Source organism: Panulirus ornatus, chromosome 13 (genome assembly GCF_036320965.1).
Source record: "Panulirus ornatus isolate Po-2019 chromosome 13, ASM3632096v1, whole genome shotgun sequence".
In the NCBI taxonomy this organism is placed as follows: Eukaryota; Metazoa; Arthropoda; class Malacostraca; order Decapoda; family Palinuridae; genus Panulirus; species Panulirus ornatus.
This window is the reverse complement of record NC_092236.1, coordinates 20724002-20796090: the sequence shown is the minus strand read 5'-3', so window position 1 is coordinate 20796090 and position 72089 is coordinate 20724002. Positions and strand designations below refer to the sequence as shown.

Below are 72089 nucleotides of genomic sequence, written 5' to 3'. Positions count from 1 at the left end.
TTCCACAGGAAACTAATGAAGGTGGCACACAGTTCCCCCAAAGAATTTACTCTAGGGATACATGGTTATGCTCACTGCACGTTGTGTAAGATGTTGGCTTCGCTGTTTTATGAATCGTATAATGGCTTGGTGACAGAATTATCTATCTTTTTTTTTTTACCTTTAGCAGAGATGAGCTTCATAGAGGACTGAACTCTCCCTTATGAATGGCATGTCTTCCACATGAACCTTTACATATGACGGAGAAACAGATCTGGATAATGGTCCGTCTTGCAGATAATGTATTCTTGACCATTGTCTACTTACGGTTTTACTTCCCCAGGACTACCAGACTTCTCTATCGGCAGGTGTCTAATCCTCGGTGTCTGTCAAACAGGGCAGCATCTTGTCACACTGATGTTCACCATGGCAGGAAGTGTGGCATATTTATAGTAAAAGCATTGACCAAATTGATCAATGGAATTAGGAATGGCTTCTCACTTATGTGAACTTTCATAAGCTAGACTGAATAACTCTTCTTTTGAATTCTCTCCTGTCTAGACAGTGAGCTTCGCCACATATCTGCCGTGAGTTACTCTAATATGAGAATGTCTTTTTTAACACTGTGAACATATGGCTTCTTTCCAGTATGACTGTATATTCTATTAAACCACTACTATGAAAGGCCTTTGGTAATATAAACATATATATGACTTCTCTCGTTCATATTCATGTGGTTTACCGTTGTACTTCTTTTGGAGGTCTTTTGCCTCAGTGGACACTCATATTGCTTCTCTGCGTGAAGTGATATGTGATACACTAAGTGATCCAACTGTTACTGTGTAAATAGGTTTACTGAGAGAAAACCATTTGGCATGTGACTTTTCTCACCCTGGGAGAAGGTTTTTACGTAAACATTCATGTGGTCTCCGTCCTGTATGTATGGTCATGAGCTACACTAAAGTATAATTCCGGGAGAGAGGCTGTAAGCAATATAAACATGTGAATGACTTCTTCCCTGTCTGAACTATCATATGCCGCATTAAATGACTCCTCACGTAGAAAGTCTTTTGACAACATCTGTGGTTTCTCTCCTGTTTGAGTATTCATATCCCTCACTAACCGAATTCAATAGGAGAAGGTATACTGGCACTTCCAACATTCATATGGGACCTCTCCTGTATGAACAGTGGTGTGCTACGGTGTAATACTTTTCTAGGAGGTGTATGGGTATCGTTAGCATTCATACGATTTCTTTCTTGTATGAATAAGGGTATGCTTCACAAAAGCACTCGTGTACGTACAGCAGGGGACTCTCTCTCTCTCTCTCTCTCTCTCTCTCTCTCTCTCTCTCTCTCTCTCTCTCTCTCTCTCTCTCTCTCTCTCTCTCTCTCTCTCTCTCTCTCTCTCTCTCTCTCTCTCTCTCTCTCTCTTTATATATATATATATATATATATATATATATATATATATATATATATATATATATTTTTTTATTTTTTTTTTTTGCTTTGTCGCTGTCTCCCGCGTTTGCGAGGTAGCGCAAGGAAACAGACGAAAGAAATGGCCCAACCCACCCCCATACACATGTATATACATACGTCCACACACGCAAATATACATACCTACACAGCTTTCCATGGTTTACCCCAGACGCTTCACATGCCTTGATTCAATCCACTGACAGCACGTCAACCCCGGTATACCACATCGCTCCAATTCACTCTATTCCTTGCCCTCCTTTCACCCTCTTGCATGTTCAGGCCCCGATCACACAAAATCTTTTTCTCTCCATCCTTCCACCTCCAATTTGGTCTCCCTCTTCTCCTCGTTCCCTCCACCTCCGACACATATATCCTCTTGGTCAATCTTTCCTCACTCATTCTCTCCATGTGCCCAAACCATTTCAAAACACCCTCTTCTGCTCTCTCAACCACGCTCTTTTTATTTCCACACATCTCTCTTACCCTTACGTTACTTACTCGATCAAACCACCTCACACCACACATTGTCCTCAAACATCTCATTTCCAGCACATCCATCCTCCTGCGCACAACTCTATCCATAGCCCACGCCTCGCAACCATACAACACTGTTGGAACCACTATTCCTTCAAACATACCCATTTTTGCTTTCCGAGATAATGTTCTCGACTTCCACACATTCTTCAAGGCTCCCAGAATTTTCGCCCCCTCCCCCACCCTATGATCCACTTCCGCTTCCATGGTTCCATCCGCTGCCAGATCCACTCCCAAATATCTAAAACACTTCACTTCCTCCAGTTTTTCTCCATTCAAACTCACCTCCCAATTGACTTGACCCTCAACCCTACTGTACCTAATAACCTTGCTCTTATTCACATTTACTCTTAACTTTCTTCTTTCACACACTTTACCAAACTCAGTCACCAGCTTCTGCAGTTTCTCACATGAATCAGCCACCAGCGCTGTATCATCAGCGAACAACAACTGACTCACTTCCCAAGCTCTCTCATTCCCAACAGACTTCATACTTGCCCCTCTTTCCAAAACTCTTGCATTCACCTCCCTAACAACCCCATCCATAAACAAATTAAACAAGCATGGAGACATCACACACCCCTGCCGCAAACCTACATTCACTGAGAACCAATCACTTTCCTCTCTTCCTACACGTACACATGCCTTACATCCTCGATAAAAACTTTTCACTGCTTCTAACAACTTTCCTCCCACACCATATATTCTTAATACCTTCCACAGAGCATCTCTATCAACTCTATCATATGCCTTCTCCAGATCCATAAATGCTACATACAAATCCATTTGCTTTTCTAAGTATTTCTCACATACATTCTTCAAAGCAAATACCTGATCCACACATCCTCTACCACTTCTGAAACCACACTGCTCTTCCCCAATCTGATGCTCTGTACATGCCTTCACCCTCTCAATCAATACCCTCCCATATAATTTACCAGGAATACTCAACAAACTTATACCTCTGTAATTTGAGCACTCACTCTTATCCCCTTTGCCTTTGTACAATGGCACTATGCACGCATTCCGCCAATCCTCAGGCACCTCACCATGAGTCATACATACATTAAATAACCTTACCAACCAGTCAACAATACAGTCACCCCCTTTTTTAATAAATTCCACTGCAATACCATCCAAACCTGCTGCCTTACCGGCTTTCATCTTCCGCAAAGCTTTTACTACCTCTTCTCTGTTTACCAAATCATTTTCCCCAACCCTCTCACTTTGCACACCACCTCGACCAAAACACCCTATATCTGCCACTCTATCATCAAACACATTCAACAAACCTTAAAAATACTCACTCCATCTCCTTCTCACATCACCACTACTTGTTATCACCTCCCCATTTGCGCCCTTCACTGAAGTTCCCATTTGCTCCCTTGTCTTACGCACTTTATTTACCTCCTTCCAGAACATCTTTTTATTCTCCCTAAAATTTAATGATACTCTCTCACCCCAACTCTCATCTGCCCTTTTTTTCACCTCTTGCACCTTATATATTTTTTTTTTTTTTTGCTTTGTCGCTGTCTCCCGCGTTTGCGAGGTAGCGCAAGGAAACAGACGAAAGAAATGGCCAAACCCACCCCCATACACATGTATATACATACGTCCACACACGCAAATATACATACCTACACAGCTTTCCATGGTTTACCCCAGACGCTTCACATGCCTTGATTCAATCCACTGACAGCACGTCAACCCCGGTATACCACATCGCTCCAATTCACTCTATTCCTTGCCCTCCTTTCACCCTCTTGCATGTTCAGGCCCCGATCACACAAAATCTTTTTCACTCCATCTTTCCACCTCCAATTTGGTCTCCCTCTTCTCCTCGTTCCCTCCACCTCCGACACATATATCCTCTTGGTCAATCTTTCCTCACTCATTCTCTCCATGTGCCCAAACCATTTCAAAACACCCTCTTCTGCTCTCTCAACCACGCTCTTTTTATTTCCACACATCTCTCTTACCCTTACGTTACTTACTCGATCAAACCACCTCACACCACACATTGTCCTCAAACATCTCATTTCCAGCACATCCATCCTCCTGCGCACAACTCTATCCATAGCCCACGCCTCGCAACCATACAACATTGTTGGAACCACTATTCCTTCAAACATACCCATTTTTGCTTTCCGAGATAATGTTCTCGACTTCCACACATTCTTCAAGGCTCCCAGAATTTTCGCCCCCTCCCCCACCCTATGATCAACTTCCGCTTCCATGGTTCCATCTGCTGCCAGATCCACTCCCAGATGTCTAAAACTCTTTACTTCCTCCAGTTTTTCTCCATTCAAACTTACCTCCCAATTGACTTGACCCTCAACCCTACTGTACCTAATAACCTTGCTCTTATTCACATTTACTCTTAACTTTCTTCTTTCACACACTTTACCAAACTCAGTCACCAGCTTCTGCAGTTTCTCACATGAATCAGCCACCAGCGCTGTATCATCAGCGAACAACAACTGACTCACTTCCCAAGCTCTCTCATTCCCAACAGACTGCATACTTGCCCCTCTTTCCAAAACTCTTGCATTCACCTCCCTAACAACCCCATCCATAAACAAATTAAACAAGCATGGAGACATCACACACCCCTGCCGCAAACCTACATTCACTGAGAACCAATCACTTTCCTCTCTTCCTACACGTACACATGCCTTACATCCTCGATAAAAACTTTTCACTGCTTCTAACAACTTGCCTCCCACACCATATATTCTTAATACCTTCCACAGAGCATCTCTATCAACTCTATCATATGCCTTCTCCAGATCCATAAATGCTACATACAAATCCATTTGCTTTTCTAAGTATTTCTCACATACATTCTTCAAAGCAAATACCTGATCCACACATCCTCTACCACTTCTGAAACCACACTGCTCTTCCCCAATCTGATGCTCTGTACATGCCTTCACCCTCTCAATCAATACCCTCCCATATAATTTACCAGGAATACTCAACAAACTTATACCTCTGTAATTTGAGCACTCACTCTTATCCCCTTTGCCTTTGTACAATGGCACTATGCACGCATTCCGCCAATCCTCAGGCACCTCACCATGAGTCATACATACATTAAATAACCTTACCAACCAGTCAACAATACAGTCACCCCCTTTTTAATAAATTCCACTGCAATGCCATCCAAACCTGCTGCCTTGCCGGCTTTCATCTTCCGCAAAGCTTTCACTACCTCTTCTCTGTTTACCAAAACATTTTCCCTAACCCTCTCACTTTGCACACCACCTCGACCAAAACACCCTATATCTGCCACTCTATCATCAAACACATTCAACAAACCTTCAAAATACTCACTCCATCTCCTTCTCACATCACCACTACTTGTTATCACCTCCCCATTTGCGCCCTTCACTGAAGTTCCCATTTGCTCCCTTGTCTTACGCACTTTATTTACCTCCTTCCAGAACATCTTTTTATTCTCCCTAAAATCTAATGATACTCTCTCACCCCAACTCTCATCTGCCCTTTTTTTCACCTCTTGCACCTTATATATATTTTTTTTTTTTTTTGCTTTGTCGCTGTCTCCCGCGTTTGCGAGGTAGCGCAAGGAAACAGACGAAAGAAATGGCCCAACCCACCCCCATACACATGTATATACATACGTCCACACACGCAAATATACATACCTACACAGCTTTCCATGGTTTACCCCAGACGCTTCACATGCCCCGATTCAATCCACTGACAGCACGTCAACCCCGGTATACCACATCGCTCCAATTCACTCTATTCCTTGCCCTCCTTTCACCCTCCTGCATGTTCAGGCTTTGTCGCTGTCTCCCGCGTTAGCGAGGTAGCGCAAGGAAACAGACGAAAGAACGGCCCAACCCGCCCACATACACATGTATATACATACACGTCCACACACGCAAATATACATACCTATACATCTCAATGTACACATATATATACACACACAGACAAATACATATATACGCATATACATAATTCATACTTTCTGCCTTTATTCATTTCCATCGCCACCTCGCCACACATGGAATAACAACCCACTCCCCGCTTATGTGTGCGAGGTAGCGCTAGGAAAAGACAACAAAGGCCCCATTCGTTCACACTCATTCTCTAGCTGTCATGTAATAATGCACCGAAACCACAGCTCCCTTTCCACATCCAGGCCCCACAGAACTTTCCATGGTTTACCCCAGACGCTTCACATGCCCTGGTTCAATCCATTGACAGCACGTCGACCCCGGTATACCACATCGTTCCAATTCACTCTATTCCTTGCTCGCCTTTCACCCTCCTGCATGTTCAGGCCCCGATCACTAAAAATCTTTTTCACTCCATCTTTCCACCTCCAATTTGGTCTCCCACTTCTCCTCGTTCCCTCCACCTCCGACACATATATTCTCTTGGTCAATCTTTCCTCACTCATTCCCTCCATGTGACCAAACCATTTCAAAACACCCTCTTCAGCTCTCTCAACCACACTCTTTTTATTTCCACACATCTCTCTTACCCTTACATTACTTACTCAATCAAACTACCTCACACCACATATTGTCCTCAAACATCTCATTTCCAGCACATCCACCCTCCTACGCACAACTTTATCCATAGCCCACGCCTTGCAGCCATACAACATTGTTGGAACCACTATTCCTTCAAACATACCCATTTTTGCTTTCAGAGATAATGTTCTCGACTTCCACACATTCTTCAAGGCTTCCAGAATTTTCGCCCCCTCCCCCACCCTATGATTCACTTCCGCTTCCATGGTTCCATCCGCTGCCAGATCCACTCCCAGATATTTAAAACACTTTACTTCCTCCAGTTTTTCTCCATTCAAACGTACCTCCCAATTGACTTGACCCTCAAGCCTACTGTACCTAATATCCTTGCTCTTATTCACATTTACTCTCAGTTTTCTTCCTTCACACACTTTAACAAATTCAGTCACCAGCTTCTGCAGTTTCTCACATGAATCAGCCACCAGCGCTGTATCATCAGCGAACAACAACTGACTCACTTCCTAAGCTCTCTCATCCACAACAGACTGCATACTTGCCCCTATTTCCAAAACTCCTGCATTCACCTCCCTAACAACCCCATCCATAAACAAATTAAACAACCATGGAGACATCACAGACCCCTGCCGCAAACCTACATTCACTAAGAACCAATCACTTTCCTCTCTTCCTACATATATATATATATTTCTTTTTTTTTTTTTTTTGCTTTGTCGCTGTCTCCCGCGTTTGCAAGGTAGCGCAAGGAAACAGACGAAAGAAATGGCCCAACCCACCCCCATACACATGTATATACATACGTCCACACACGCAAATATACATACCTACACAGCTTCCCATGGTTTACCCCAGACGCTTCACATGCCCTGATTCAATCCACTGACAGCACGTCAACCCCGGTATACCACATCGATCCAATTCACTCTATTCCTTGCCCTCCTTTCACCCTCCTGCATGTTCAGGCCCCGATCACACAAAATCTTTTTCACTCCATCTTTCCACCTCCAATCTGGTCTCCCACTTCTCCTCGTTCCCTCCACCTCCGACACATTTATCCTCTTGGTCAATCTTTCCTCACTCATTCTCTCCATGTGCCCAAACCATTTCAAAACACCCTCTTCTGCTCTCTCAACCACGCTCTTTTTATTTCCACACATCTCTCTTACCCTAACGTTACTTACTCGAGCAAACTACCTCACACCACACATTATCCTCAAACATCTCATTTCCAGCACATCCATCCTCCTGCGCACAACTCTATCCATAGCCCACGCCTCGCAACCATACAACATTGTTGGAATCACTATTCCTTCAAACATACCCATTTTTGCTTTCCGAGATACTGTTCTCGACTTCCACACATTCCTCAAGGCTCCCAGGATTTTCGCCCCCTCCCCCACCCTATGATCCACTTCCGCTTCCATGGTTCCATCCGCTGCCAGATCCACTCCCAGATATCTAAAACACTTTACTTCCTCCAGTTTTTCTCCATTCAAACTTACCTCCCAGTTGACTTGACCCTCAACCCTACTGTACCTAATAACCTTGCTCTTATTCACCTTTACTCTTAACTTTCTTCTTTCACACACTTTACCAAACTCAGTCACCAGCTTCTGCAGTTTCTCACATGAATCAGCCACCAACGCTGTATCATCAGCGAACAACAACTGACTCACTTCCCAAGCTCTCTCATCCCCAACAGACTTCATACTTGCCCCTCTTTCCAAAACTCTTGCATTCACCTCCCTAACAACCCCATCCATAAACAAATTAAACAACCATGGAGACATCACACACCCCTGCCGCAAACCTACATTCACTGAGAACCAATCACTTTCCTCTCTTCCTACACGTACACATGCCTTACATCCTCGATAAAAACTTTTCACTGCTTCTAACAACTTGCCTCCCACACCATATATTCTTAATACCTTCCACAGAGCATCTCTATCAACTCTATCATATGCCTTCTCCAGATCCATAAATGCTACATACAAATCCATTTGCTTTTCTAAGTATTTCTCACATACATTCTTCAAAGCAAACACTTGATCCACACATCCTCTACCACTTCTGAAACCACACTGCTCTTCCCCAATCTGATGCTCTGTACATGCCTTCATTTCATTTCAAGCTAGAAGTTTCAGTTTTCTAAATTATTTCTTACATTTTTAATATGTATATATATGTATATGTGTGTGTGTGTGTGTGTGTGTGTGTGTGTGTATATATGTGCGTATGTATTTATGTCGCGGGAGACAGCGACAAAGCAAAAAAAAAAAAAAAAAAATATATATATATATATATATATATATATATATATATATATATATATATATATATATATATATATATATATATATATATATATATATATATATATATATATATATATATATATATATATATATATATTATCCCTGGGGATAGGAGTGAAAGAATACTTCCCACGTATTCCTCGCGTGTCGTAGAAGGCGACTAGAGGGGACGGGAGCGGGGGACCAGAAATCCTCCCCTCCTTGTATTTTTCAACTTTCTAAAATGGGAAACAGAAGAAGGAGTCACGCGGGGAGTGCTCATCCTCCTCGAAGGCTCAGACTGGGGTGTCTAAATGTGTGTGGATGTAACCAAGATGTGAAAAAAGGAGAGATAGGTAGTATGGTTGAGGAAAGGAACCTGGATGTTTTGGCTCTGAGTGAAACGAAGCTCAAGGGTAAAGGGGAAGAGTGGTTTGGGAATGTCTTGGGAGTAAAGTCAGGGGTTAGTGAGAGGACAAGAGCAAGGGAAGGAGTAGCAGTACTCCTGAAACAGGAGTTGTGGGAGTATGTGATAGAATGTAAGAAAGTAAATTCTCGATTAATATGGGTAAAACTGAAAGTTGATGGAGAGAGATGGGTGATTATTGGTGCATATGCACCTGGGCATGAGAAGAAAGATCATGAGAGGCAAGTGTTTGGGAGCAGCTGAATGAGTGTGTTAGTGGTTTTGATGCACAAGACCGGGTTATAGTGATGGGTGATTTGAATGCAAAGGTGAGTAATGTGGCAGTTGAGGGAATAATTGGTATACATGGGGTGTTCAGTGTTGTAAATGGAAATGGTGAAGAGCTTGTAGATTTATGTGCTGAAAAAGGACTGGTGATTGGGAATACCTGTTTTAAAAAGCGAGATATACATAAGTATACGTATGTAAGTAGGAGAGATGGCCAGATAGCGTTATTGGATTACGTGTTAATTGACAGGCGCGCGAAAGAGAGACTTTTGGATGTTAATGTGCTGAGAGGTGCAACTGGAGGGATGTCTGATCATTATCTTGTGGAGGCTAAGGTGAAGATTTGTATGGGTTTTCAGAAAAGAAGAGTGAATGTTGGGGTGAAGAGGGTGGTGAGAGTAAGTGAGCTTGGGAAGGAGACTTGTGTGAAGAAGTACCAGGAGAGACTGAGTACAGAATGGAAAAAGGTGAGAACAATGGAAGTAAGGGGAGTGGGGGAGGAATGGGATGTATTTAGGGAATCAATGATGGATTGCGCAAAAGATGCTTGTGGCATGAGAAGCGTGGGAGGTGGGTTGATTAGAAAGGGTAGTGAGTGGTGGGATGAAGAAGTAAGATTATTAGTGAAAGAGAAGAGAGAGGCATTTGGACGATTTTTGCAGGGAAAAAAATGCAATTGAGTGGGAGATGTATAAAAGAAAGAGACAGGAGGTCAAGAGAAAGGTGCAAGAGGTGAAAAAGAGGGTAAATGAGAGTTGGGGTGAGAGAGTATCATTAAATTTTAGGGAGAATAATAAGATGTTCTGGAAGGAGGTAAATAAAGTGCGTAAGACAAGGGAGCAAATGGAAAACTTCAGTGAAGGGCGCAAATGGGGAGGTGATAACAAGTAGTGGTGATGTGAGAAGGAGATGGAGTGAGTATTTTGAAGGTTTGTTGAATGTGTTTGATGATAGAGTGGCAGATATAGGGTGTTTTGGTCGAGGTGGTGTGCAAAGTGAGAGGGTTAAGGAAAATGATTTGGTAAACAGAGAAGAGGTAGTTATATCCTTACTCATTCAGACACCCCAGTCTGAGCCTTGCAGGAGGATGAGCATTCCTCGCTTGGATCCTTCTCCACTTTCATCTTTTGGAAGTTGAAATACAAGGAAGGGTTTTCCATATCCCTGCTCCCGCCCCTCTTAGTCGCCTTCAACGACACGCAGGGAAGGTTGAATTCTTTCTACCCTACCTCAAGGTGGAAGGATGGAGTGAAAAAGATTTTGAGTGATCGGGGCCTGAACAAACAGGAGGGTGAAAGGCGTGCAAGGAATAGAGTGAAATGACGTGCTGTCAATGGATTGAACCAGGGCATGTGAAGCGTCTCGGGTAAACCATGGAAAATTTTGTGGGGCCTGGATGTGGAAAGGGAGCTGTGGTTTCGATGCATCATACATGACAGCTAGAGACTGAGTGTAAACGAAAGTGGCCTTTGTTCTCTCCCAAGCGCTACCTCGCGTGCACGCGGGGGCAGGGGGTTGCCATTTCATGTGTGGCGGGGTAGAGACGGGAATGGATGAAGGTAGCATGTATGAATATGTACATGTGTATATATTTATATGTCTGTGTATGTAGATGTATGCATACGTTGAAATTTATAGGTATGTATATGTGCGTGTGTGGACGTTTATGTATATACATGTGTATGTAGGTGGGTTGGGCCATTCTTTCGTCTGTTTCCTTGCGCTACCTCTATATATATATATATATATATATATATATATATATATATATATATATATATATATATATATATATATATATATATGTGTGTGTGTGTGTTGCTCTGTACATGCCTTCACCCTCTCAATCAATACCCTCCCATATAATTTACCAGGAATACTCAACAAACTTATACCTCTGTAATTTGAGCACTCACTCTTATCCCCTTTACCTTTGTACAATGGCACTATGCACGCATTCCGCCAATCCTCAGGCACCTCACCATGAGTCATACATACATTAAATAACCTTACCAACCAGTCAATAATACAGTCACCCCCTTTTTTTTAATAAATTCCACTGCAATACCATCCAAACCTGCTGCCTTGCCGGCTTTCATCTTCCGCTTGGTCTCCCACTTCTCCTCGTTCCCTCCACCTCCGACACATATATCCTCTTGGTCAATCTTTCCTCACTCATTCTTTTCATGTGCCCAAACCATTTCAAAACACCCTCTTCTGCTCTCTCAACCACGCTCTTTTTATTTCCACACATCTCTCTTACCCTTACGTTACTTACTCGAGCAATCCACCTCACACCACACATTGTCCTCAAACATCTCATTTCCAGCACATCCATCCTCCTGCGCACAACTCTATCCATAGCCCACGCCTCGCAACCATACAACATTATTGGAACCACTATTCCTTCAAACATACCCATTTTTGCTTTCCGAGATAATGTTCTCGACTTCCACACATTCTTCAAGGCTCCCAGGATTTTCGCCCCCTCCCCCACCCTATGATCCACTTCCGCTTCCATGGTTCCATTCGCTGCCAGATCCACTCCCAGATATCTAAAACACTTTACTTCCTCCAGTTTTTCTCCATTCAAACTTACCTCCCAATTGACTTGACCCTCAACCCTACTGTACCTAATAACCTTGCTCTTATTCACATTTACTCTTAACTTTCTTCTTTCACACACTTTACCAAACTCAGTCACCAGCTTCTGCAGTTTCTCACATGAATCAGCCACCAGCGCTGTATCATCAGCGAACAACAACTGACTCACTTCCCAAGCTCTCTCATCCCCAACAGACTTCATACTTGCCCCTCTTTCCAAAACTCTTGCATTCACCTCCCTAAGAACCCCATCCATAAACAAATTAAACAACCATGGGGAAATCACACACCCCTGCCGCAAACCTACATTCACTGAGAACCAATCACTTTCCTCTCTTCCTACTCGTACACATGCCTTACATCCTCGATAAAAACTTTTCAATGCTTCTAACAACTTGCCTCCCACACCATATATTCTTAATACCTTCCACAGAGCATCTCTATCAACTCTATCATATGCCTTCTCCTGATCCATAAATGCTACATACAAATCCATTTGCTTTTCTAAGTATTTCTCACATACATTCTTCAAAGCAAACACCTGATCCACACATCCTCTACCACTTCTGAAACCACACTGCTCTTCCTCAATCTGATGCTCTGTACATGCCTTCACCCTCTCAATCAATACCCTCCCATATAATTTACCAAGAATACTCAACAAACTTATACCTCTGTAATTTGAGCACTCACTCTTATCCCCTTTGCCTTTGTACAATGGCACTATGCACGCATTTCGCCAATCCTCAGGCACCTCACCATGAGTCACACATACATTAAATAACCTTACCAACCAGTCAACAATACAGTCACCCCCCTTTTTTAATAAATTCCATATATATATATATATATATATATATATATATATATATATATATATATATATATATATATATATATATATATATATATATATATATATATATATATGGGGATAGGGGAGAAAGAGTACTTCCCACGTATTCCATGCGTGTCGTAGAAGGCGACTAAAAGGGAAGGGAGCGGGGGCTGGAAATCCTCCCCTCTCGTTTTTCATTTTCCAAAAGAAGGAACAGAGAAGAGGGCCAAGTGAGGATGTTCCCTCAAAGGCTCAGTCCTCTGTTCTTAACGCTACCTCGCTGACGCGGGAAATAGCGAATAGTATAAAAATATATATATATATATATATATATATATATATATATATATATATATATATATATATATATATATATATATATTTCTTTCTTTTAAACTATTCACCATTTCCCGCGTTAGCGAGGTAGCGCTAAGAACAGAGGACTGGGCCTTTTTTGGAATATCCTCAACTGGCCCCCTCTGTTCCTTCTTGTGGAAAGTTTAAAAAAAAAAAAAAACGAGAGGGGAGGATTTCCAGCCCCCCGCTCCCTCCCCTTTTAGTCGCCTTCTACGACACGCAGGGAATACGTGGGAAGTATTCTTAATCCCCTATCCCCAGGGATAATATATATATATATATATATATATATATATATATATATATATATATATATATATATATATATATATATATATATATATATATACTTATATCCCTGGGGATAGGGGAGGAAGAATACTTCCCACGTATTCCCTGCGTGTCGTAGAAGGCGACTAAAAGGGGAGGGAGCGTGTGGCTGGAAATCCTCCCCTCTCGTTTTTTCTTTTTTTTTCCAAAAGAAGGAACAGAGAAGGGGGCCAGGTGAGGATATTCCCTCTAAGGCCCAGTCCTCTGTTCTTAACGCTACCTCGCTAATGCGGGAAATGGCGAATAGTATGAAAGAAAGGTATATATATATATATATATATATATATATATATATATATATATATATATATATATATATATATATATATATATATATATGGGTATGTTTGAAGGAATAGCGGTTCAAACAATGTTTTATGGTTGCGAGGCGTGGGCTATAGATAGGGTTGTGCGGAGGAGGGTGGATGTGTTGAAAATGAAATGTATAAGGACAATATGTGGTGTGAGGTGGTTTGATTGAATAAGTAATGAAAGGGTAAGAGAGAAGTCTGGTAATAAAAAGAGCGTGGTTGAGAGAGCTGAAGAGGGTGTATTGAAATGGTTTGGCCACATGGAGAGAATGAGAGAAGAAAGATTGACAGTGAGGGTATATGTCAGAGGTGGAGGGAACGAGAAGTGGAAGACCTAATTAGAGGTGGAAGGATGAAGTGAAAAAAGATCTTGAGCGATTAGGGCCTGAACATACAGGAGGGTGAAAGGAACGTCCAAGGAATAGAGTGATTTGGAACGATGTGGTACCGGGGTCGACGTGCTGTCTATGGATTGAACCAGGGCATGTGAAGCGTCTAGGGTAAACCAAGGAAAGTTTCGTAGGGCCTGGATGTGGAAAGGGAGCTGTGGTTTCAGTGCATTACACATGACAGCTTGAGACTGTGAACGAATGTGGCTTTTTTGTATTTTCCTGGCACTACCTCGCTGGAGGAGGAAGGGGATGGGGGGGGGGGGGGGGAATGCTGTTTCCTGTGTGGCGGGTGGCGGCGAAATGGATGAAGACTGCAGGTATAAATATGTACATGTTTATATATGTATATGTCTGTGTATGTATATGTATGTATACGTTGAAATGTATGTGTATGTATGTGTGCGTGTATGGGCGTTTATGTATGTTTATACATGTGTATATGAGTGGTTGGGCCATTCTTCGTCTGTTTCCTTGCGCTACCTCGCTGACGCGGGAGACAGCGATTAAGTATGAAAAATTCAAACATAGATAAATAAGAGAGAGAGAGAGAGAGAGAGAGAGAGAGAGAGAGAGAGAGAGAGAGAGAGAGAGAGAGAGAGAGAGAGAGAGAGAGAGAGATTCACAGTGGTGCCCGCGATCCAGTATATGCATATAACCACGAGGAAAATGAAACACGGTAACTTCCCAAGTGTACTTTCGCGTAATGATCACATCGTCAGGGGAGAAACAAGAATGAGATTAAAGACGTAGAACATTAAGTTTATATAAAAGGAAGAAACCTAGCTAAGACGTCATTCGTAAACAAGCGTTACCGGATGGTGGTGTTCGGATTCGTGTTTGGGCCTGGGATCATGCGTCACAAAATTCTTATGTGGACAGGATAAGGAATGTTTCCAAATTATGCTTAAAAAAAAGCTATCAAGTTTGTATTTACCTTAACGAATATTAATGTTACAATAGAAGATTCAATTATATTTTTTCGGGGTAAAGGAGTTACAGTTAATTACTGAATTAGCGTTACTCTAGTCAATACAATGGTCATAATTTTTAAAATGATTAAACAAAGCATTTGATTCTTGTCCTGTTCTTATTCTATATTTATGTTGCTTAAGTCTAACATAAAGATCCTTACTAGTCTGCCAAACTTAAAATATATTACAGTTTTTACAAGGGATTCTGTAAACACAGCCTGTACAATTATCTGGTTAATTCTTTTTATCAAGATACGCTTTATAGTACTGTTATTGCTGAATGCCAATTTACATTAAAGGATTTAAGCAACCTGGGAAATAATGTAAACTTTTCACTAAAAGGGAGAACTAAAAGATTCTTGGTATCAAGGGGAGCTTTGGGTTTAACTCTATGAAATGATTTCTTTGCCCTCTTAAGGAATTTATCAGTGAAAGATCTAGGATACTTTAACTTGGATCCAATAGAATATGTCTTCTCAAACTCATCACCAATAGATTTCGGACTGCATACTCGTAAAGCCCGATTGAACATCGACCGGAATGATGACAGTTTAACTCTGTCATGTTAAGCTGAGTAATAATGAATATAAGAACAAACATTGGTGGGTTTTCTGTATATGCTAAACTTAAACGTGTTTCTATCCCTATAGATCAAACAATCTAAAAATGGTAACAGACAATTATTTTCCACTTCCTTAGTAAAGTTGATATAAGATACAAAATTGTTAAGTAAAGGGCGAAATGTTTGTAAATTTTCATTTGTTGGCCAAAGACAAGGATCATCATCAGAATACCTAAACCAAATTGTCTTATTGGGTAAGATATCCCTTAGTGATTTTGTTTCAAAGATTTTCTCGTAAAGATTACTTATACTGGTGAAAGGGGGTTACCTATCGCAATACCAAATTTGTGAGCATAATATTCTCCATTGAGCTGAAACACACAGTCTTTGATACACAGTTTTATCAATTCAGTAAAAGGAATTTGAAACAAATCAAAATTATCCAAGACATCAACCAAATATTCTAAGAGGTCACCAACTGGAACTTTTGTGAACAAGGATGAAACATCAAAACTTACCAGTTGAAAATCAAAATCACCGTGGATATTATGAAGTTTATTAACTAGATTTACATTGTTCATAATTTTAGACTTAGACATGTTACCAATTAGTGGGCTTCATAAAAAAAAATAACCGTTTTGATCATTTATTTGTGATTGAGACCACTGAACTCGCTATGATCTTGCTGGAAGGTTTGGCTTATGTGTTTTGATAAGTCCATACATATATAACAATGAAGGGGACAATAAATATACACGCACATATGCATACATATACATAAACGTACATATACATATATACACATGTAAACATTCATACTTGCTCGCCTTTATCCTTTTTCGAAGGCAACCCCTCCCCACAGGAAATTGCATGGCTACCCCCTGCGTTAGCAATATATACATATATTTTTTATTCTTTATTATCATACTTAGTCGCTATCTCCCGCGTTAGCGAGGTAGCGCAACCCCATCCATAAACAAATTAAACAACCATGGAGACATCACACACCCCTGCCGCAAACCTACATTCACTGAGAACCAATCACTTTCCTCTCTTCCTACACGTACATATGCCTTACATCCTCGATAAAAACTTTTCACTGCTTCTAACAACTTGCCTCCCACACCATATATTCTTAATACCTTCCACAGAGCATCTCTATCAACTCTATCATATGCCTTCTCCAGATCCATAAATGCTACATACAAATCCATTTGCTTTTCTAAGTATTTCTCACATACATTCTTCAAAGCAAACACCTGATCCACACATCCTCTACCACTTCTGAAACCACACTGCTCTTCCCCAATCTGATGCTCTGTACATGCCTTCACCCTCTCAATCAATACCCTCCCATATGATTTACCAGGAATACTCAACAAACTTATACTTCTGTAATTTGAGCACTCACTTTCATCCCCTTTGCTTTTGTACAATGGCACTATGCAAGCATTCCGACAATCCTCAGGCACCTCACCATGAGACATACATACATTGAATAACCTTACCAACCAGTCAACAATACAGTCACCCCCTTTTTTAATAAATTCTACTGCAAAATCATCCAAACCCGCTGCATTGCCAGCTTTCATCTTCCGCAAAGCTTTCACTACCTCTTCTCTGTTTACCAAATCATTTTCCCTAACCCTCTCACTTTGCACACCACCTCGACCAAAACACCCTATATCTGCCACTCTATCATCAAACACATTCAACGAACCTTCAACATACTCACTCCATCTCCTCACATCACCATTACTTGTTATCACCTCCCCATTAGCCCCCTTCACTGAAGTTCCGATTTGCTTCCTTGTCTTACGCACTTTGTTTACCTCCTTCCAGAACATCTTTTTATTCTCCCTAAAATTTAATGATACTCTCTCACCCCAACTCTCATTTGCCCTCTTTTTCACCTCTTGCACCTTTCTCTTGACTTCCTGCCTCTTTCTTTTACACATTTCTCACTCATTTGCATTATTTCCCTGCAAAAATCGTCCAAATGCCTCTCTCTTCTCTTTCACTAATAATCTTACTTCTTCATCCCACCACTCACTATCCTTTCTAATCTGCCCACCTCCCACGCTTTTCATGCCACAAGCATCTTTTGCGCAGGCCATCACTGCTTCCCTAAATGCATCCCATTCCTCCCCCACTTACCTTACGTCCTTAGTTCTCATCTTTTTCCATTCTGTGCTCAGTCTCGCCTGGTAATTCCCCACACAAGTCTCGTTCCCAAGCTCACTTACTCTCACCACTCTCTTCACCCCAACATTCTCTCTTCTCATCTGAAAACCTCTACAAATCTTCACCTTCGCCTCTACAAGATAATGATCAGACATCCCTCCAGTTGCACCTCTCAGCACATTAACATCCAAAAGTCTATCTTTCGCGCGCCTATCAATTAACATCCAATAACGCTCTCTGGCCATCTCTCCTACTTACTACGTATACTTATGTTTATCTCTCTTTTAAAACCAGGTATTCCCAATCAACAGTCCTTTTTCAGCACATAAATCTACAAGCTCTTCGCCATATATATATATATATATATATATATATATATATATATATATATATATATATATATATATATATATATATATTTTTCTTTTTTTTTTTCATACTATTCGCCATTCCCAGCGATAGCGAGGTAGCGTTAAGAACAGAGGACTGGGCCTTTGAGGGAATACCCTCACCTGGCCCCCTTCTCTGTTCCTTCTTTTGGAAAATTAAAATAAAAAAATGAGAGGGGAGGATTTCCAGCCCCCCGCTCCCTTCCATTTTAGTCGCCTTCTACGACACGCAGGGAATACGTGGGAAGTATTCTTTCTCCCCTATCCCCAGGGATAATATATATATATATATATATATATATATATATATATATATATATATATATATATATATATATATATATATTTATATTATATTATTATACTTTGCGAGGTAGCGCAAGGAAACAGACGAAAGAAATGGCCCAACCCACCCCCATACACATGTATATACACACACGTCCACACACGCAAATATACATACCTATACATCTCAATGTACACATATATATACACACACAGACACATACATATATACCCATGCACACAATTCACACTGTCTGCCTTTATTCATTCCCATCGCCACCTCGCCACACATGGAATACCATCCCCCTCCCCCCTCATGTGTGCGGGGTAGCGCTAGGAAAAGACAACAAAGGCCTCATTCGTTCACACTCAGTCTCTAGCTGTCATGCAATAATGCCCAAAACCACAGCTCCCTTTCCACATCCAGGCCCCACACAGCTTTCCATGGTTTACCCCAGACGCTTCACATGCCCTGATTCAATCCACTGACAGCACGTCAACCCCGGTATACCACATCGATCCAATTCACTCTATTCCTTGCCCGCCTTTCACCCTCCTGCATGTTCAGGCCCCGATCACTCATAATCTTTTTCACTCCATCTTTCTACATCCAATTTGGTCTCCCACTTCTCCTCGTTCCCTCCACCTCCAACACATATATCCTCTTGGTCAATCTTTCCTCACTCATTCTCTCCATGTGCCCAAACCATTTCAAAACACCCTCTTCTGCTCTCTCAGCCACGCTCTTTTTATTTCCACACATCTCTCTTACCCTTACATTACTTACTCGATCAAACCACCTCACACCACACATTGTCCTCAAACATCTCATTTCCAGCACATCCACCCTCCTGCGCACAACTCTATCCATAGCCCACGCCTCGCAACCATACAACATTGTTGGAACCACTATTCCTTCAAACATACCCATTTTTGCTTTCCGAGATAATGTTCTCGACTTCCACACATTCTTCAAGGCTCCCAGGATTTTCGCCCCCTCCCCCACCCTATGATTCACTTCCGCTTCCATGGTTCCATCCGCTGCCAGATCCACTCCCAGATATCTAAAACACTTTACTTCCTCCAGTTTTTCTCCATTCAAACTTACCTCCCAATTGACTTGACCCTCAACCCTACTGTACCTAATAACCTTGCTCTTATTCACATTTACTCTTAACTTTCTTCTTTCACACACTTTACCAAACTCAGTCACCAGCTTCTGCAGTTTCTCACATGAATCAGCCACCAGCGCTGTATCATTAGCGAACAACAACTGACTCATTTCCCAAGCTCTCTCATGCACAACAGACTTCAATTTTGCCCCTCTTTCCAAAACTCTTGCATTCACCTCCCTAAGAACCCCATCCATAAACAAATTAAACAACCATGGAGACATCACACACCCCTGCCGCAAACCTACATTCACTAAGAACCAATCACTTTCCTCTCTTCCTACACGTACACATGCCTTACATCCTCGATAAAAACTTTTCAATGCTTCTAACAACTTGCCACCCACACCATATATTCTTAATACCTTCCACAGAGCATCTCTATCAACTCTATCATATGCCTTCTCCAGATCCATAAATGCTACATACAAATCCATTTGCTTTTCTAAGTATTTCTCACATACATTCTTCAAAGCAAACACCTGATCCACACATCCTCTACCACTTCTGAACCACACTGCTCTTCCCCAATCTGATGCTCTGTACATGCCTTCACCCTCTCAATCAATACCCTCCCATATAATTTAACAGGAATACTCAACAAACTTATACCTCTGTAATTTGAGCACTCACTCTTATCCCCTTTGCCTTTGTACAATGACACTATGCACGCATTCCGCCAATCCTCAGGCACCTCACCATGAGTCATACATACATTAAATAACCTTACCAACCAGTCAATAATACAGTCACCCCCTTTTTTTTTCATAAATTCCACTGCAATACCATCCAAACCTGCTGCCTTGCCAGCTTTCATCTTCCGCAAAGCTTTTACCACCTCTTCTCTGTTTACCAAATCATTTTCCCTAACCCTCTCACTTTGCACACCACCTCGACCAAAACACCCTATATCTGCCACTCTATCATCAAACACATTCAACAAACCTTCAAAATACTCACTCCATCTCCTTCTCACATCACAACTACTTGTTATCACCTCCCCATTTGCGCCCTTCACTGAAGTTCCCATTTGCTCCCTTGTCTTACGCACTTTATTTACCTCCTTCCAGAACATCTTTTTATTCTCCCTATATATATATATATATATATATATATAGATAGATAGATAGATAGATAGATAGATAGATAGACAGATAGATAGATTGATAGTGTTATGTTAGATTGATCCAAGGCATATGTCCAGTGAATCCACAGTGCGTTGCGTATTTAAAAACGTTGGATCTAAAGGTGATTGTAGGGATATGCTGAATGGTATATAGAAAAATCTTATGTTGCAATATTCAGCTTTTATAGTTTTACGCATAAACAATGTATTGCATGCGTGTACGCTCCCACGCTGTTCTGCAGTACCGTGCAGTTCACTGGCCTCTTATATTCTTATTTGAGGTTGTATTTGTATCCAAACTGTAAATGAACTATCGGGGTTCTTTGATTACGCATGCTAATTAACTTAATATTACATGATCTCTGAATTTACGTATCAATATTGTTTTGAATTTCATCATTTTGATTATAAGTTTACTAGAAATTTCTTCTACGGCTTAGAGCCTGCATTCACAGTCTTCTACAAGGTATATGTTCCATTAATATTTTCAAAGAAATATGGTATTTTCGCTTTTGAATGCTTCATATTTATTTTGCTTTGCAGCAGATATTTTTTTGATATTATGCTTGCATATCTACTTGTATGATTAGGATTATTGAAAAGTTTTTAAGGCAATGTTTTGACGTTTTAAAATTTCGTTCGCGTTCGGTGTCGTCAGCTGTCCACTTGTTTCTCAATCAAGGCCCGTGGCTGAAAGAGTAAGGGAGTGTTGGGGCTGTCTTTTACCACTGGTTTGGGCTTCATTGCTCCGACTAGGGCGTAGATCAAGAGAAAATGACCCGTAAGTATCCATGAATATTTTAGGCTAAGTTAAATTACGGTAGGTAAGTAAGAGCTACATGAAAGGAAGAAGTTGTTGAGTGTTGTGGGAATGCAGGTCGGGACCCATTAGTGGTACTGTGACATCCAGGCACGGCCTTCAACCATCCTCCCATGTCATCTGTTATTTCCGTAACGTCTGAATATAATAGTAAGGTTCAGTTATGGTAACTTATATTGATCCTTAGGCTACAGTTATGTGAAATGTGCTGTACTAATGATGGCAACAATTTTCATACGCTACAGTGAACAAAATCATGCACTGGTAATTCCCATCGAGCTGCCAGATTTCACTTAACCTTATGACACGATCACGTTATCCCTTTGTTGATTGTAAAACTCAGGGCATTACCATAGTTACTTACGAATTTCGCATATTTCGTTCTGCCTCGATACTATACTACAATTAGAGCAAAATGAGACTAGGGAAAGTGATTGGACCATTAATTTTAAAACAAGAATATGTAAGTGATGGTAGGGAATGGTATGAATATCAGGGAAAGTGATTAAATTAATTGAATTTGGTGAAACACCTACTGATGTTAACAAAGATTATGAAAACCACCCATCCTTACCTCATGGCTAAGATACTTACCATAATTTTCAGTCTCATTGTCAAATTATATACATCATATTAGTAAATTGTCATCTGGCTAGTAATGTAAATAAACATGGTTGCTGTTGATCCTCCCTCCCCACAGCGTCTTTACATATATTCTTCAGATGCATGTCACATTAATGGGAGTGGTATAAGTTCGGTATACCGTCATAAAGAAGTAAAACTGAAAATTAGCTTTGAATATTGAGTGATTGATAGAAGTCTATTCAAGCTCCATTTTATTGTCAGCTTTGTAATGCTACTGTAGAGTTCAGTACAACATTGGTAAAAGTATTTTAGCTCTGTTTTTAAACTAACTTTGGGAAATGAATACTAAGGTAGTAGATGCTGTTCATAATTGATTTTGATTACAGGAAAAACCCCTAGAGAACTGATCTATCCTATTGATCCTATTGATACTAAATAAGTAGTGGTATGAAAGTGAAACTATGGCTGATTAATGTAAGTGTGGGTAAAGCACTTTTTAAGAAACTTAAAAACCTGTTTTAGTCCACCAAACCTTCCTTGCAGTTGATTAAATTATTCAGCATTCTTACTGAAATATACCAGTCACACTGTAAAAATGTCCCATGAACGTTTTGCTGTATGTCAATGAATAGATGAAAGTGAGCGGACATTTGATCCACATAACATAAACTTTGTACCATCAATTTGGCCATGAAGTGAGGTTTGTATAGGTTCTTTTGGCATTTTATAACTATGTCCTGCTTTCTTGGAATTAATGCCATATCTTTCCTGATGCACTTAATTAAACTGGCAATTCATCAGAAAGATCCATGTTTTCTATGTTTGGAATCTTCTTTCTAGTCTTGTGGAATTCATGTTTTATGTTTAAAGTATGATTATGTTTTATGTATAAAGTATGTTTTTTTCATTTTCACTTGTATCTTTTGATATTGAATAATCTGATGGGAGGGATACGAGCAAGAGGGGAAAATGTGGGATTAAGTAGTAATGAATGATAAATAAGCTTGTAGAATATAACAGTACCTCATGAAATAGTAAAAGATGATGAAACAAAATATTGAACAGTACATAGGATATGTGTGGTCTAATAATGATAAATTTCTGTTGTTATGAGGACTTGTGCCAATGTTTTTGTTTGTGGTTTCAGGCGTTTATGATAGGTGTTGAGTGGAAAATAAGGAATGGACACTCCTGTGTCTGTAAAAGAAGTTAACATGTCAAAATAGAAATTAGTTCCTATCTGTTAGATTTGACATTTTTTAATGCTGTTTTGATTGTATTTAAATGTAGTAATGAAATGTTTTTTAAATAGTGTCTGGCAAGACTAGGAATCTTAAGGGAAGCAAAGTTTTTGGAAGTTTATGATGAACGTTTTTTCCTAAGGAATCAATATGATATTACGAATTTCTGATTGATGGTGTCATTCTTGGCATCTTTTATAGATCAGTGCGATATAAGTGGCTTTTCTAGGTGTATATCTTTACGTTGATTCTCGCTGCTTAATTGAACCCTGCATGCTGAGGCTGGGTGGTTGCTGAGTTAGTGATATGCAATAATATCTTTCTATGGTCACTCATCATCCTCAATCCATGTAAAAGCAAACACATTCTGATGAACTTTTATGGGAGGAAATTGAGCAGATCTTGTTAGATTCAGAGCACCAGGAAGATGATCCTGAACTGATAATGATTATATGTCTTAGGATTGTGTGGACTGATTATTATGGATGCTGGCTCTTTCAGCACTGAAAGTGTTTAGGTGTTCCTTGTACATGTGGAGCCACTGTTGCCAATGTTTACTCTGGAACTACAAAAGAAAAGTGTTTGCACTTTCTCATTATTCTTATATGATTTATATAGATATTTACTTATCTCTGCCTGTGGAAAGTGATTTCATGGACTTGGCATTGAGAGTTATCAAGATAAGGCAGTATCAATTACATATAGGTATTAACTTTGCAGTATTACTTTAGGAATAAATAGTGTTCATTAATTATATTGTATTTAATTTATCAGCCTTCATAAATTATATTTGTATTAGACAGAGAAAGTAGAAGAGGCATTATTACATAGCCAGTTGCTTTCCATTATTTTTCTCAATAATCTAGAAATGAAGGATGTTCTGTTTTTCATTTTCATATTTATGTTATTTACCTTTATGATTCTTTTATTTTGTCTCATGTAAACAATTAATAATCATTACTTACAGGGATGCATTTTTTCATGGGTTATTTTCTTTTAGAAATTAGAAATTATTGGCCCCCCAGAGAAATTATACATGTATTGATGTGGGAAATAGAGAACCAAGAGAGGAAGAGGCATCGTTACTTAACCGATTATTCTTTATTTACCTTGCAGTATTTAAACTTGCAGTTTGGTTATTTTTCGCTGCTATGATATCATTTGTACCATGTTATGATTCACTTCTCTAATTATTGTAACAGAAATGATTCTTACTCCTTTACATCATAAAAGTTTGTTTGAAGATCACTTATGGAGTTCCTCGTATGGCAAGAGTCATAGTAAGAATGATGTATGCAAAGTGCAGGTGACAAGGACTGGGTGAGACAGTAACCTCACATGTGTCATTTTATGCATCTTCTTGCCTCTGTAGCCCTTGATCCTGCCAAGCTTAGCTTGTAGCAGCCAATGGTTGTATGGTGAGAGCTTGATGTGGTGGAGAAATACTGCAGATACACAAAACATTTTTATTTATAGAATGGTAAATGTACATTATAATGTGTATGTGCAAAACTGAAGTAAGCAAGTACAGATAAATTTTTTGTGAAAGTTTTACTGCTTCCTACTTAACACTGCATCAAAATACCTATATTAAGGTTTTGCTAAGGACTGTGTTTATTATGTATAAAGTACCAGTAAAGTACTCATTATATGGGCAACATATTTGCTGGACTTTGTCATGGAAGAAAAATTTATGTCAAGCCAAGTCACAGTCCTCTGTGGATAAAAACCCATTTACAAAAGGTGTTCCACTTAAAAGCTCTCTTCACAAAATTTTGTCTCCTTTTTGTTTCTTATTTTAATGATTTGTTTTATTACTGAAATTGCACTTTGGAAACCAAAGGTAATTTTGACATCAAAAACTTAAAAATACTAATGCATCCCAGAATTTTGCATACATAAGACAACAATTTATGAGAAAACTAAAAATGTTCTGGCTCATTTATTCCTTAGGTGCTAAGAGTAAGAAGAGAGAAATTTCCTTTGGGGAAGTGGAAAATGATGTTGACAGTCTGGGTAAAAGATCAAAATCTGACTGAAAACTTTAAGCTCTAGTATGATATTTGCTGAGGCACCCTTGATGGCAATCCTGGTAAAAAAATTAGAATCACACACAGAATTAGACCGAGAGCTTTAAGCACACTTTCCCATTGCAGTTGTGAAAAAGTGGTGTTTTGGGAAGTGGTGAGAAATATCCCTAATTTCCCTATATGTTGATAGGTTCACTGTGTGTGGATTTGCTGTATATGCCTTTGTCTCTTGATAAAAACTTGCTTTAGAATGTGAGTGTCCTTGCTTTAGAATGTGAATGCCCCAAGAGTCTGGTCCTTGAGGAGGATGCATGGGCATGTGTTTAATGATCCTATTGAAGTCTTAGGGGGGGAGGATAGCTTGAAGATTTTTGGCTCTCTCAGCACTGCTTGACTGTCTTGTTTATCAATTAGCTGTCATCCCTTTCTCTGCTTCCATCTGCTCATAGTGTAATGGTTCTGGAGCTGCAAATGAATAGAATATCTTGGTCTTTTTCTCTTTAAGGGGTATCAGGGCCTGAACATTCAGAGTTGTTAGAGGCATGCCTTCATTAGAATGAATTGAAATTAAATGGTATACAAGGGATGACATTGTACTATTGGTTTGAACCAGAGCATATGAAGCAGTAGTCTCTAGAGCATGTTTATGGATGATATGTTTAGGTTTCGGTACATTATACATGACATTGATTGGATTAAGTTAATGAGGTAATTTTTCCATTTTTTACTTGTTCCTGATACTGTTTTAACTAATATGGTAAAAACAGTTAGGTATAGAAAGAAAACTATTTGGGTTGGAAATAAATTTCTCTGAATCTTTGACCCAAGCTTCAGTTTAATGGAATGTAAACACATTATTCAGCACATATCTGAACCTTCCTCCAAACTGCTGGGTTAAGACCTAAGTCATGTATGTTTTAAGTAAGAGTGGCTCGTCTCAGAACAGATCAAGAGCAAGATCGTATTTACAGGTGGCAACCAACGTGAACTAGCTCGTGCCAAGAATGCAAGGAAGGTAATGGAAGAGAAGAAGGGGCAATCTGCTGGAAAGAAGGTGAGAATCCTGTTCTGTTATCTCAGTTTAGATTATTATCTACCTTGATTCCTTGTTATTATTATTTATTATTATCAGAATTGGAGGAAGTGAAGTGTTTTAGATATCTGGGAGTGGACTTAGTAGTGGATGGAACCATGGAAGTGGAAGTGAGTCACAAGGTTGGGCGAGAGGGTGAAGGTTCTAGGAGCGATAAAGGATGTGTGGAAGGAAAGAATGTTATCCTGTAGAGCAAAAATGGGTATGTTTGAAGGAATAGTTGTTCCAACAATTTTATATGGTTGTAAGGCATGAGCAATAGATAGGGTTGTGCGGAAGAGGGTGGATGTGTTGGAATGAAATGTTTGAGGACAATATGTGTATTAGGTTGTTTGATCGAGTAAGTAAAGTAAGGGTAAGAGAGATGTGAAATAAAAAGAGTGTGGTTGAGAGAGCAGAAGAGGGTGTGTTGAAATGTTTGGACAAGTAGAGAGAATTAGTGAGGAAAGATTGTCACAGTGGATATATGGTAGAGGTGGAGGGAACAAGGAGAAGCAGGAAACCAAACTGGAGGAGGAAGAATGAGTGAAACAGATTTTGGGATATCAGGGCTTGAACATACAGGAGGGTGAGAGGTGTGCAAGGAATAAAGTGAAATGGTACGATGTGGTATACTGGGGTCAATGTGTTGTCAGTGGACTAAACCAGGGCATGTGAAGCATCTGGGGTAAACCATGGAAAGTTCTGTGGGGTCTAGATGTAGATAGGGAGCTGTGTTTTGGTGCATTACACATGGCAGCTAGAGACTGAGTGTGAACAATGGGGCTTTTTTGTCTGTATTCCTGGCACTACCTTGCTGAAGCAAGGGAGATCAATGCTGTTTTCTTGTGGGGTGGGTTAGTGACAGGAGTGGATGAAGGCAAGCAAGTATGAATATGTACATGTGTGTGCATGTAATGTCTGCCTATGTTTATGTATATGTGTGCATATGTGGGCATTTATGTACATATATGTGGGAGACCAAATTGGAGGTGGAAAGATGGAGTGAAAAAGATTTTGAGTGATCAGGGCCTGAGCATGCAGGAGGGTGAAAGGCGTGCAAGTAATAGAGCGAATTAGAACAATGTGGTATACCAGGGTCGACATGCTGTCAGTGGATTGAACCAGGGCATGTGAAGCATCTGGGGTAAACCATGGAAAGTTCTGTGTAGCCTGGATGTGGAAAGGGAGCTGTGGTTTCGGTGCATTATTACATGACAGCTAGAGACTGAGTGTGAACGAATGGGGCCTTTGTTGTCTTTTCCTAGAGCTACCTTGCAAACATGAGGGGGGAGGGGGTTGTTATTTCATGTGTGGCGAGGTGGCGATGGGAATGAATAAAGGCAGACAGTATGGATTATGTACATTTGTATATATGTCTGTATGTGTACATATATATGTGTACGTTGAGATGTATAGGTATGTATATTTGTGTGTGTGGATGTGTATGTATATACATGTGTATGTGGGTGGGTTGGGTCATTCTTTCGACTGTTTCCTTGCGCTACCTCGCTAACGCGGGAGACAGCGACAAAGCAAATATATGTGTATATGAGTGGATGTTCCATTCTTTGTCTGTTTCCTGGTGCTCCCTCGCTGACATGGGAAACAGCTATTATGTATGGTTATGATAAAAGAATTATTATTATTATTGTTATTATTTATATTTATTTTACTTTGTCGCCGTCTCCTGCGTTAGAGAAGTAGCAAATTATTATTATTATTTTATTATCATTATTATTATTATTATTATTATTATGGGCTGTACCTGAGCAAATGACTCAGTCACAAGGGACTTTGGTTTTGGTGCATTTTATATGACAGCGAGAGAGTGGATTATGAGCAAATGAGACCATTCTTCATCTGTTCTTAGAGCTACCTTGCTATTCAAGAAGTGACAGACAATTATTAAAAAGATTATTATTATTATTACTACTAATGATTGTAAAATTATAATGCATGACAAAGAGTGAATGTTCATATGAGGCTTTTGTTTGCCTAATCGTGGTGGGAGAAGGACCAAGGTATGAAAAATAATTTTTAAAGATCAGTCATCTGTTCCTGGTGATGTCTAGCTAAGGTGGGAAAAGGTAAGCTGGTGTACAAAAATTATTAATGATTATATTATTATTATTATTAAAACTATTTCTTTCATGTTTACTGTTTCCCACAAAAGTGAGGTGGCACAAGGTTAAGAAGGGCCTCATTTGCTGATATCCACTCTTTAGCTGTCATGTATAAGGCTTTAAAACCAGAGCCTCCTATCAGTAACAAGGCCACATACCTTTCCATGTTTTCCCCTGACTGCTTCAAATGCTTTGGCTCAGCCCACTGACAGCACATCACCCATAGTGATATATCACACACTCCAGTTCACTCTGTCCCTTACACATTTAGGCTCCCTCTTCAGCTGTCTCATACATGCTGGTATTACAATCACACTTCTCTCTTACCATGTGATTTCATATTTGATCAGCTTTCCTTACACTACATACTGTCCTCAAACACTTAATTTTCAGTGCACCTACCCCTTTCTATACTTGTTTATTTATGGCTTTTGCTTCATATCCGTACAATACCAATGGAACTACTGTGCCATCAAACATACCCATCTTTTCGTGCACTGACAATGACCTGTTTTAACACACACTGCTTGGTGTGCCCAGGACCTTATCCCCCTTACCCACTTTATTGCTCATTTCAGCCTCTGTAGTGCCATTGTCTGCAGTGTTCACTCACAGGTATCTAAAAACATCCTACTTCCTCCGGCTTATCTCCTTTCAAACTCCAGCTTACTCGTTCTTTTTTACTACTAAATCTAATAACCTTACTTTTATTCACATTTAATCTATTTTCCTTTCACACAGTCATCCAAATGCAGACACCATCTTCTGCAGTTTCTTTCTTGAATATGCAACCAGCATCACATCACTTGCAAACAAGAATGACTCTCTCTCTCTCTCTCTCTCTCTCTCTCTCTCTCTCTCTCTCTCTCTCTCTCTCTCTCTCTCGCAGAATTAACTTATCAGCTTGAGATATGACAATGACCCAAATATTGCAGTGCAGCGTAACTCGCTCAAAAGATAAGGGAAATTCTTCATTAGAGAGGCCAAAAGAGAATACAAAGTGAGCATTGCATGAGATAGTAATAAAGAGCCTAAAAGATTTTGCAGATTTATCAATAATAAGAAATATATAAAGAGTGTGATAGGACCCTCAGTAAACGAGGATGGGGAATCTATTGTGGATTATAAAAGCATAGCGACAGCTCTTGACAAGTTTTTTATGCAGAAAAGCAGCAACACGAATTTTGAGACAGATAGCACTCACACGATTCAAGGATTTACTGTAGCAGAGAAGTACAACACAGATAAGTTGAAGACTAATAAAACCCCAGGTCCTGATTGTTTTTATCCATGAGTAAATAAGAACGTTAAACAAGAAATTGCGGGATCATTAACCCGTATTTTCAATAAATCTTTCCAGGTTGGAGTAGTCCCTCAGGGCTGGAAATTGGCAGACATCACTCTTATATACAAAAAGGAAAGCTGTGAATAGCATGGTAATTACCATCCTGTTAACCTCACATCAATTATATGTAAACTTCTAGAGTAGATTAGAGATAAAATCATAGCCTATCTGGAACAAGACAACCTGATCAATAATACACAGCATAGTTTTAGAAGACATAGATCATGCCTTACAGACTTGCTTGAATTTTTACGAATATTATTCAGTACTCACAACAAGACAAAAGAAATAGATATGATATTTCTGGACTTCCAGCGTGCATTCATCAAAGTCCCCAATGTTAAATTGATGTACGAATTCCAGGACTTTGGAATTACTTGTTGCATAGAAAATTGGTTTTGTGATAGGAAACAGTCATAATGAATGGAGAATCATCACTGTAGTCAGCTGTTACTAGTGGAGTCTTCCCAGGTATCTTTACTTGGGCAAATACTTTTCATTATTTATATTAATGATATCAATGGAAGGCTAAATAACGTACTGTCCTAATTTGCAGATGGCATAAAGATGGACAATGCCATTTTAACTGAAGAAGATAGGCTAAGATTACAAGAGGATCTTGATAAAATTGCTGAATGGTTTAGTAAATGGCAAGTGCTATTTATCATCAATAGATGTCAGCTATTACATGAAGGAAACTTAGGAAAAAAATTAAATATGAACTGATGTGCCTCAAGATAAAGGACACCCCTAGGGTATGAGATCAAGGAGTCACTATCTCCAGTAACTTCATACTCTCCCAGCATTGTGGTGAAACTATTGAGAAAGTAAATAGGATTAAAGGATTTATAAACAGAAACTTAATGTACAAAAGCAAGGATGTGATATTACCACTGTACCTAAGTCTAGTCATAGCACATCTCGAATATACAGTGCAGTCTTGGACCTCCCACTTCAGGATATTCTTGAATTGGAAGCAGTGCAGAAAACAGCAACTTAATTGACTCCTTCCTTATGTAAAAAATCATATAAGGAGAGACTGTGAGAATTAAACTTGTTCTCCCTAACCAAGACGTGCCTCTAGGGCAAATTAATAGAATGTTTCAAAATTCTTAAAGGCTACAGAAATGTAAATATTGAACATTTCTTTACAGTAATGCCAACATAACCAACAAGAGGAAATGGATTAAAACTTATAGAATGCTGAATTGATCTGGACTGCATAATTTTTTTTTTTTTTTTCCAGTGACATTATTGATGCGTGGAATAAGCTCCCAAAAGATGTTGTTCAGAGCAACACCCATAATATCTTCAAAAAGTTTGGTTTGATCATCACTTTACACTCTAGTATTGAATAATTCATTCAGAAATGTCAGTTGTGGCAAAAGTACTAATCCTGCAAGGTATTGTTTCCACCTGTTTTCTGTCAGGTGTGTCTGGAAGGGGTGGAGGGTGGGGAGAGAGCTATTGCTTTGGTATCTTATTATTTTACTGCTTACATTTTTTTCCCCTTTTTTCTAAGACTGCCTCACTTTGACCTTGAGTCTGTGTATCTATGTAACACTCTCTCTGAGAGCACACTGTAAACCTGCTTTTCTTTCTAAGACCATTGCATTCTCCTTTCCTACCACCCCATCCATAAACAGCCATGGTGACATCATACACCTTTACTGCTAGGCCCACCTTCACTTAGGACCATTCACCTTCCACTCTTTGTATTTCCACACATGCACTGCTTTCTTAAAAAACTCTTTGCTGCTTCTAGCAGCTTTCCTCCCACTCCTTGCATGGGGCATCATCTTCTCCCCTCTTGTATGCCTTCTCCAGATCCGTAAATGATACACACAAATCCTTGTATTTTTTAAGTATTTCTCACATTCTTCAAAGCTGACACTTGATCCACATATCCTTTCTCACTCTTGAATATACATTGTTCCCCCTCATTCTGAAGCTCTGTGCATACCACTACCCCCTTGGAAACCATTCTCTCGTACAACTTACCTGGTAAGTGCAACAGACTTGCACCTCAGTAATTTGAACATTTGTTTTTATCCTGTTTGTCTTTATTTAGTAACACTGAGCAGGCATTTTTCCAGACATGAAGGATCTCACCATTAGCTGTACCTACCATAAAAATCCAAACTAACCTATCAACATTACAGTTCCTTCCTTTCTAGAGAAATCAAATTTGAATACCTTTCACGTCATCTATCTTGCTGCACAAGAAATTTTGTCTGAAGTTTGCTGGTTCTTCCTCACCCTGATTCTAATTTGCCTTGTTTTTCCGCCCCTGCTGCTTTCTGTTGTACAGTTCTCAAACATTCACACTTCCTCCCTGCAGTTAACACCCATACACATATCTTCTCTTTCACCAGTGACTTGACTTTTGTCATCCCACCACTCGCTACCCTTTCTCATCTGCTTTCCTCCCACCTGCATGCCACTTCTCTCACACATGTCAGCACTGCTTCCTTGAATACAGTTCTTCCAATCTCCTTCTTTTCTTCTTGCTTCACTCACTTTCATCTTGCCATTGTGCACTCAGTCTCCCCAGCTCTCCGCACAAGCCTCTTTACCAAGCTTGCTCACTTTAAGCACCCTCTTTCCTCCCACATCATTTCCTCTGTTTTGAAAGCTTCTACAACCTTCACCCTTGCCTCCACCAAGTAATGATCAAACATCCCATCAGCTTCTTCTCAGCACGTGCACATCCGAAAATCTCTTTTGCACTCCTATCAGTTAGCATATAATCCAACTCTTTGTAATGCCCAATTATCATCCATCTTACTTCTCTACTCACCCATTTATACTAATGCATATCCCTCTTTTTGAACCAGACATTCACAATCACCAGTCCTTTTTCAGTACACAGCTCCACAAGCTGATTACTAATTTCATTCACATTACTGGGTACCCTGTGCCCATCATTTGTGCCTTCAACTGCCACATTGCCTGTTCTCACGTTCAAATCGCGTATCTTTTATACCCAATCTCTTGCTTCAGAATTGCTGACACACAGATCTCTTCCCAACACACTTTCCTATCACACCCACATGCATAAGTGCTCATAACCCATCTCATGCAGTTCACTTTCATCAGTGTGGGGATCATTTTCTTACACTCCTTCATACATTCTCACAACTCCTTCAGCAGAAGTGCTACCATTTCCTTAACTCTTGTTGTCACACACCCGTTACTGTTCCATTTTGACAGTTTCAAACCATTCTACCCCATTCACCATGACTTTTTTTTCTCAGAGTGTCTATCCAGGTTTCTCTTATTATTATTAGGGTAAGAGAGATGTGTGGTAATAAAAAGAGTGTGGTTGAGAGAGCAGAAGAGGGTGTTTTGAAATGGTATGGTCACATGGAGAAAATGAGTGAGGAAAGATTGAAAAAGAGGATTCATGTGTCAGAGGTGGAGGGAATGAGGAAGATGTGGGAGACCAAATTGGAGGTTGAAGGATTGAGTGAAAAAGATTTTGAGTGATCGGTGCCTGAACATGCAGGAGGGTGAAAGGTGTGCAAGGAATAGAGTGAATTAGAACAATTCAACCAGAGGATGTGAAGTGTTTGGTGTAAACCATGGAAAGTTTTGTAGGGCGTGGATGTGGAAAGGGAGCTGTGGTTTCGGTGCATTATACATGAAAGCTAGAGACTGAGTGTGAACGAATGTGGCCTTTGTTGTCTTTTCCTCGTGCTACCTCGCATGCATGCGTGGGAGGGGTTGTCGTTTCATGTGTGGCGGGGTGGCAACGGGAATGAATAAAGGCCGATAGTATGAATTATGTACATGTGTATATATGTATATGTCTGTGAATGTATTTATATGTGTGTGTGTGTGTGTGTAGACGTGTGTGTTTATGCATGTGTATGTGGGTGGGTTGGGCCTTTCTTTCATCTGTTTCCTTGTGCTACTTTGCTAACTCGGGAGATAGCGACATAGTATAATAAAAAAAGAATATAAGTATAATATTATACTTAGTCGCTGTCTCCCGCGTAAGCGAGGTAGTGTAAGGAAACAGACGAAAGAATGGCCCAACCCACCCACATACACATGTATATACATGAACGCCCACACACGCACATATAAATACCTATACATTGCAACATTTATATACATATATATACACATATATATACACGTGCACATTCATACTTGCTTCCTTCATCCATTTCCGTTGCCACCCCGCCACACATGAAAATATTACCATTATTTATACCAGGGTCAATGTGCTGTCAATGGACTGAACCAGGGCATGTGAAACGTCTGAAGTAAACCATGGAAATGCGCTAGGTCCTGGATGTGGATAGGGACCTGTGGCAGTGCATTACAAATAGAGTGTGAGCAAATGTGGCCATTTTTGTTTGTTTTCATGGCACTACCTCACGATGCAGGGGATAGTGATGCTGTTTTTTGTGGGACTGGATAGCATCGAGAATGGATGAATGCAAACAAGTATGAATATGTATTTGTGTATATTTGTATAGTATATGTGCATGTCCTCTGGGGATAGGGGAGAAAGAATACTTCCCACATGTTCCCCGCTTGTCGTAGTAGGCAACTAAAGGGAGCAGGAGCGGAGGCTGGAACACCCCCCCCCCCCTGTATTTAAATTTCTAAAAAGGGAAACAGAAGGAGTCAAGCCTTCGAGTGCTCATCCTCCTCGAAGGCTAAGATTGGGGTGTCTGAATGTGTGTAGATGTAACTAAGATGAGAAGAAAGGAGAAATATAGAGTATGTTTGAGGTAAGAAACCTGGATGTTCTGGCTCTGAGTGCAATGAAGCTCAAGGGTATTGGGGAAGATTGGTTTAGGAAAGTCTTGGGAGTAAAGTCAGGGGTTGGTAAGAGGACAAAGGCTAAGAAAGGAGTAGCACTACTCCTGAAGCAAGAGTTGTGGGAGCATATGATAGAGTGTAAGAAAGTAAATTCTAGATTGATATGAGTAAAACTGAAAGTGGATGGAGAGAAGGCTGATTATTGATGCCTGTGCATCTGGTCATGAAAAGAAAGATCATGAGGGGCACGTGTTTTGAGAGCAGCTGAATGTGTGGGGTAGCAGATTTGATGCATGAGACCAGGTTATAGTGATGGGTGATTTAAATGTGAAGATGAGTAATGTGGCAGTTGAGGGTATAATTGGTGTACATGGGGGTGTTCAGTGTTGTAAAGGGAAATGAAGAACTTGTGGATATGTGTGCTGAAAGAAGATTGGCGATTGGGAATTCCTGGTTTAAAAAGAGAGATATACATAAGTATACATATGAGTAGGAGAGATGGTCAGAGGGCATTATTGGATTGTGTTATTTGATAGGCATGTAAAAGAGAGTCTTTTGGATGTGCTGAGAGGGGCAGCTGGAGGGATGTCTGATCACTATCTTGTGAAGGTGAAGATTTGTAGAGGTTTTCAAAAAAGAAGAGAGAAATTTGGGGAGAAGAGAGTGGTGAGAGTAAGTGAGCTTGCAAAGGAGACATGTGTGAGGAAGTTCCAAGAGAGATTGAGTGTAAAATCACAAAAGATGAGAGCAAATGACATGAGGGGAGTAAGTGAGGAATGGGATGTATTTAGGAAAGCGGTGATGGCTTGCCCAAAAGATGCATGTGGCATTAGAAAGGTAGGAGGTGGGCAGATTAGAAAGGGTAGTGAGTGGTGGGATGAAGAAGTAAGGTTGTTAGTGAAAGAGAAAAGAGAGGCGTTTGGACGATACTGGCAGGGAAGTAGTGCAAATGAATGGAAGACTTATAAAAGAAAGCGGCAGGAGGTCAAGAGGAAGGTGCTAGGGTTGAAAATGAGGTCAAGTGAGAGAGTATCATTATATTTTAGGGAGAATAAAAAGATGTTTTGGAAGGAGGTAAATAACGTGCATAAGACAAGAACAAATGGGCACATTGGAGAAGGGGGCAAGTGGGGAGGTAATAACAGGTAGTGATGAAGTGAGAAGTAGATGGAGTTAGTATTTTGAAGTATTGATTATAGAGTAGCAGATATAGGGTGTTTTCGTTGGGTTCATGTGTGAAGTGAGAGGTTCAGGGAAAATGGTTTGGTAAAGGGAGAAGAGTAGTGAAAGCTTTGTGGAAGATGAAATCCGGCGAGGCAGGGCGTTTGGATGGTATTGCAGTGGAATTTATTGAAAAAGGGGGTGACTGTGTTGTTGATTGGTTGGTAAGGATATTCATTGTATGTATGGACCATGGTGAAGTGCCTGAGGATAGGTGGAATGCATGCATAGTGCCATTGTACAAAGGCATAGGGGATAAAGGTGAGTGTTCAAACTACAGAGGCATAAGTTAGTTGAGTATTCGTGGGAAATTGTATGGGAGGATATTGATTGAGAGGGTGGAGGCATATACAGAGCATCAGATGGGGTAAGAGCAGTGTGGTTTCACAAGTGGAACAGGATGTGTGGATCAGGTGTTTGCTTTGAAGAATGTATATGAGAAATACTTAGAAAAACACATGGATTTGTATGTAGCATTTATAGATCTGGAGAACTATGAAAGGGTTGATAAAGATGCTTTGTGGAAGGTTTTAAGATTATATGGTGTGGGAGGTAAGTTGCTAGCTGATAAGATTTTACTAAGGATGTAAGGCATGTGTACGAGTAGGAAGAGAGGAGAGTGATTGGTTCCCTGTGAATGTGGTCTGCAGTAGGGGTGTGTGATGTCCCCATGGTTGTTTATTCTGTTTTTGGATGGGGTAGTTGGGAGGTAGATGCAAGAGATTTGGAGAGAGGGGCAAGTTTGCAGTCTGTTGGGGATGAGAGGGCTTGGGAAGGGAATAGGTTGTTGTTCGCTTATGATACAGTTCTAGTGGCTGAATCGTGTGAGAAACTTGCATTAGTTGATGACTGAGTTTGGAAAAGTGTGTGAAAGGAGAAAGTTGATTGTAAATGTGAGTAAGAGCAAGGTTATTAGGTTCAGTAGGGTTGAGGGACAGGTTAATTGGGATGTAATTTAGAATGGAGAAAAATTGGAGGAAGTGAAGTGTTTTAGATATCTGGGAGTGGACTTGGCAGTTGATGGAACCATGGAAGTGGAAGCAAGTCACAGGGTGGGGTTTAGGGGGCAAAGGTTCTGGGACCGATAGAGAGTGTGTGAAAGGAGAGAACATGATCTTGGAGAGCAAAATGGGTATGTTTGAAGGAACACTAGTTCCAACAATGCTAATGGTTGCGAGGGATGGGCTATAGATTGGATTGTATGGAGGAGGGTGGATATTGAAAAGGAAGTGTTTGAGGACAATATGTGTTGTGAGGTGGTTTGATCGAGTAAGTGATGAAAGGATAAGAGAGATGTGTGGAAATAAAAAGAGTGTGGTTGAGAGAGCAAAAGAGGTTTTCTTAAAATGAAAATGGTTTGGACGTGGAGAGAATGAGTGAGGAAAGATTGACGAAGAGGATATATGTGTCAGAGGTGAAGGAACAAGGAAAAGCTGGAGACCAAATTACCAAATTAGATGTGGAAAGATGGAGTGAAAAAGATTTTGAGTAATCGGGACCTGAACATACAGGAGGGTAAGGGGCATGCAAGGATTAAAGTGAATTGGAACGATGTATACCGAGGTCAATGTGCTGTCATTGGGTTGAATCAGGGCATGTGAAGCATCTGGGGTAAATCATGGAAAGGTCTGTTGGGTGTGGATGTGGATTAGAGAGCTGTGGTTTCGGTGCATTGCACGTGACAGCTAGAGACAGAGTGTGAATGAATGGGGCTGTTTTACCTGGAGCTGCGTCGTTGAAAAGGGGGTAGTGATGCTGTTTCCTTTGGAAAGGGGTGGCAACAGAAATGGATGAAGAGAAGCAAGTATGAATATGTAAATGCACGTGTGTGTATGTATATGTATGAATACGTGTTTACATGGGCCTTTATATATGTGTGTGTGTGTGTGTGTGTGAGTATATAAGTGGATGAGTCATTCTTCATGTTTCCTAGTGCTACCTTGCTGCTGCAGGAAACAGGGATTATGTATGGTAATAATGATATGGTTATTCATGTATATATATATGTTTATTTGTGTGGATGGGCCATTCTTCGTTGGTTTACTGGTGCTACTTCGCTTTCGTGGGAAATGGTGATCAGGTGTTATGATAAGATAATATAGATATGTACATGTGTATGTATGTAATGTCTGCGTATGTGTATTTATATATTATGTATATGTGCATATGTTGGCATTTATGTATATATATGTGTGTATGCGAGTGGATGGGCCATTCTTCGTCTGCTTCATGGTGCTACCTCACTGTCGCAGGAAACCGATTATGTATAACAAATTATATTATTATTATTGTTATTATTATTATTATTATTAAATGACATTGTCTTAGTCAGTCTCTCTGTAAGCTTTTAATGAAATGCAGGATCTGTTTCTTTTTATGTTTTGTTTAAGCTATATACTAGAGGGTTGTGACTCAAGATTTTTTACTCTTTCTTTTATAGATGACGAATGATGATCCACTTTTTTCATTTAATTTGCAAGGTGACGACAGTTGCAATAGAAGTCAACATGAAAAGCAGCACTTTGTGTAGCGTGTTGTAATGCATATATACAATAATGTTGGAGATGCTGTTCTGTCTTAATGTGGGCTTTTACTTGTGGACCTTTCCTTAGATCTTTAATAATCACGCATCTCTCATACAAACTCATTCTTCATTCAGCTTATCCTCTTTATTTGAAATGCTTGCTCTTAGTAAAACTAATTTATGAATTGTTTGCTATTCACATTATCCTAATGATTGAAAACATAAGAGCATTATAGCTCTTTCTTGCATTATTTAATGACTACTGATTTCTTATAGCCATGTTTGCTAAATACCATATCCAAACTTTTTGGCTACCATTTATCCCTTCAGAGTGAGGTGGCTGAGACTCTCTCAAAAGGTAACCTCACTTTGCATTTGCTTTTTATGTTTTTCCAACATGCATCTCCAGAGCAACTTAGCACTCAGGTTAACTGTTGGATGTATAAGTTGAAATGCATTACATTGATTTATTTTTTTTATTATTATACTTTGCCGCTGTCTCCCGCATTAGCGAGGTAGCACAAGGAAACAAACGAAAGAATGGCCCAACCCACCCACATACACGTCCACACATGCACATATACGTACCTATACATTTCAGTGTATACATATATACATATATACACATACATAATTCATACTTGCTGCCTTTTTTTTTATTCCTGTCGCCACCCCGCCACACATGAAATGACAACCCCCTCCCCCGCATGCACGTGAGGTAGCGCTAGGAAAAGACAACAAAGGCCACATTCGTTCACACTCAGTCTCAAGCTGTCATGTATAATGCACTGAAACCACAGCTCCCTTTCCACATCCAGGCCCCACAAAACTTTCCATGGTTTACCCCAGTCGCTTCACATGCCCTGGTTAAATCCATTGACAGTACATCAACCCCGGTATACCACTTTGTTCCAATTCACTCTGTTCCTTGCAAGCCTTTCACCCTCCTGCATGTTCAGGCCCCAATCGCTTAAAATCTTTTTCACTCCAATTTGGTCTCCCACTTCTCTGCATTCCCTCCACCTCTGACACATATATCTTCTTTGTCAATCTTTCTTCATTCATTCTCTCCATGTGACCAAACCATTTCAAAACACCCCCTTCTGCTCGCTCAACCACGCTCTATTTTTATTACCACTCACCTCTCTTACCCTTTCATTACTTACTTGATAAAACCACCTCACACCACATGTTGTCCTCAAACATCTCATTTCTAACACATCCACCCTCCTCCGCACAGCCCACGCCTCGCAACCGTATAACATTATTGGAACCATTATTCCTTCAAACATACCCATTTTTGCTTTCCGAGATAATGTTCTCGCCTTTCTCACATTTTTCAATGCTCCCAGAACTTTCGCCCCCTCTCCCACCGTGTGACTCACTTCCGCTTCCATGGTTCCATCCGCTGCCAAATCCACTACCAGATATCTAAAACACTTCACTTCCTCCAGTTTTTCTCCATTCAAATTTACCTCCCAATTGACTTGTTACTCAACCCTACTGTACCTAATATCTTTGCTCTTATTCACATTTACTCTCAGCTTTCTTTCGCACACTTTACCAAACTCAGTCACCAGATTCTGCAGTTTCTCACCCGAATCAGCCACCAGCACTGTATCATCAGCAAGCAACAACTGACTCACTTCCCAAGCCCTCTCATCCACAACAGACTGCATACTTGCCCTTATCATCAAAACTCTTGCATTCACCTCCCTAACAACCCCATCCATAAACAAATTAAACAACCATGGAGACATTGCGCACCCCTGCCACAAACCAACATTCGCTGAGAACCAATCACTTTCCTCTCTTCCTGCTCGTGCACATGCCTTTCATCCTCAATAAAAACTTTTCACTTTTATATTGATACAGCAATTATAAGTCATGCTCATTCATTTCTAGAATGTTTCAGCTAGACTTCTCTTCACCTTTTTCTCATTAGCTCTTGGTGTATATGGTCCTGATGGCATCTATCCCATTGCACTGAAAGAGTGTGTGTCTGAACTTGCATCTGTGCTTACCCGTTTGTTCTGTTTCTGTTTAATAACCAAAACTTTTCCTTCTCCATGGAGACATGCTTTGATACATCCCACCCCTGAGAAGGGTAACAGTTTTGACCCCTCTAACTATTGTCCTTTTGCTTTGACATCTACCATTTCCAGAGTCTTTGAATCTCAACTCCCATATCCTCAAACACTTCAGAAATCACAGTCTTCTGTTTGATCACCTGTATGGGTTTTGTAAGGCAAGATCCACTGGTGATATTTTCCTATCTTACTAATGTTTAGTCATCTTCCCTGAAAGATACTGGGGAGTCATGTGTAGTTGCCCTTGACATATTTAAGGCTTTTGATGGTGTGGCATCGGGGTCTCATCTCTAAGTTCACCCTTTTTTTGGCTTCCCTCTCCTCTCTTTGCCCCTTTATATCTAGCTTCCTCTCCAGTCATTCTATCTCTGTGGTTGTTGATGGTTCAGCCTCCCCCTTTTCTCCATCATCAGTGGTGTCCCACAAGCTTCTGTCATGTCCCGTACACTTTTTCTTGTTTTTTTCAATGATTTCCTCTCCACAAATAATCGAATGCACTCATTCTCTGATGACTCAGCACTGCATTCATCAACATCCCTCAATTCTACTGCTCCTTCTTACACTCAATCTACATCTCGTTTTGACCCAGCTTCCTCAATAGACTCGGACTGGATATCTTGGCAAGGTACTCAAAATCTTAAGTTAATGACTTCAAGACCCAATTTCTACTCGGCTCTATGTAAATTCCTCCCAACTCTCGGCTTTCTTTTGACAGTTCCGTAACTCTACCTCTTGATTCAATGAACATACTTGGTATTAATGTTACATCATTTTTTTTTTTTTTTTTCCCCACATTACAGGAATAGCTAAGTCTGCCTATAAGAAACTTCGTGTCCTGTTTAGATGTCAAAACTTCTTTTCTGAGCAGTTGCTCTGTTTATACAAGGGATTGATTTGTTCTTGTATGGAGTACTGCTCTCACATTTGGGGTGGTTCTAGCTATGTATCCTTAGTTGACAGAGTTGAGTCCAAAGCAATCCATCTTATTTGGTAACTTCCAAACTTACCCCCTTTGCCCTATGCCACAGTGTTGGTTCTTTTTCCCCTCTTTTATAGGTATTACTTTGATTTTTGCTCCCTAGAGCTGGCTGCTTGTGTCCCCCCACCTTTAGCTAGACCATGCAATACTCAGCAAGCTGCTGCATCTCATTATTATTGTGTGGCCACCAGCAACTCGAGGGTTGGCCATTTTGATGTCCGCTTCTTTCCCTCCACATGTCTTTTCCAATAACTATGACCTGGGACATTTTAAAATACAGGTCTCATGTTCTCAAAAATTCATTGATGCTTTCATTTGTCTTTTCCTTTTCCGTTTCCTAATTATCTCTATATTTTGATTAAGGCCCGGCCTTGATGTGGACTTTTGTTTGTGACTGAAGCCTTCAACATATAAGTGACCCCTCATTTGAAATCCTTCAGTTTTATTATCTTTACTATGACACATCCCTGATATGGGTGGATGAGGGCATTTTGTTTGTTCTCTTTACTGCTTGTGTGCTCTTCTTACTTGGCTGTGGGTCACTAGAGATTATTATTCTCAAGTCTTCTTTTTGTACCTTTTGTAGCTTAAGAGATTTCCCACTGTACTTTGTGTTTTCTGCTTTACCACCAGTATGTAAAACTTTACATTTATTGATATTAAAATTCATTTGCCACCTATGTGCCTAGCCCATCAGTATGTCTATGTCCATTTGAAGCTGTAGATGTTCAATTTCTGTCGTGTATATATATATATATATATATATATATATATATTTTATTATACTTTGTCGCTGTCTCCCGCGTTTGCGAGGTAGCGCAAGGAAATAGACGAAAGAAATGGCCCAACCCCCCCCATACACATGTATATACATACGTCCACACACGCAAATATACATACCTACACAGCTTTCCATGGTTTACCCCAGACGCTTCACATGCCCTGCTTCAATCCACTGACAGCACGTCAACCCCGGTATACCACACCTCTCCAATTCACTCTATTCCTTGCCCTCCTTTCACCCTCCTGCATGTTCAGGCCCCGATCACACAAAATCTTTTTCACTCCATCTATCCACCTCCAATTTGGTCTCCCTCTTCTCCTTGTTCCCTCCACCTCCGACACATATATCCTCTTGGTCAATCTTTCCTCACTCATTCTCTCCATGTGCCCAAACCACTTCAAAACACCCTCTTCTGCTCTCTCAACCACGCTCTTTTTATTTCCACACATCTCTCTTACCCTTACGTTACTCACTCGATCAAACCACCTCACACCACACATTGTCCTCAAACATCTCATTTCCAGCACATCCATCCTCCTGCGCACAACTCTATCCATAGACCACGCCTCGCAACCATACAACATATATATATATATATATATTTCCCAACTTAGTATTGTCTCCAGATTTTGATATCTTGCAGAGCATTTCATTACCAATATCATTAATATATATATGAGAAAGAGAACCGGTCCTAAGACTTAAATCATTATGAGGCTTAACTAGTGATTGCTGCTCTTTGTGAATGGTCAGTCAACTGATTTCCAAACTAGAAATGGTCGAGGTGAGAAGGGGAGACGGAAGGAATAAAGTTTTGAGTGCTGGGGCCCTGAACATGCTGAAGGCCAAAAGTCATTCATGGGATAGAGTGAATTGGAATGATGTGGTATACAGTGGGAAATTTGCTATCAGTCGACAGAACCAAGGTGTATGAAGCAGTTAGGAAAACCGTAGAAATGTCTATGGGGCTCGGTTGTGGATAGGGTCTGTATTTTCAATGCATTGCATTGAAAATACAATGGGAAACTGCAAATGTTTTTTTAATGTGTTTGAGTTGGGGATTCATGGCAAATGGTTTTCTGAAAAGTAAAAGATAGTACAAGCCTTGTATACATGAAAAATGGCAAGGCAGCTGGAGTGGATGCTTGTGTGGATGAATTTCTTAAGAGAGTGACTCCTTAACTAGTTAGTTAGGATTTTCAGTGTATGTGTAGATTATAGCGAGGTTCCTAAGGAATGGCAGAATGCACGTACTGTGCCATTGTTTAAGGGCAAGGGAGACATCATAAAGATGAGTGTTCAAATTACAGAGGTATAGGTTGGTCTGTTGTATCTGGTAAATTGTTTGGAAGAACAGTGATTGAGAGGGTGTTAGCGTGCACAGCATATGATATTGGGGAGGAATAATGTTGATTCAGGAGTGGTAGAGGATGTGCGGATCAGGTGTGACCTTTGAAGAATGTGTGAGAAATACTGAAACAAGGATTTGTTTATGGTATTTGTGGATCGAAAGAAAGCATATGATGGGGTTGATACAGACGCTTTATGGAAGGTGGTGTAAATATATGGTATGAGAGAAAAGATGTTTAAAGCAGAAGTTTTTAATTGAAGAGTGAGGCATGTGTGTGAGTAAGTAGAGAGGAGGTGGAGTTGTCCCAGGTGAAAGTGGGTCTGCTTCAGGGGTGTGTTGTGTTACCATGGCTGTTTAATCTGTTTATAGATGGGGTGGTGATGTAAATGCAGTGGTCTTGTAGAGAGGAACAAGTAAGTAGTTTGTTAGGGATGTGGGAGTTACCTGGGAGGTAAGTCAGTCATTGGTTGCTGATAACATGGCACTGGTGGCAGATTCAAAAGCAAAACTTCAGTTGGTGACTGAGCTTGGGAGAGAATGTAGAGTAAGTTAAGAGCAAACATGAATAAATTATGGGTTGTTAGGTTCAGCAGTGCAGAGCTGGGGTGTGAGTTTAAATGGAGAGAACTGAGAGGAAGTGAAGTGTTTTAGATACCCTGGAGTGGACATGGCAACAAGTGGAACCATGGAAGTTGAGGTGAGTCATAGGGTGGGCGAGAGGGCAAAATTTCTGGGACCATTGAGGAGCATGTGGGAAGAGAGGTCACTGTCTGGGAAGATGCAGATGGGTATGTTTAAAGGTTCAGTGTTCCTTAGAGTGATGTGTGGATGCAAGGGGTGGATTTATAGATAAGACTGTGGAAGAGGGTGAATGTGTTGGAAATTTAATGTTTGAGGACAGTACTTGGTGTGAGGAGGGTTAATCAATTAAGAAATGATTGGGTAAGGGAGAAATGTGATAATAAGAAGAGTATGGTTGAAAGAGGTGAAAAGGGTGTGTTAAAATGGTTTGGACACATGGAGAAAGTAAGTGAGGGGAACTTGACAAAGATGAAATATTTATCAGAAGTGAAGGAGAGAGAGAGAAGGAGATGCAATTGGAGATGAAAGGATGGAGTGGATAAAGTTTTGATTGCTTGGGGGCCTGGACATCAAGGACTGAACCATGGCATATAAAGCAGCCAGGGGAAACCACTGAAAGGTCAGTGGGGGGGGGGGGGGGGGGGGTGTTGTGGATTGGGGGCTATGGTTTCAGTGCATTAGTGCACTCCAATAATGTGTAGATGTTTCAGCACAACATGCAAAAATTTCAAAGTCACTTAAACCTGATCATCAAGTGAGTTTCCACTACTTTTGTATTATTTTTTAATTATACCTACAAATCAAAATTGATTACTGACTATTACTTTTTATCATAATGTATATACATTAAATTTTAATATTATTATAGTATGATTCATTGACAATTTTTTCATAACTGTAAGACTGTAAGAGCTTGTAGAATTATCAGCTGTACCAGTCAGACACATTATTGTCAACATCAGGCAGGTGGTGGCAACACAGCATCCTACCTCACTTTTGTTAACTTGACGTTTTGGAAGTTATTGTCCATAAAATCTATTTACATGATCCCAAGACAGATGTGTCAGATAATTCAGAATCACCGTCTGGCTGGTTCTTTAATTCTAGCTAGAAGATGATGAGAAAAGTCATGAAAATGTGCTGTTTTTGGCATGGCTGGAGGATGACTGACTTTGAGGAGAAATTGCTATGCACTGCCACCTCAGCTGCTACCTAGGCTTGGCATGTGGCCTTGATTTTGAAGTGCAAAACTTGATGCATAAATATCTCTCAAGAAGCTTTGCTCTGCTCATGTAGATGATTATCTAAAGATGTTAAGGAGTTAGCATCCATAGTAAGTTTAATGCAGTGGCTTGCCTTATATTATGTGGTTAACTCATAGTAATGTTAACAAGCAACTAGCTCTCGGGTGAAGGAATGTAAACATCAATAAAGAAAGAAAGATGACTATTGATTTGATATATTGAAAGTGGATTAAGTTTTGATATCAGTTTGGGAGGTATGGTATATAATTCTGATACATGGAATTAGGGCCCTCATAGTTATTAGAGCAGCACTGACCTTTATGCAGGGTTGAATCAGTGATGTGGATTCATTATTACTCAGACTGTCTTCCTCTCTCCTTTATCTAATTTGCTACCTCTAATCCTGTAATGCCATTAGCTATGTCTTTCTTTGCTGCAAATCATTTATTTGTTTAATACTTGGAAGTTCTCTTCCCATATACATGCATGTGTCTGGGCAACCTTACTGCCTGTTTTTAAATGGCTTGAAATTTTCCACCACAGTTTCAAGGCTAAGTTATGGGTTGGGAAAGGGATCACATATGGGTGCCAAATGATTTCACAGGATGTATTAAAGTTACCCTCCAGTCTTGAGAGAGGAAGATATTACACAGTTTGTGTTGATGTTGCCACCATTGCCATAGATTTCTGTATTTATGCTGATATAGTGTTTATGAAATACCTGTATAGATGTTACTGGTAAGTAGATGTATATTTTTCTTTTTCTTTCATACCTGTTCGCCATTTCCTGTCTCAGCGAGGTAGCTTCAGGAACATATGACTGAGCCTTAGAGGAAAAAATCCTTACTTGGCTCCTACCTCTTTACCTTTTTTTGGAAAGTAATAATTCAGGATGGAAGGATTTCCAACTCAGCTTCCTGCCCTTCTTTGTCGCCTTTCATGACAAACTGGAGATAAGTGGGTAGTATTCTTTCTGTCCTGTCCCCTGGAATATATGTATGTATAATATTGATTATAATAGAATAAAAACAAAATAGATCTGCATTAGTATATTATGTAGAAAAGGGTGAAAATTTTGAACTTACATGGTGGCAACAACATCCACTGTTATATGTAATATTGGTGGCACAGCAGCTTGTCTTTGGATTTTTTATGTTGGCCATTTACTTTTATATTGATTATCTCAGTTTTGGAGGGTAAGAATTCTTCATATAAGTAGAAGAAAATTGTTGCACAGGCTTGGAGGGAAGACTTGTTCTTGAGGTAAATGGGTTAAACTACTCTTACAAATTTCATCTCTTTCTCAAATAGTTCATGTTTCATTTCATCCTAGGCATTGGTTGAGAATGTGTGTAAGTGATGTTCAGAGGCTTATTGTACATGATCCTTCCAGTTAAACTAGGAATAGAGTAATGATGATAGGTAGATGCATAAGTTTTGAAGACTTAAGTAAAATCACTCACTCGCTTGTCTCCTGTCTACACCTATTTCAGCTCCTTCCAAAGTAGCTTGTTATTCTCCCATATCTTCTCTCATTCTCCTTTTCTTTTATTCATTTGTGCAGACTTTATAGCTTTCTTATTTTGGGCCTTCATCATTTACTATTGCCTTTCATTACTGTTTTCATTAAGATTTACCTACTCATTGGTTTTTCATTGAATTAAAATTGCACTATGCACCCATAATTACTGATTCAGTAAGGGCACATGAGGATAATTATTCTTTATCAACTGACTGAAATGGAAATTATGTTTAATAGACATAAAAGTAAAGCCATAAAGAAATGGATGCATTTATTAGATGTTTGTTAAGTGAAATGGCTGTATACATTGAATAATGAGTATGGAAGATGTTTTGCATATGTCATCCAAGAAACCCAGATTTTTGTTAGGAGAAGGTTTTCTAACATACTTTATTTTCTTGCAGGACGGGAATAAGGGTCTAACCCTTGAAGCCCGCAAGCAGCGAGATGCTGATATGATGAGGCTGAAGCAACAGAAAGCTGCCACAAAAAAGGAAGTAGAAACTAAGAAGTAACTGCAAAGATATGAAACATCTCTGCCAAGCTGCTTGTGTGAATCCATTCATCTTTTTTGACACAGGAACATGATATACAGGTTCAGATTAGTGGGCTACTTCATTCAGCATTGGATAGGTTTCCCTTCCTATTCTTGTCGTATATAAGGACATCTGCTGTAGAGGACTGACAGAACCAGAGTACTAAAATGGACATGGTTAAAAGTGGGATAAAAGTAGGTGAACCATACAGATTTGCTCCTGTAAGGTGGGTTTTGGTTGTTCTACATTACATTATGGACTTTGTGTGGTACTTGTTCTCGTTTACTACAAGTGATTGGATTATTCATTATCTAACATCATGGTACTGAAAAAGAAAATTTCCTTCATTTTTTGTAGTTTTGTTAGGCAAGTAAATCTTGGTAGAAATTTATTGGCTCATGGGCGTTTATTCTGTTCAGTATAAGAACTTTTCCTTTATTGTTACAAGCACCAAATATAATGAACTTGGTTAAGAGCTGTTTTTGCTTTTTAAAAGCTTATCATTAAAGTGAGATTAAAAAAAATTAGTTTTATTGTTGGAAAACCAACACAAGTACATCAGTGTTAAATCATGATTTTCAGATGACTGATGAAAAATTTTAATGCTGCTTTTACTACCAAGGTATGCCAATTTTTACACTTGGACACTTTTATATTAAAAGTATGAACCTTTAGGTACTGACTGTCTTCAAAAGTTAACTTTTCTTGAGAATACCCATGTTGAGCTGTGTAGCTATGGTTCAAAATTAGTAATTTTGAAAAATAATGACCTCATGATTTAGTTGTCATTTGGATTTTTATTACTTATGTATGCACACAAATGTATCTGATCATGATGAAGTGATCACTGATATATGAAGTACCTATTGCTGAAGAGTTGTGTTCCAGCTTCTCAATGTAAGAGATGCCTTCCAATGTCTAGCAATGTGGAAGACCATCCATAAGATTCAGATATTTTTAAGTATTATCATTTATTTATAGAACTGATAAGAAATTCACTGCCATATTATCGTTGCCCTCAATACCTACATCGTTGTCCATGTCAACTGTTGCTGCATCATCTGAGGATTTTCGTAATGTTAAAATTGTATGTGGTTGAAGCAGTCATAATTTGGCAGTATAATTCACCTACTGGTTGCTAGCATAGATACAATTCCAAATACACAGTGATTATCCTACCCATCTTATTTACTTTTTTAAGTAAAATGATATACTAGTATGTTAGTTTTATTGATACCCATTAGCAAATTTGTAATTTATCAGCACTTAAAAAGGATTGGCTCAGTTCTCATTTCAAATATATGCTAGAATTACTTTTCCTTCATACTCAAACATTGATATTTATTTGATTGTTTCATCTTATGACCCTTACCTAATGGTAAGAAAATGATCATAATCACATGGTATACATTACAATCTCAATTATTCTGAAGCAACTATGCTTTCCTGCATTTTTCTTTATTAGCAACAATATGATTCCGTAGATTGGGGAAGAGCAGTGTGGTTTCAGAAGTGGTAGAGGATGTGTGGATCAGGTGTTTGCTTTGAAGAATGTATGTGAGAAATACTTAGAAAAGCAAATGGATTTGTATGTAGCATTTATGGATCTGGAGAAGGCATATGATAGAGTGGATAGAGGTGCTTTGTGGAAGGTATTAAGAATATATGGTGTGGGAGGCAAGTTGTTAGAAGCAGTGAAAAGTTTCTATCGAGGATGTAAGGCATGTGTACGTGTAGGAAGAGAGGAAAGTGATTGGTTCTCAGTGAATGTAGGTTTGCGGCAGGGGTGTGTGATGTCTCCATGGTTGTTTAATTTGTTTATGGATGGGGTTGTTAGGGAGGTGAATGCAAGAGTTTTGGAAAGAGGGGCAAGTATGAAGTCTGTTGGGGGTGAGAGAGCTTGGGAAGTGAGTCAGTTGTTGTTCGCTGATGATACAGCGCTGGTGGCTGATTCATGTGAGAAACTGCAGAAGCTGGTGACTGAGTTTGGTAAAGTGTGTGAAAGAAGAAAGTTAAGAGTAAATGTGAATAAGAGCAAGGTTATTAGGTACTGTAGGGTGGAGGGTCAAGTCAATTGGGAGGTAAGTTTGAATGGAGAAAAACTGGAGGAAGTAAAGTGTTTTAGATATCTGGGAGTGGATCTGGCAGTGGATGGAACCATGGAAGCGGAAGTGGATCATAGGGTGGGGGAGGGGGCAAAAATTCTGGGAGCCTTGAAGAATGTGTGGAAGTCGAGAACATTATCTCGGAAAGCAAAAATGGGTATGTTTGAAGGAATAGTGGTTCCAACAATGTTGTATGGTTGCGAGGCGTGGCCTATGGATAGAGTTGTGCGCAGGAGGATGGATGTGCTGGAAATGAGATGTTTGAGGACAATGTGTGGTGTGAGGTAGTTTGATCGAGTAAGTAATGTAAGGGTAAGAGAGATGTGTGGAAATAAAAAGAGCGTGGTTGAGAGAGCAGAAGAGGGTGTTTTGAAATGGTTTGGGCACATGGAGAGAATGAGTGAGGAAAGATTGGCCAAGAGGATATATGTGTCGGAGGTGGAGGGAACGAGGAGAAGTGGGAGACCAAATTGGAGGTGGAAAGATGGAGTGAAAAAGATTTTGTGTGATCAGGGCCTGAACATGCAGGAGGGTGAAAGGAGGGCAAGGAATAGAGTGAATTGGATCGATGTGGTATACTGGGGTTGACGTGCTGTCAGTGGATTGAATCAGGGCATGTGAAGCATCTGGGGTAAACCATGGAAAGCTGTGTAGGTATGTATATTTGCGTGTGTGGACGTATGTATATACATGTGTATGGGGGTGGGTTGGGCCATTTCTTTCGTCTGTTTCCTTGCGCTACCTCGCAAACGCAGGAGACAGCGACAAAGAAAAAAAAAAGATGTTCTTTAGAAAATGCTTCGAAGACTATAATGGTTTCATCTCTGCACTTAAGAAATGAAGAATTGAAGCTGAAGCACAACATCCCTAAGTATGAGTCATACAACATGTGTATTCAGTGGACCAGTGAAGGATTCACCAGTCATGTTTCTTCATGCATCATATCAGTATTCTGATGCCACCAGTAATGAATTACAAGTTGTAATTTATAATGTTGACTGGTTGGTAAGGTTATTTAATGTATGTATGACTCATGGTGAGGTGCCTGAGGATTGGCAGAATGCTTGCATAGTGCCATTGTACAAAGGCAAAGGGGATAAGAGTGAGTGCTCAAATTACAGAGGTATAAGTTTGTTGAGTATTCCTGGCAAATTATATGGGAGGGTATTGATTGAGAGGGTGAAGGCATGTACAGAGCATCAGATTGGGGAAGAGCAGTGTGGTTTCAGAAGTGGTAGAGGATGTGTGGATCAGGTGTTTGCTTTGAAGAATGTATGTGAGAAATACTTAGAAAAGCAAATGGATTTGTATGTAGCATTTATGGATCTGGAGAAGGCATATGATAGAGTTGATAGAGATGCTCTGTGGAAGGTATTAAGAATATATGGTGTGGGAGGCAAGTTGTTAGAAGCAGTGAAAAGTTTTTATCGAGGATGTAAGGCATGTGTACGTGTAAGAAGAGAGGAAAGTGATTGGTTCTCAGTGAATGTAGGTTTGTGGCGTGGCAGGGGTGTGTGATGTCTCCATGTTTGTTTAATTTGTTTATGGATGGGGTTGTTAGGGAGGTGAAGGCAAGAGTTTTGGAAAGAGGGGCAAGTATGAAGTCTGTTGTGGATGAGAGAACTTGGGAAGTGAGTCAGTTGTTGTTCGCTGATGATACAGCGCTGGTGGCTGATTCATGTGAGAAACTGCAGAAGCTGGTGACTGAGTTTGGTAAAGTGTGTGAAAGAAGAAAGTTAAGAGTAAATGTGAATAAGAGCAAGGTTATTAGGTACAGTAGGGTTGAGGGTCAAGTCAATTGGGAGGTAAGTTTGAATGGAGAAAAACTGGAGGAAGTAAAGAGTTTTAGACATCTGGGAGTGGATCTGGCAGCAGATGGAACAATGGAAGCGGAAGTGAATCATAGGGTGGGGGAGGGGGCGAAAATCCTGGGAGCCTTGAAGAATGTGTGGAAGTCGAGAACATTATCTCGGAAAGCAAAAATGGGTATGTTTGAAGGAATAGTGGTTCCAACAATGTTGTATGGTTGCGAGGCGTGGGCTATGGATAGAGTTGTGCGCAGGAGGATGGATGTGCTGGAAATGAGATGTTTGAGGACAATGTGTGGTGTGAGGTGGTTTGATCGAGTAAGTAATGTAAGGGTAAGAGAGATATGTGGAAATAAAAAGAGCGTGGTTGACAGAGCAGAAGAGGGTGTTTTGAAATGGTTTGGGCACATGGAGAGAATGAGTGAGGAAAGATTGACCAAGAGGATATATGTGTCGGAGATGGAGGGTACGAGGAGAAGTGGGAGACCAAATTGGAGGTGGAAAGATGGAGTGAAAAAGATTTTGAGTGATCGGGGCCTGAACATGCAGGAGGGTGAAAGGCGGGCAAGGAATAGAGTGAATTGGATCGATGTGGTATACCGGGGTTGACGTGCTGTCAGTGGATTGAATCAGGGCATGTGAAGCGTCTGGGTTAAACCATGGAAAGTTGTGTGGGGCCTGGATGTGGAAAGGGAGCTGTGGTTTCGGGCATTATTGCGTGACAGCTGGAGACTGAGTGTGAATGAATGGGGCCTTTGTTGTCCACAACATACAACGAGTGTTCATAAACTTATTAGGTGTACTTATGTATATCTTGAAACCAGGTATTCCCAATCACCTGTCTTTTTTCAGCACACAAACCTACAAGCACTTCACCATTTCCATTTACAACACTGAACACCCCATGTACACCAATTATACCCTCAACTACCACATTACTCACCTTTGCATTCAAATCACCCATCACTATAACCCGGTCTCGTGCATCAAAGCTGCTAACACACTCACTCAGCTGCTCCCAAAACACTTGCCTCTCATGATCTTTCTTCTCATGACCAGGTGCATAGGCACCAATAATCACCCATCTCTCTCCATCTACTTATGTATAGGTATAAATATTTCTTATTATTTTACACAGTCTCTGTTTCCCACGTCAGCAAGTTAGCACCAGGAAACAGACAAAGAATGGACCATCCAGTCATGTACACATAAACGTCCATATACACACATATACGTACACATACACATATGCAGACATTACATACATACACGTATTCATGCTTGCCTTTAATCAATTCCTGTTGCTACCCCACCCCACAGGAAAACAATATCGTTATCCCCTGCTTCAACAAGGCAGTGCCAGGAGTAACTTATAATTACACAGACATATAAACACATGTACATATTCATGCTTGCCTTCATCCATTCTTGGCACTACCCTGCCCCACAGGAAACAGCATTGCTACCCCCTGCTTCAGCGAGGTAGCACTAGGAAAACAGACGAAAAAGGCCACATTTGTTCACACTCTGTAGCTGTCATGTGTAATGCACTAAAACCACTGCTCCCTATCCACATCCAGGCCCACTCTATTCCTTGCATTCCTCTCTCCCAAATAGAGGGAGCTTATTCTGATAAAAGACTCAGACTAGGGTGCCTGAATGTAACCAAGATGAGAAGGAAGAGATAGGTATTAAGTTTGAAGAGAGGAAACTGGATGTTGTAGCTCTTGAGTGAAAATAAGTAGAGGAAAGAATGGTTTGGGAATGTTTTTGGGGTGAAGTCAGGATTGTGTAAGGATGAGAGCTAAGAAAGGGGTAACCCTTCTGCTAAAGGATCAGTTGTGGTAATGTGTGAAAGAATGTTAAAGTGAGCCCCAGCGTGATGAAGTTGAAAATGAATGTGAAATAAGGGAGGTGGGTGAATGGTAGTGCTTATGTACCTGAAAACAAGAGAGGCAAGTGTTTTGGAAGGAGCTGAGCATGTCATTTTTCATGCTTTGGATCAAGTATTTGTAATTGGTGGTTGGGAATATCTGGTTTAACAAAAGAGGCTTATGTAAGTATATATGGGTAAGTAGGTTAGATGTTGGTCAGGCATTATGAAATAACATCCTAATTGATTGGCATAGAAAATAGACACTGATGTGAATGTTCTGATGGGGCAGTTGGTGGAATGTCTAATCACTTCTTTGTGGAGGTGAGGGAGAAGGATTGTAGAGGCTCTAGAAATGATATGATTGAGAAGAAGGGGTGAGGGTGTGTGAGCTTGGAAGAGGCTTGTGTGAAGAGATAGCAGAGACCTTGATTGTAGGATAGTACAAAGAAAGAGTAAATGAAGCTTGGGGAGCGGGAGAGGTAGTTAGGGAAGGAGTGCATACATGTGTGGTATGAAAATGTGGACATATGAAACAAGGTAGGGTAGTGGAATGAAATTAAATTGCTAATGTAAAAGAAAAGAGGTGTATAGACGTAAATTCCAGGGAAGGAGTGCGAGTGATTTGGAAATATACAAGAGAGAGTGGCAGGAGGTTATGAAGGTGTAGGGGCTACAAAAGAGGACAAATAAGAGTTGGGGTGATTGAATATCAATAAACTTAAGAGAGAATAAGACATTGTTTGGGACGGAGGTTAACCCTTACACTATAGAACCCAAAAATTTAGTAGAGGGACCCAGCATGATTTTTTAACTAAAGTGAATATTTTAGTCTTATTGATGGAAAATGTAAAGAAAAATGGAAAATTCAGGCAAGCATACCTTATGTGATGCTGAGCAGACATTTAATTAGTGTGCCGACTGGGAGTTGCACTGGCTTGTTTGTCACTGCCGACTTGACAGATTCAGTCATCACCTTGCCTTCCACACCACCATCACACTTTGTCATTAATTGCATGTGATATTTTCTTTTTATAATACCAAATACTTTTGGATCCTCTATAACCTGATACACAATGAATAATAGATAATGATTATGTAAGATATTTCCCTACACATCATATGACTTATTCCATAAATTTGTGGATAAACAGGTTCCATGCCTACCATGGTTTCAAGTATACACGCTTGTAAAAATGTATAACATTTTACCAACCATGGCATCAAGTTTTGAATATCCTTGGTTTTCAATGGCTTTACCAAAATTTTTCCGTGTTTTGGGATGTCATATGGCCATGGGTTGGTTGAAGCCCAGCTCAGCAGATCACCATTGCCAAGAAGATGTTGAAAGAGTGTCATAACTAATTGATTTGCAACAGCAAGTGTTAAGGTAGCCTCTTGTACAGCATAGCTGCCTGACTTCTTTTTGAAAGTATTGTGGTGCATCATTAGGGATGACGTACAGACATCATCATATTATTTACAGTTTTGTAAACCATTTCTTTGCATTTTTTAAAACTAAGCATATTGTTTTTAAGTTTAACATGCTTATTTTCAAACTTGAAGTGTTCGTTATAAAACTTAATGTATGTCTCTAAAGATGTACTTCCTCTCCCCCCCCCCCACTTCCCATTGGCCTTGTACCTTGACAACCACAGTTTTACTAACCATAGGATCTTCCAGGAACATAACCCTCATGGTTGACAATGGAGTTTTTTATCACTAATTTATTGTTTTATTTACATAATTCATAATTCTATATGCAGCATGGCTATTCACTGCATAATCTGTCAGTATAATCTCTGAAACAAGGATCTTTTCAAGAAAGAGGGCCTGGTGGTAATGATAATAGTAATAGATATTTATGGGATAGGGGAGAAAGAATACTTCCCACGCATTCCTCACGTGTCATAGAAGGCAACTAAAGGGGACAGGAGCATGGGGCTAGAAACCCTCCCCTCCTTGTATTTCAACTTTCTAAAAGGGGACACAGAAGAAGGAGTCACGTGGGGAATACTCATCCTCCTCAAAGGCTCAGATTGGGGTGTCTAAATGTGTGTGGATGTAACCAAGATGAGAAAAAAGGAGAAATAGGTAGTAAGTTTAAGGAAAGGAACCTGGATGTTCTGGTTCTGAGTGAAACGAAGTTCAAGGGTGAAGGGGAAGATTGGTTTAGGAATGTCTTGGGAGTAAAGTCAGGGGTTGGTGAGAGGACAAGAGCAAGGGAAGGAGTAGCACTACTCCTGAAACAGGAGTGGTGGGAGTATGTGATAGAATGTAAGAAAGTAAACTCTAGATTGATATGGGTAAAACTGAAAGTGGATGGAGAGAGATGGGTGGTTATTGGTGCATATGCACCTGGGCATGAGAAGAAAGATCATGAGAGGCAAGTGTTTTCGGATCAGCTGAGTGAGTGTGTTAGTAGTTATGATGCACGAGACCAGGTTATAGTGATGGGTGATTTTAATGCAAAGGTGAGAAATGTCGCAATTGAGGGAATAATTGGTATACATGGGGTGTTCAGTGTTGTAAATGGAAAAGGTGAAGAGCTTGTAGACTTGTACGCTGAAAAAGGACTGGTGATTGGGAATACCTGGTTTAAAAAGAGAGATATACATAAATATACATATGTAAGCAGGAGAGATGACCAGAGAGCATTATTGGATTACATGTTGATTGATAGGTGCCCGAATGAGAGACTTTTGGATGTTAATGTGCTGAGAGGTGCAACTGTAGGGATGTCTGATCATTATCTTGTGGAGGCGAAGGTGAAGATTTGTGGAGGTTTTCAGAAAAGAAGAGAAAATGTTGTGGTGAAGAGAGTGATGAGAGTAAATGAGCATGCAAAGGAGACTTCTGTGAGAAAGTACTAAGGGAGACTAAATGCAAAATGGAAAAAGATGAGAGCAAAGGACGTAAGGGGAGTGGGGGAGGAATGGGATGTATTTAAGGAAGCAGTGATGGCTTGTGCAAAAGATGCTTGTGGCATGAGAAGCGTGGGAGGTGGGCAGATTAGGAAAGGGAGTGAGTGGTGGGATGAAGAAGTAAGATTATTAGTGAAAGAGAAGAGAGAGGCATTTCGACGATTTTTGCAGGGAAATAATGCAAATGACTGGGAGATGTATAAAAGAAAGAGGCAGGAGGTGCAAGAGGAGAAAAAGAGGGCGAATGTGAGTTGGGGTGAGAGAGTATCATTAGATTTTAGGGAGAATAAAAATGTGTTTTGGAAGGAGGTAAATAAAGTGCGTAAGACAAGGGAACAAATGGGAACATCAGTGAAGGGGGAAAATGGGGAGGTGATAACAAGTAGTGATGATGTGAGTCAGAGATGGACTGAGTATTTTGAAGGTTTCTTGAATGTGTTTGATGATAGAGTAGCAGATATAGGGTGTTTTGGTCGAGGTGGTGTGCTGAGTGAGAGGGTTAGGGAAAATGATTTGGTAAACAGAGAAGAGGCAGTAAAAGCTTTGCGGAACATGAAAGGTGGCAAGGCAGCGGGTTTGGAGGGTATTGCAGTGGAATTTATTAAAAAGGGGTGACTGTGTTGTGACTGGTTGGCAAGGATATTTAATGTATGTATGACTCATGGTGAGGTGCCTGAGGATTGGCGGAATGCATGCATAGTGCCATTGTAAAAAAGGCAAAGGGGATTTAGGTGAGTGCCTATATTACAGAGGTATAAGTTTGTTGAGTACTCCTAGTAAATTATATGGGAGGGTATTGATTTAGAGGGTGAAGGCATGTACAGAGCATCAGATTGGGGAAGAGCAGTGTGGTTTCAGAAGTGGTAGAGGATGTGTGGATCAGGTGTTTGCTTTGAAGAATATATGTGAGAAATACTTAGAAAAGCAAATGGATTTGTAAGTAGCATTTATGGATCTGGAGGAAGGCATATGATAGAGTTAATAGAGATGCTCTGTGGAAGGTATTAAGAATATATGGTGTGGGAGGGAAGTTGTTAGAAGCAGTGAAAAATTTTTATCGAAGATGTAAGGCATGTGTACATGTAGGAAGAGAGGAAAGTGATTGGTTCTCAGTGAATGTAGGTTTGTGGCAGGGATGTGTGATGTCTCCATGGTTATTTAATTTGTCTATGGATGGGGTTGTTAGTGAGGTGAATGCAAGAGTTTTGGAAAGAGGGGCAAGTATGCAGTCTGTTGGGGATGAGAGAGCTTGGGAAGTGAGTCAGTTGTTGTTCGCTGATGATACAGCACTGGTGGCTGATTCATGTGAGAAACTGCAGAAGCTGGTGACTGAGTTTGGTAAAGTGTGTGAAAGAAGAAAGTTAAGAGTAAATGTGAATAAGAGCAAGGTTATTAGGTACAGTAGGGTTGAGGGTCAAGTCAATTGGGAGGTAAGTTTGAATGGAGAAAAACTGGAGGAAGTAAAGTGTTTTAGATATCTGGGAGTGGATCTGGCAGCGGATGGAACCATGGAAGCGGAAGTGAATCATAGGGTGGGGGAGGGAGCAAAAATCCTTGGAGCCTTGAAGAATGTGTGGAAGTCGAGAAGATTATCTTGGTAAGCAAAAATGGGTATGTTTGAAGGAATAGTGGTTCCAACAATGTTGTATGGTTGTGAAGCGTGGGCTATGGATAGAGTTGTGCGCAGGAGGGTGGATGTGCTGGAAATGAGGTGTTTGAGGACAGTAAGTGGTGTGAGGTAGTTTGATCGAGTAAGTAATGGAAGGGTAAGAGAGATGTGTGGAAATAAAAAGAGCGTGGTTGAGAGAGCAGAAGAGGGTGTTTTGAAATGGTTTGGGCACATGGAGAGAATGAGTGAGGAAAGATTGACCAAGAGGATATATGTGTCAGAGGTGGAGGGAACGAGGAGAAGTGGGAGACCAAATTGGAGGTGGAAAGATGGAGTGAAAAAGATTTTGTGTGATCGGGGCCTGAGCATGCAGGAGGGTGAAAGGAGGGCAAGGAATAGAGTGAATTGGAGCGATGTGGTATACCGGGGTTGACGTGCTGTCAGTGGATTGAAGCAGGGCATGTGAAGCGTCTGGGGTGGACCATGGAGGGCTGTGTAGGTATGTATATTTGCGTGTGTGGACGTATGTATATACATGTGTATGGGGGGGGGTTGGGCCATTTCTTTCGTCTGTTTCCTTGCGCTACCTCGCAAACGCGGGAGACAGCGACAAAGTATAATAAAAAAATAAAAAAAAAAAAATTGTCCAAATGCCTCTCTCTTCTCTTTCACTAATAATCTTACTTCTTCATCCCACCACTCACTACCCTTTCTAATCTGCCACCTCCCACACTTATGCCACAAACATCTTTTGCACAAGCCGTCACTGCTTCCCTAAATACATCCCATTCCAACCCCACTCCCCTTACATCCTTTGTTCTCATCTTTTTTCATTTTGTACTCAGTCTTTCCTGGTACTTCCTCACACAAGTCTCCTCCCCAAGCTCACTTACTCTCACCAGTCTCTTCACCCCAACATTCTCACTTCTTTTCTGAAAACCTAAACAAATCTTCACCTTCGCCTCCACAAGATAATGATCAGACATCCCTCCAGTTGCACCTCTCAGCACATTAACATCCAAAAGTCTCTCTTTCGCACACCTATCAATTAACACATAATCCAATAATGCTTTCTGGCTATCTCTCCTACTTACATATGTATACATATGTATATCTCTCCTTTTAAACCAGGTATTCCCAATCACCAGTTCTTTTTCAGCACATAAATCTACAAGCTCTTCACCATTTCCATTATCAACACTGAACACCCGATGTACACCAATTACTACCTCTACTGCCACATTACTCACCCTTCCATTCAAATCAACCTTCACTATAGCCCGGTCTCGTGCATCAATACTACTGACACACTTACTCAGCTGCTCCCAAAACACTTGCCTCTCATGATCTTTCTTCTCATGCCCAGGTGCATATGCACCAATAATCACCCATCTCTCTCCATCCACTTTCAATTTTACCCATATCAATCTAGAGCTTACTTTCTTACACTCTATCACATACTCCCACCACTCCTTGTTTCAGGAGTAGTGCTACTCCTTCCCTTGCTCTCGTCCTCTCACTAACCCCTGACTTTACTCCCAAGACATTCCCAAACCTCACTTCCCCTTTACCCTTGAGCTTCATTTCACTCAGAGCCAAAACATCCAGGTTCCTTTCCTCAAACATACTACCCATCTCTCCTTTTTTCTCATCTTGGTTACATCCACACACATTTAGACATTCCAATCTGAGCCTTCACTGGGGATGAGCACTCCCCGTGTGACTCCTTCTTCTGTTTCCCTGTTTAGAAAGTTAAAATGCAAGGAGACAAGGGTTTCCAGCACCCCTGCTCCCGTCCCCTTTAGTTACCTTCTACGACACGTGAGGAATGTGTGGGAAATATTCTTTCTCCCCTATTCCCAGATATATATATATATATATATATATATATATATATATATATATATATATATATATATATATATATATCAGATTGGGGAAGAGCAGTGTTGTTTCAGAAGTGGTAGAGGATGTGTGGATCAGGTGTTTGCTTTGAAGAATGTATGTGAGAAATACTTAGAAAAGCAAATGGATTTGTATGTAGCATTTATGGATCTGGAGAAGGCATATGATAGAGTTGATAGAGATGCTCTGTGGAAGGTATTAAGAATATATGGTGTGGGAGGCAAGTTGTTCGAAGCAGTGAAAAGTTTTTATCGAGGATGTAAGGCATGTGTACGTGTAGGAAGAGAGGAAAGTGATTGGTTCTCAGTGAATGTAGGTTTGCGGCAGGGGTGTGTGATGTCTCCATGGTTGTTTAATTTGTTTATGGATGGGGTTGTTAGGGAGGTGAATGCAAGAGTTTTGGAAAGAGGGGCAAGTATGAAGTCTGTTGGGGATGAGAGAGCTTGGGAAGTGAGTCAGTTGTTGTTCGCTGATGATACAGCGCTGGTGGCTGATTCATGTGAGAAACTGCAGAAGCTGGTGACTGAGTTTGGTAAAGTGTGTGAGAGAAGAAAGTTAAGAGTAAATGTGAATAAGAGCAAGCTTATTAGGTACAGTAGGGTTGAGGGTCAAGTCAATTGGGAGGTGAGTTTGAATGGAGAAAAACTGGAGGAAGTGAAGTGTTTTAGATATCTGGGAGTGGATCTGGCAGCGGATGGAACCATGGAAGCGGAAGTGGATCATAGGGTGGGGGAGGGGGCGAAAATTCTGGGAGCCTTGAAGAATGTGTGGAAGTCGAGAACATTATCTCGGAAAGCAAAAATGGGTATGTTTGAAGGAATAGTGGTTCCAACAATGTTGTATGGTTGCGAGGCTTGGGCTATGGATAGAGTTGTGCGCAGGAGGGTGGATGTGCTGGAAATGAGATGTTTGAGGACAATGTGTGGTGTGAGGTGGTTTGATCGAGTAAGTAATGTAAGGGTAAGAGAGATGTGTGGAAATAAAAAGAGCGTGGTTGAGAGAGCAGAAGAGGGTGTTTTGAAATGGTTTGGGCACATGGAGAGAATGAGTGAGGAAAGATTGACCAAGAGGATATATGTGTCGGAGGTGGAGGGAACGAGGAGAAGAGGGAGACCAAATTGGAGGTAGAAAGATGGAGTGAAAAAGATTTTGTGTGATCGGGGCCTGAACATGCAGGAGGGTGAAAGGAGGGCAAGGAATAGAGTGAATTGGAGCAATGTGGTATACCGGGGTTGACGTGCTGTCAGTGGATTGAATCGGGGCATGTGAAGCGTCTGGGGTAAACCATGGAAAGCTGTGTAGGTATGTATATTTGCGTGTGTGGACGTATGTATATACATGTGTATGGGGGTGGGTTGGGCCATTTCTTTTGTCTGTTTCCTTGCGCTACCTCGCAAACGCGGGAGACAGCGTCAAAGCAAAAAAAATATATATATATATATATATTTTTTTTTTTTTTTTTTTGCTTTGTCGCTGTCTCCCGCATGTGGGAAATGTGTGGGAAATATTCTTTCTCCCCTATCCCCAGATATATATATATATATATATATATATATATATATATATATATATATATATATATATATATATATATATATAAATATAATTTTTTTTTCTTTTTTTTTTGTTTTATCGCTGTCTCCCGCGTTTGCGAGGTAGCGCAAGGTAACAGACGAAGGAAATGGCCCAACCCACCCCCAGACACATGTGTATACATACGTCCACACACGCAAATATACATACCTACATTGCCCTCCATGGTCCACCCCAGACGCTTCACATACCCTGATTCAATCCACTGACAGCACGTCAACCCCGGTATACCACATCGATCCAATTCACTCTATTCCTTGCCCTCCTTTCACCCTCCTGCATGTTCAGGCCCCGATCACACAAAATCTTTTTCACTCCATCTTTCCACCTCCAATTTGGTCTCCCACTTCTCCTCGTTCCCTCCACCTCCGACACATATATCCTCTTGGTCAATCTTTCCTAACTCATTCTCTCCATGTGTCCAAACCATTTCAAAACACCCTCTTCTGCTCTCTCAACCACGCTCTTTTTATTTCCACACATCTCTCTTACCCTTACGTTACTTACTCGATCAAACCACCTCACACCACACATTGTCCTCAAACATCTCATTTCCAGCACATCCATCCTCCTGCGCACAACTCTATCCATAGCCCACACCTCGCAACCATACAACATTGTTGGAACCACTATTCCTTCAAACATACCCATTTTTGCTTTCCGAGATAATGTTCTCGACTTCCACACATTCTTCAAGGCTCCCAGGATTTTCGCCCCCTCCCCCACCCTATGATCCACTTCCGCTTCCATGGTTCCATCCGCTGCCAGATCCACTCCCATATATCTAAAACACTTTACTTCCTCCAGTTTTTCTCCATTCAAACTTACCTCCCAGTTGACTTGACCCTCAACCCTACTGTACTTAATAACCTTGCTCTTATTCACATTTACTCTTAACTTTCTTCTTTCACACACTTTACCAAACTCAGTCACCAGCTTCTGCAGTTTCTCACATGAATCAGCCACCAGCGCTGTATCATCAGCGAACAACAACTGACTCACTTCCCAAGCTTCCCCATCCCCAACAGACTTCATACTTGCCCCTCTTTCCAAAACTCTTGCATTCACCTCCCTAACAACCCCATCCATAAACAAATTAAACAACCATGGAGACATCACACACCCCTGCCTCAAACCTACATTCACTGAGAACCAATCACTTTCCTCTCTTCCTACACGTACACATGCTTTACATCCTCAATAAAAACTTTTCCCTGCTTCTAACAACTTGGCTACCACAGCATATATTCTTAATACCTTCCATAGAGCATCTCTATCAACTCTATCATATGCTTTCTCCAGATCCATAAATGCTACATACAAATCCATTTTCTTTTCTAAGTATTTCTCACATACATTCTTCAAAGAAAACACCTGATCTACACATCCTCTACCACTTCTGAAACCACACTGCTCTTCCCCAATCTGCTGCTCTGTACATGCCTTCACCCTCTCAATCAATACCCTCTCATATAATTTACCAGGAATACTCAACAAACTTATACCTCTGTAATTTGATCACTCATTCTTATCCCCTTTGCCTTTGTACAATGGCACTATGCACGCATTCCGCCAATCCTCAGGCACCTCACCATGAGTCATACAAACATTAAATAACCTTACCAACCAGTCACTAATACAGTCACCCCCTTTTATAATAAATTCCACTGCAATACCATCCAAACCTGCTGCCTTGCCGGCTTTCATCTTCCGCAAAGCTTTTACTACCTCTTCTCTGTTTACCAAATCATTTTCCCTAACCCTCTCACTTTGCACACCACCTCGACCAAAACACCCTATATCTGCCACTCTATCATCAAACACATTCAACAAATCTTGAAAATACTCACTCCATCTCTTTCTCATATCACCACTACTTGTTATCACCTCCCCATTTGCGCCCTTCACTGAAGTTCCCATTTGCTCCCTTGTCTTACACACTTTATTTACCTCCTTCCAGAACATCTTTTTATTCTCCCTAAAATTTAATGATACTCTCTCACCCCAACTCTCATTTGCCCTCTTTTTCACCTCTTGCACCTTTCTCTTGACCTCCTGTCTCTTTCTTTTATACATCTCCCACTCAATTGGATTTTTTCCCTGCAAAAATCGTCCAAATGCCTCTCTCTTCTCTTTCACTAATAATCTTACTTCTTCATCCCACCACTCACTACCCTTTTTAATCAACCCACCTCCCACTCTTCTCATACCACAAGCATCTTTTGCGCAATCCCTCACTGCTTCCCTAAATACATCCCATTCCTCCCCCACTCCCCTTACTTCCATTGTTCTCACCTTTTTCCATTCTGTACTCAATCTCTCCTGGTACTTCCTCACACAAGTCTCCTTCCCAAGCTCACTTACTCTCACCACCCTCTTCACCCCAACATTCCCTCTTCTTTTCTGAAAACCCATACAAATCTTCACCTTAGCCTCCACAAGATAATGATCAGACATCCCTCCAGTTGCACCTCTCAGCACATTAACATCTAAAAGTCTCTCTTTCGCGCGCCTGTCAATTAACACATAATCCAATAACGCTCTCTGGCCATCTCTCCTACTTACGTATGTATACTTATGTATATCTCGCTTTTTAAACCAGGTATTCCCAATCACCAGTCCTTTTTCAGCACATAAATCTACAAGCTCTTCACCATTTCCATTTACAACACTGAACACCCCATGTATACCAATTATTCCCTCAACTGCCACATTACTCACCTTTGCATTCAAATCACTATAACCCAGTCTCGTGCATCAAAACCACTAACACACTCATTCAGCTGCTTCCAAAACACTTGCCTCTCATGATCTTTCTTCTCATGCCCAGGTGCATATGCACCAATAATCACCCATCTCTCTCCATCCACTTTCAGTTTTACCCATATTAATCGAGAATTTACTTTCTTACATTCTATCACATACTCCCACAACTCCTGTTTCAGGAGTAGTGCTACTCCTTCCCTTGCTCTTGTCCTCTCACTAACCCCTGACTTTACTCCCAAGACATTCCCAAACCACTCTTCCCCTTTACCCTTGAGCTTCGTTTCACTCAGAGCCAAAACATCCAGGTTCCTTCCCTCAAACATACTACCTATCTCTCCTTTTTTCACATCTTGGTTACATCCACACACATTTAGATATATATATATATATATATATATATATATATATATATATATATATATATATATATATATATATATGTGTTTATTTATTTATTCTATTTCATTTTCCTTTGTCACTGTCTCCCGTGTTAGCGAGGTAGCGCTAGGAAACAGACAAAAAAAAAAAAAAAATATATATATATATATATATATATATATATATATATTTTTTTTTAATACTATTCACCATTTCCCGCATTAGCGAGGTAGCGTTAAGAACAGAGGACTGGGCCTTTGAGGGAATATCCTCACATGGCCCCCTTCTTTATTCCTTCTTTTGGAAAATTAAAAAAAAAATGAGAGGGGTGGATTTTCAGCCCCCCCGCTCCCTTCCCTTTTAGTCGCCTTCTACGATACGTAGGGAATATGTGGGAAGTATTCTTTCTCCCCTATCCCCAGGGATAATATATATATATATATATATATATATATATATATATATATATATATATATATATATATATATATATATATTTTTTTTTTTTTTTTTTTTTTTTTTTTTTAACTATTCGCCATTTCCCGCATTAGCGAGGTAGCGCTAAGAACAGAGGACTGGGCCTTTTTTGGAATATCCTCACCTGGCCCCCCTCTGTTCCTTCTTTTGGAAAATTTAAAAAAAAAAACGAGAGGGGAGGAATTCCAGCCCCCCGCTCCCTCCCCTTTTAGTCGCCTTCTACGACACGCAGGGAATACGTGGGAAGTATTCTTAAACCCCTATCCCCAGGGATATATATATATATATATATATATATATATATATATATATATATATATATATATATATATATATATATATATATATATATATATATATACACATATATAAACATATATATTTTTTATTATTTTACTTTGTTGCTGTCTCCCGCGTTAGCGAGGTAGCACAAGGAAACAGACGAAAGAATGGCCCAACCCACCCACATACACATGTATATACTTACACATCCAGACACGCAAATATACATACCTATACATACCTATACACACGCAGACACATACATATATACACATGTACATAATTCATAGTCTGCCTTTATTCATTCCCATCGCCACCCTGCCACACATGAAATAACAACCCCATCCCCCCACATATGTGCGCAAGGTAGCGCTAGGAAAAGACAACAATGGCTACATTCGTTCACACTCAGTCTCTAGTTGTCATGTAATAATGCACTGAAACGACAGCTCCCTTTCCACATCCAGGCCCCACAGAACTTTCCATGGTTTACCCCAGATGCTTCACATGCCCTGGTTCAATCCATTGACAGCACGTCGACCCCGGTATACCACATCATTCCAATTCACTCTATTCCTTGCATGCCTTTCACCCTCCTGCATGTTCAGGCCCCAATCACTCAAAATTTTTTCCACTCCATCTTTACACCTCCAATTTGGTCTCCCACTTCTCCTCGTTCCCTCCACCTCTAACACATATATCCTCTTGGTCAATCTTTCCTCACTCATTCTCTCTATGTGACCAAACCATTTCAAAACACCCTCTTCTGCTCTCTCAACCATACTCTTATTATTGCCACACATCTCTCTTACCCTAATATTACTTACTCGATCAAACCACCTCACACCACATACTGTCCTCAAACATCTCATTTCCAGCACATCCACCCTCCTCCGCACAACTCTATCTATAGCCCATGTCACGCAACCATATAACATTGTTGGAACCACTATTCCTTCAGACATACCCATTTTTGCTTTCTGAGATAGTTCTCGATTTCCACACATTCTTCAACTCTCCCAGAACTTTCGCCCCATCACCCACCCTATGATTCACTTCCGCTTCCATGGTTCCATCTGCTGCCAAATCCACTCCCAGATATCGAAAACACTTCACTTCCTCCAGTTTTTCTCCATTCAAACTTACCTCCCAACTGACTTGTCCCTCAACCCTACTGTACGTAATAACCTTGTTCTTATTCACGTTTACTCTCAGCTTTCTTCTTTCACACCCTTTACCAGACTCAGTCACCAGCTTCTGCAGTTTCTCACCCAAATCAGCCACCAGCGCTGTATCATCAGCGAAGAACAACTGACACTTCCCAAGCTCTCTCATTCACAACAGCCTGCATACTTGCCCCTCTTTCCAAAACTCTTGCATTCACCTCCCTAACAACCCCATATATATATATATATATATATATATATATATATATATATATATATATATATATATATATATATATCCCTGGGGATAGGGGAAAAAGAATACTTCCCATGCATTCCTCACGTGTCATAGAAGGCGACTAAAGGGGACAGGAGCAGGGGGCCAGAAACCCTCCCCTCCTTGTATTTTGACTTTCTAAAAGGGGAAACAGAAGAAGGAGTCACGCGGGGAGTGCTCATCCTCCTCGAAGGCTCAGATTGGGCTGTCTAAATGTGTGTGGATGTAACCAAGATGAGAAAAAAGGAGAGATAGGTAGTATGTCTGAGGAAAGGAACCTGGATGTTTTGGCTCTGAGTGAAACGAAGCTCACGGATAAAGGGGAAGAGTGGTTTGGGAATGTCTTGGGAGTAAAGTCAGGGGTTAGTGAGAGGACAAGAGCAAGGGAAGGAGTAGCACTACTCCTGAAACAGGAGTTGTGGGAGTATGTGATAGAGTGTAGGAAAGTAAATTCTAGATTGATATGGGTAAAACTGAAAGTGGATGGAGAGAGATGGGTGATTATTGGTGCATAACCACCTGGGCATGAGAAGAAAGATCATGAGAGGCAAGTGTTTTGGGAGCAGCTGAATGAATGTGTTAGTGGTTTTGATACACGAGACCAGGTTATAGTGATGGGTGATTTGAATGCAAAGGTGAGTAATGTGGCAGTTGAGGGAATAATTGGTATACATGGGGTGTTCAGTGTTGTAAATGGAAATGGTGAAGAGCTTGTAGATTTATGTGCTGAAAAAGGACTGGTGATTGGGAATACCTGGTTTAAAAAGAGAGATATACATAAGTATACATACGTAAGTAGGAGAGATGGTCAGAGAGCGTTATTGGATTACGTGTTAATTGATAGGCGCATGAAAGAGAGACTTTTGGATGTTAATGTGCTGAGAGGTGCAACTGGAGGGATGTCTAATCATTACCTTGTGGAGGCGAAGGTGAAGATTTGCAGAGGCTTTCAGGAAAGAAGAGAGAATGTCGGGGTGAAGAGAGTGGTGAGAGTAAGTGAGCTTGGGAAGAAGACTTGTGTGAGGAAGCACCTGGAGAGACTGAGTACAGAATGGAAAAAGGTGAGAACAAAGAAGGTAAGGGGAGTGGGGGAGGAATGGGATGTATTTAGGGAAGCAGTGATGGCTTGTGCAAAAGATGCTTGTGGCATGAAAAGCGTGGGAGGTAGACAGATTAGAAAGGGTAGTGAGTGGTGTGATGAAGAAGTAAGATTATTAGTGAAAGAGAAGAGAGAGGCATTTGGACGATTTTTGCAGGGAAATAATGCAAATGACTGGGAGATGTATAAAAGAAAGAGGCAGGAGGTCAAGAGAAAGGTGCAAGAGGTGAAAAAGAGGGCAAATGAGAGTTGGGGTGAGAGAGTATCATTAAATTTTAGGGAGAATAAAAAGATGTTTTGGAAGGAGGTAAATAAAGTGCGTAAGACAAGGGAACAGATGGGAACGTCAGTAAAGGGGGCTAATGGGGGAGATGATAACAAGTAATGGTGATGTGAGGAGATGGAGTGAGTATTTTGAAGGTTTGTTGAATATTCAGTGTTTGATGATAGAGTGGAAGGTATAGGGTGTTTTGGTCGAGGTGGTGTGCAAAGTGAGAGGGTTAGGGAAAATGATTTGATAAACAGAGAAGAGGTAGTAAAAGCTTTGCGGAAGATGAAAGCCGGCAAGGCAGTGGGTTTGGATGGCATTGCAGTGGAATTTATTAAAAAAGGGGGTGACTGTATTGTTGACTGCTAGGTAAGGTTATTTAATGTATGTATGATTCATGGTGAGGTGCCTGAGGATTGGCGGAATGCTTGCATTGTGCCATTGTACAAAGGCAAAGGGGACAAAGGTAAGTGCTCAAATTACAGAAGTATAAGTTTGTTGAGTATTCCTGGGAAAGTATATGGGAGGGTATTGATTGAGAGAGTGAAGGCATGTACAGAGCATCAGATTGCGGAAGAGCAGTGTGGTTTCAGAAGTGGTAGAGGATGTGTGGATCAGGTGTTTGCCTTCAAGAATGTATATGAGAAATACTTAGAAAAGCAAATGGATTTGTATGTAGCATTTATGGATCTGGAGAAGGCATATGATGGAGTTGATAGAGATGCTCTTTGGAAGGTATTAAGAATATATGGTGTGGGAGGCAAGTTGTTAGAAGCAGTGAAAAGTTTTTATCGAGGATGTAAGGCATGTGTATGTGTAGGGAGAGAAGAAAGTGATTGGTTCTGAGTGAATGTAGGTTTGCGGCAGAGGTGTGTGATGTCTCCATGGTTGTTTAATTTGTTTATGATGGGGTTGTTAGGGAGGTGAATGCAAAGGTTTTGGAAAGAGGGGCAAGTATGCAGTCTGTTGTGGATGAGAGAGCTTGGGAAGTGAGTCAGTTGTTGTTCGCTGATGATACAGCACTGGTGGCTGATTCATGTGAGATCCTGCAGAAGCTGGTGGCTGAGTTTGGTAAAGTGTGTGAAAGAAGAAAGTTGAGAGTAAATTTGAACAAGAGCAAGGTTATTAGGTACAGTAGGGTTGAGGGTCAAGTCAATTGGGAGGTAAGTTTGAATGGAGAAAAACTGAAGGAAGTGAAGTGTTTTAGGTATCTGGGAGTGGATTTGGCAGCGGATGGAACCATGGAAGTGGAAGTGAATCATAGGGTGGAGGAGGGGGCGACAATTCCGGGAGCGTTGAAGAATGTGTGGAAGTCGAGAACATTATCTCGGAGAGCAAAAATGGGTATGTTTGAAGGAATAGTGGTTCCAACAATGTTGTATGGTTGTGAGGCGTGGGCTATGGATAGAGTTGTGCGCAGGAGGGTGGATGTGCTGGAAATGAGGTGTTTGAGGACAATATGTGGTGTGAGGTGGTTTGATCAAGTAAGTAATAATAGGGTAAGAGAGATGTGTGGTAATAAAAAGAGTGTGGTTGAGAGAGCAGAAGAGGGTGTTTTGAAATGGTTTGGTCACATGGAGAGAATGAGTGAGGAAAGATTGACCAAGAGGATATATGTGTCAGAGGTGGAGGGAACGAGGAGAAGTGGGAGACCAGATTGGAGGTGGAAAGATGGAGTGAAAAAGATTTTGAGTGATCGGGGCCTGAACATGCAGGAGGGTGAAAGGCGTGCAAGGAATAGAGTGAATTGGAATGATGTGGTATACCGGGGTCGACGTGCTGTCAAAGGATTGAACCAGGGCATGTGAAGCATCTGGGGTAAACCATGGAAAGTTCTGTGGGGCGTGGATGTGGAAAGGGAGCTGTGGTTTCAGTGCATTATTACATGACAGTTAGAGACTGAGTGTGAACGAATGGGGCCTTTGTTGTCTTCATAGCGCTGCCTCGCGCACATGATGGGGGACGGGGTTGTTATTTCATGCGTGGCGGGGTGGCGATGGGAATGAATAGAGGCTGACAGTATGAATTATGTACATGTGTATATATGTATATGTCTGTGTGTGTATATATATGTATACGTTGAGATGTATAGGTATGTTTATTTGCGAGTGTGGACGTGTATGTATATACATGTGTATGTGGGTGGGTTGGGCCATTCTTTCATCTGTTTCATTGCGCTACCTCACTAACATGGGAGACAGCGACAAAGCAATATATGTATATATATATATATATATATATATATATATATATATATATATATATATATATATATATATATATATATATATATTTATTATTTTTTATTTTGCTTTGTCGCTGTCTCCCGCGTTAGCGAGGTAGCGCAGGGAAACAGACGAAAGAATGGCTCAACCCACCCACATACACATGTATATACATACACGTCCACACCCGCAAATATACATATATATATACGATGATGATATGTATATATATATATATATATATATATATATATATATATATATATATATATATATATATATTCATTTATTTATTAATTTTTTATTTATTATACTTAATCGCCGTCTCCCATGTTAGGGAGGTACTGCAAGGAAACAGACGAAAGAATGGCCCAACCCACTCACATACACATGTATATACATAAACGCCCATAGACACATATACACATACCTATGCATTTCAATTTATACATACATATACATACACAGACATATACATATATACACATGTACCATGCTGCCTTCATCCATTCCCGTCGCCACCCTGCCACATTTGAAATAGCTCTGTGGACAGTATTACAGTTATATAATGTGGGAGGTAAGTTGCTAGAAGCAGTGAAAAGTTTTTATCAAGGATGTAAGGCATGTGTAAGAGTAGGAAGAGGGGAAAGTGATTGGTTCACAGTGAATGTTGGTTTGTGGCAGGGGTGCATGATGTCTCCATGGTTGTTTAATTTGTTTATGGATGGGGTTGTTAGGTAGGTATGTGCAAGAGTTTTGGAGAGAGGGGCAAGCAAGCAGTCTGTTGGGGATGAGAGGGCTTGGAAAGTGAGTCAGTTGTTGTTCACTGATGATACAGCACTGGTGGCTGATTCAGGTGAGAAACTGTAAAAGTTGGTGACTGAGTTTGGTAAAGTGTGTGAAAGAAGAAAGCTCAGAGTAAATGTGAATAAGAGCAAGATTATTAGGTTCAGTAGGGTTGAGGGCCAAGTTAATTGGGAAGAAAGTTTGAATGGAGAAAGACTGGAGAAAGTGAAGTGTTTTAGATATCAGGGGGTGGATTTAGCAGCAGATGGAACCGTGGAAGCGGAAGTGAGTCACAGGGTGGGGGAGGGGATGAAGGTTCTGGGAGCATTGAAGAATGTGTGGAAGGCGAGAATGTTATCTCAAGAGAGCAAAAATGGGTATGTTTGAAGGAAAAGTGGTTCCAACATTGTTATATGGTTGTGAGGCATGGGCTATAGATAGGGTTGTGCGGAGGAGGGTGAATGTTTTGGAAATGAAATGTTTGAGGACAACATGTGGTGTGAGGTGGTTTGATCGAGTAAGTAATGAAAGGGTAAGAGAGATGTGTGGTAACCAAAAAAGTGTGGTTGAGACAGCAGAAGAGGGTGTATTGTAATGGTTTGGTCACTGAGGAAAGATTAACAAAGAGGATATATGTGTCAAAGGTGGAGGGAACAAGGAGAAGTGGGAGACCAAATTG

At 40.5% G+C, this 72089-nt stretch overlaps 1 long non-coding RNA gene across 1 annotated transcript; it reads left to right on the top strand.

Moving 5' to 3' along the window:
- The first annotated feature begins 21489 nt into the window (after positions 1-21489).
- Positions 21490-49086, top strand: LOC139752798 (uncharacterized). The gene is made up of 5 exons (XR_011713589.1): positions 21490-21504; positions 21697-21819; positions 26686-26768; positions 46608-46768; positions 47738-49086. It is a non-coding gene; the product is annotated as an uncharacterized lncRNA (long non-coding RNA).
- The last annotated feature ends 23003 nt before the right edge of the window (positions 49087-72089 follow it).